Here is a 72,089-nt window from a genome sequence, read left to right as displayed (position 1 = left end):
AGAGAGGAGTGTGTGTGTGGTATATCTATAAAACATTGATCTCAAATTGTAGCTTACTCATTTATTCTAGGCCTCTTTGAGAATTAATCCATGCAATTACAGTTGGGGCTTTCTGAAACTTCCGTTTCTCATCTACAAAATGGGAATAAGCCCATCACATGCATAATATTACAGCTAATTGCTATAATAAATAGAAAGGTGTTTAGTACACTCACACATAGGAAGTAATCAATAAACATCCGACTGAGTCAATAGGAGTCAGCATGTGTACTGAAAGATGGTTTCCCTGACATTTCTCATGGGAGCTCCCTTGTGGGTGTTGACTTGAAAACTTAATGCCAGTCACTCTGCTCTGGGTCCCAGGAGGCTGACCTCAGTGGACTGTAATATCTGCCTTATTTTGTCCTTTAAATCCTGGTTGGGTTGACTGGGCCAATAAAATGTTGAGACAATAGTAAGTCGGATCAAGTTGGCAGCAACAGTCATCAGAAGCACATAGCTGTGCCCACAAATAATTTTCTTTTTCTTTTTTTTTTTGAAGACAGTGTGATCTTCACTCACTGCAACCTCCGCCTCCCAGGTTCAAGCGATTCTCCTGCCTCAGCCTCCTCAGTAGCTGGGTTTACAGGCCCCGGCCACCAGGCCTGGCTAATTTTTTGTATTTTTAGTAGAGATGGGGTTTCACTATGTTGGTCAGGATGGTCTCGAACACCTGACCTTGTGATCAGCCTGCCTCGGCCTCCCAAAGTGCTGGGATTACACACTTGAGTCACCGCACCTGGTCAAATAATTTCCTTTTTACCAAACTAAACGAAGAAAGGAGAAAGTAAGACAAGCTGGCATTGGTGGACCAACTTCCTACCAAACAGACACTTTCTCCATAAATGTCTCATTATTTCTCAACCTACACAATGACTGGTTTTTTTACAAATGAGAAAACTGAGGTTCAGAGACATTAAGACGCTTGCCCAAATGTACAAAAATATTAGTGGACCCAAGATCCAAATTCAGCTATGTTTGACTTGCAGCACCACAACCTTTCAAACGTGCAAATTTCAGTAGCGTTTTCACTACTAAGTAAGAAGTAGTTACAGGCACATCAGTTAAACTGTCCATTGTGAGAATTCATGGGTTATCATTTTTTATTTTTAAAGTTTTATTTTTATTTTCTTACATTCATGTGCATTTTATACACTTTTTATATATTTCATACCTTAATCATGGGTTATCTAGGAACGGAAAGAGTCAGCAGAATCTTTTTTTTTTTTTTTTTTTTTTTTAAGGCGTCTCCAGCCACTGCCCAGGCTGGAGTGCAGTGGCTCGATCTCGGCTCATTGCAACCTCTACCTCCTGAATTCAAGTGATTATCCTGCCTCAGCCTCCAAAATAGCTGGGATTACAGGCATGCACATCTGTATCAGGCTAATTTTTATGTTTTTAGTAGAGACGAGGCTTCACCATGTTGGCCAGACTGGTCTCAAACTCCTGACCTCAGGTGATCTGCCCACCTGGCCTTCCAAAGTGCTGGGATTACAGGCAGGAGCCACTGCACCTGGTCATCAAGCAGAATCTGACTTGTCACTTGCGTATGTCAGCAGTATCCCATGGTTGAAAGGATGATCACCACGGCGATGGTGATGACGATGATGTTGAGGCCACAGAGATGATACTGCTGAGCGCCTCCGTAGGACGGGTACTGCTGTGTGTACTCTACAAGGGGCACTTTCTTAAATCCTCATAACAACTTTTTTTTGGTATACACTACCAGTCTCCATATCTTACAGTGAATGAGCGGAGGAAACAGAGTTTATTAACTCATCCCAGGTCAACCAGCAGTAAGACTGAAACATAATTTTACCTTGTTCTAGAATTACCTTACTTAACTGTAACCTACTAATGTTTTCAGCAAAGCTGGATTGGTGCAAAATTCTCAAAAATATCTTTTTTTAATTACTTTCATAGTTTGTGCTCATATTAGGGTCTCTTGTAAGTATGTGTGACATTTTGGGGCATAAAATTTCAAAGAAGAAGAGACAGTGATAATTCTATTACATGACACGCAACGATTTTTAAAGTGAATACAATTAAAAATCATGTTTAAAATATGTGTAATTCCCAGCCGGGTGCAGTAGCTCACGCCTGTAATTCCAGCACTTTGGGAGGCCAAGGTGGGCGGATCACTTGAGATCAGGAGTTCGAGATCAGCCTGGTCAACATGGTGAAATCCCATCTCTACTAAAAATACAAAAATTTACCAAGCATGGTGGTGCGTACCTGTAATCCCGGCGACTTGGGAGGCTGAGGTGGGAGAATCACTTTAACTCAGGAGGTGGAGGTTGCAGTGAGCCAAGATCACACTATTGTACTCTAGCCTGGGTGACAGAGCAAGACTCTATCTTAAAAAAAAGAGAAATGTATAATTCCAATATTTTTGAAAACAAACTAGAGTAAAGAGAAAAGAAAACTAGAAAGAAAAAGATAGAGTGAATGCTTGTAGCAGCACTGGATCGAAAAGAACTGGGCTGGTCCCTGGGACAGGATTTGCTACATTCGTATGCTGCCTTTAAGAAATGCAAACCCAGAAACTGGCATCATCTCAGTTCTTCTATTTGTAAATGAATGTACCTGCCTAACCCACTTTACAATGTTATTAGGAGAGTAACACCAAAGACACAAGATATGAATGCACTTACTGGTAAGAAAAAAAAATAAGTTGGATAATAAAATTCACACCCAAAATTTTAATATGCTTTGACACGTGCAGTGAAAAATGAACGTGTGCAAAACCCAGGAGCTCATGAAAGCAGAGAAACAGGACTTCGGTGTTAGACTGGCAGGACAAGGCGGCAGAACCAGATGCCAGTTAGTGAGAGCTGCTGCTTCTGCTTAGCTCAAATCAAACTACCCAAGTATGCAGAGGAGAGCAGAAAACAAATTTTGGCTTGAGGCCAGGATTTAAATCCTAGCCCTGGCATAAAGGATACTTGCTTATTCAGATAACTTGGGGACCAGATGTCTCAGCAGGACAGTCTCTAATCCTTAGCCACAGGCTGGGAACCGGGGTAGCTGTCCTGCAAGAGCTGAGACTAGGTTTCTGCCATCCTTGAGGAGTGGAAGCTCAGAAGGAAACAAAGACAAAATACACAACTAAAAATAAGATCGCTTTGGGAACTTCTCCTCAATCTGGGTGTGAAACCTGAGCTCCACACCCACCTTATGTGAAGGTCTTGATGCCATCCATGTTCTTGATGCGATTTGATGAAACAAGTTTTCTTAAGTATCTGAAATCATCTGTCCTTTGTTGCTGTGTCATGGTGCCTCAAGCTCTAGAGAAAATGAATTGGTTATATTTAGCAGGAGAAAAAACGTGTCTTTCAACAAAATAAAGAAGAATCTGAATAAAACTAAATTCTTTCTTTCATCGTCTTTTTTTCTTTATTTCTGGTGAGCCATTTAGAAAGTACTTTGTGATCTCCTTAAGCCCCAACTTCTTTGTAATGCACACGCCAAGGCAGGGTCAAGGGGGGTGAAGATACTGAGTTTTATTGTGATTATGATTGCTGCTTCCATAAAGCCAAACAAAGCACCCCGTTCATTATAATTATAGTACGGTCATAAAAGAGCATCTTAAGTGAAGAAAACACTGTCACCCATTTAAACTCAGATGCAATTTTATGTTGAGAATTAGCATCACCAGGATCTACTTCAAATGGAACTATAAAAGAGTCAAACATTCAAAGAGCAAACTCCACTATTCATCAGTGGAGATCCTTTTTTTTTTTTTTTTCTGAAAAAATGTTTAGTTTGAGTTGAGAGGAGAAAAGAAGAGGAATAGAAACTCATCAGTATTTGCAGCCTCAATTCATCACACAGGAGACATTGCAGGGAAGATGGTTGGCAAGGATGCGGTAACAGTAGATTTAAGTGTGGAGGGCGGCTTCTAAGTGACTGGCAGGACATGCTCGTGGCTGGAACACTGACAGCCAGAACCAGAGCATGTTTTTTCTCTTTCTCTTTTCCTCTGCCATAGCCACCAGAAGTTTCCACGTGGGGCTGCACCATCAGTCCGGGTCCCCGAGTGACGTGGCCAGCAGACCACAGATGACCCATGAGGACCCACAGTGGGATCAGTTAATAAAGCTTGGAGGTATAAGTCCCTGAGATTCTGGGCTGCTTTGTCACCACAGCATTACTTAGTCACTGCTTCTCCAACTTTAACACGAGCAAGAATCATTTGAGGGCTTGCTAAAACCCATTGCGATATAGTAGGTCTTGTGGTGGGGTCCAAAATTTGCATTTCTAACAGGATCCCATGCAATGCTGATGGTGCTGGCCATCTGAACTTTCTTTGAAAAGCACTTACACGTCCCAAATTAGACACCCATTCAATTGAAGCTTCTCTCATTACTGCCATCTTTCTTATTATCACCATCATTATCACCATCTCCTTCATCACCTGTAGTCTCTAGTTCTGGATGGAACCATCAGGGACACTGAAGTGACTATCGCCTTGATTTGCAAGAAACAAATACTGGTTTAGCATTAACTTTCCTCTCCATTAATTTCAAAGTGTTCTCATAACCTAAATAAGAGACGTGCTGATAGGAAGGAAATAATACTAAGAGTAGTAGACTATGTTTAGTATTATTACTCGACTTCTGTCAACGTCCTTTGAATAGTAATTAATTTAAATCCCAGAAGAAGTGAGAACTGCATTTCAGGAAGAGAAGCAGAAAAGCAAGTAACCAATTAATATTAAAAATACATCTAAAAATAACACTAAAAATACATCTAAAAATATTGAGTTAATGAGTCCTTCATCTAGAAATTAGAGGATATTATTTTAAGACAATTGATTTGCCTACATTTTGTTCATAAAGAAAAAAGTACAGGCCGGGTGCAGTGGCTCACGCCTGTAATCCTAGCACTTTGGGAGGCCAAAGTGGGTGGATCACCTGAGGTCAGGAGTTCATGACTAACATGGAGAAACCCCGTCTCTAGTAAAAATACAAAAAATTAGCCAGGCGTGGTAGCACATGCCTGTAATCCCAGCTATTCAGGAGGCCGAGGCAGGAGAATCGCTTGAACCCTGGAGACAGAGGTTGTGGTGAGCCAAGACCGTGCCATTGCACTCCAGTCTGGGCAACAAGAGCGAAACTCCATCTCAAAAGGGAAAAAAAAAGAGAGAGACAGAGAAGTATAAACAAATTCAGTGAAAATGTCAAACAATGCTCCTGAGGAGTGAAGATCATCCAACAGTGCTTAACTCGTAAAATATAAACCCAGCAACTCTCTCCCCAGCTGTATTAGTTCGTTCTTACCCTGCTATGGAGAAATACCCGAGACTGGGATTTATAAAGAAAAGAGATTTGATTGACTCCCAGTTCCACATGGCTGGGGAGGCCTCAGGAAACTTACAATCATGGCGGAAGGCGCCTCTTCACAGGGTGGCAAGAGAGAGAAACGGAGCCAAGTGAAGGGGGAAGCCCTTATAAAACCATCCGACCTCGTGAGAACTCACTCACTGTCACGAGAAGAGCATGGGGTAAACTGTCCCCCATGACTCGATTACCTCCCACCGGGTCCCTCCCAGACATGTGAGGATTACGGAAACTACAATTCAAGATGAGATTTGGATGGGGGCAGAGCCAAACCATAGCACCCAACCCTTTTCTCTGCAATAGGCCTCCCTGCTCCCACATCTTCATTAAGACAGCTGCCTCCAGGGCTTGCAGGTAAGATCCTCATTGGCAGATTCAGTGATTCCGTCAATGTCTCTGCAGCAATCAGAATTTCCTGGGCATTTCCACTCGCATTTTCTCACACCAGGATTCTAAGGATTAGAGTTTTGAATGGCTGAAGCTGTGAAAAGTGGGAAGGAAGAATAAAGTATATTATCTGGCTCTAAATTGCTGGTGTTTTCATATTATTTTTCTAGCATTGTTTTAGACATAAACACACTACTATAATAAAAAAATATTAACCTTTAATAGTATAGTATTTCTTTATACCTAAATCAATAATGTATCTACTTTCTATTATCCTCTCTGCAGCTAAGAATCCTGGAAATCAGCTAATATTCATTGACACAGGGGATGGTACACAATCATTCAACAATTCTCAGATGGAGTACCTTACTCTGCATTTCCTGGGAGAAGGTTTTGGGTCAAAAGTGTTGATTAACTTTTCCAGACTCACGTGTCTAATGGATCATGGGGACAAAGGCATTGCAGAGCTCAGAGTAACAAACACATGGGCCTGAGTTTCCTGACAGGTTGGTTTCACTCCACACCTGAGACTCCCGTGTCAACTTTGCTCCACTGCGGGGACCAGCTTATCCACATGTCCTAAGAGGGTTTTCTCAGTGATAGAATCAGCAAACCCCGAAAATCTGAAAGTCTGCCTTCAGAACTGACCTGTGTGTGACCAGGCGCGATGGCTCACGTCTGTAATCCCAGTACTTTGGGAGGCTGAGGTAGGTGGATAACTTGAGGTCAGGAGTTCGAGACCAGCCTGGCCATCATGGTGAAATCCCAACTCTACTAAAAATATGAAAATTAGCTGGGTGTGGTGGCCTGCACCTATAATCCCAGCTACACAGAAGGCTGAGGCAGGAGAATCACTTGAACCTGGGGGGCAGAGGTTGCAGTGAGCAGGGATTTTGCAACTGCACCCAGCCTAGGTGACACAGTGAGACTGTCTCAAAAATAAAAAAAAAAGTACTGACCTGTGTGTAACCCACATTCTGCACTCTGTCTACAAACCAGGTCCTTTTCTATAATTAACTGTTTAACCAATGATTGGAAAAGAATCGGTGTTGCTCGAAATTTTGAGAAAGGTAAACAAACCTTAAATAATAGATATATTCGTTTAATTAGTTCATTCTTCTTCACGTTCAATTGGGAAGCTAGGAGGCCAAACAGAGCTAATTGTAAATGTGTGTTTGAAAAATAACAGCTGAGTGGTTAGTTAATTAAAATACCCAAGGACAAGCAGTGCTGAGCGTTCGCTCCTCGTGAAGGAAGCGGGGAGAGGCGGCGGGAGTGGGCGGAGCAGCCTCTGTGCTGCCTGGAAGGAGGCGGCCACGTGGGTGCACCACGGGAACCTCTGCAGGTTTCTCTTGTGCACACTCGGTGATGGTGACTCATCAGAGTGGCAGAACCTCACGTCCCGAAAGTCGTACAGTGTCTCAGCCAGCAGGGGCACACGGTACCACCTCCGGAAGCTCCATTTGGGGTCGAAGGCTTAGAGAGGAAGCATGAACTCCCAAGGTCACCTGAAGACCATGTGGCAAAGACAGACACAGAACCAAGGGTCAAGGGCTCCACAACCAGTTCCTCATCCATCACTGTTTATTAAGCACTTATTATGCGCTTAGCATCTTGCAATGTTTCACACAAGGAAACCTGGTTGTTTCCCTTAGGAAGCAATTATTTATTCATTTATTTAGCAAGTGCTTATTGAATTTCTACCGTGTGTGAAGTGTCAGAAAGCAGAAAGCCAGACGCTTGTTGAAAATGTGACACATAATTTGAGCTGGGCGCGGTGGCCCACGCCTGTAATCCCAGCACTTTGGGACACCAAGGTGGGTGGATCATCTGAGGTCAGGAGTTCAAGACCAGCCTGGCCAACATAATGAAACCCTGTCTCTACTAAAAATACAAAAATTAGCCAGGTGTGGTGGCGCATGTCTGTAATCCCAACTACTTAAGAGGCTGAAGCCAGAGAATTGCTTGAACCCAGGAGCAGGCGTTTGCAATGAGCCAAGATTGCGCCACTGTACTTCAGTCTGGGCGACAGAGCGAGACTCTGTCTCCAAAAAAAAAACATGTAAGACATATTTTATATAGACCACTGCTGTAGGGGAGGGAGATGTCAGTATGAGTTCAACTTCAGTGATACAAAAGGCAGGAGGCTTTTAAAATTCCGGGGTGCGCTAAGTGAAAAGTACAGAATGCTGTCGAGGGGAGCACTGGACACGCTTAGGCCACCCGTGTTTGCTAAACGGCACTTACCTGAGTTCAGCTCCGACCCTCCCACAGGGCCCAGGAGACAGAGGCTCTGTCTTTATGACTGTGTTTCAAAGGGATGGCTTCCAGGTCCAGGAGAAAGATGCTTCTAGGTTGAAAAACTGGGAGAAGGCCAGGAGAAGATTTGCATCCTTAAAGGAGCAGGGACGGAATTTACAATGGCAAGTTTTCTAAAGTGAATGCTTAGAGGAAAGAAAGGTGGCGCATGCAGTCAGGACTCGGCTGGGACAAGCAGTAGGCCCTTTGAGCAGTCTTGGGCTTCCTCAGAGAAGAACTAAAGTGGGTGGGGGCTGGGCTCAGTGTCTCACACCTATAACCCTAGCACTTTGGGAGGCTGAGGTAAGCAGATTGCCTGAGCTCAGGAGTTCAAGACCAACCTGGGCAACACAGTGAAACCCTGTCTCTACAAAAACACACAAAAATTAGCCAGGCGTGGTGGTGTGTGCCTGTAATCCCAACTACTCGGGAGGCTGAGGCAGGAGAACTGCTCGTGTCCAGGAAATGGGGGTTGCAGTGAGCCAAGATCATGCCACTGCACTCCAGCCTGGGCAACAGAGCGAGACTCCATATCGGGGGAAAAAAAAAAAAAGAGGGTGGGGGTTGTCATCCTAGAGACCCAGCCTTGAGCTGATGGAAACTACGCCAGTGCTTACTCAAGCCTCTTGGGGTGAGGATGGACAAAATCGCTCAGGCTCGGAGTCTGTAATTCTGAGGCCTAGTCTAGAAGAGGCTCAGAGAAGCCTGATTAAAGTTCAGTCAAGGAGAGAGTCTTTGTCCTAAGAACTGTGTATAAAACCATGAAAGAAACAGAGAATCATGACTTTATAGCATTTAGATAATAATGATGTAGCTTATTACATGCAATTGAGTTTCATCATAGATAAATTTAACTTACTCAAATTCAGCTTTGTGTGTGTGTTGCACAAGGAGAGAAGGAAATGGGGAGGTGGGGGAGGGAAGAGAGAGAGAGAGAGAGGATTGATTTTGAGAGAAAGAGGAAACCAGCCAAATAGCTCTGGTCGATCAGTCAGCTGTTCTATTGAGTGTTTGCCTCCAAAGCCAAGTGGGAAAAGAGAGACTAAACTCCAGTTTTTGATGGTTTCTTTCAGTGCAAAAATCTCAGCATCTGAGCATCTCATTCTACTGCCTGTGATTCTAGTATTTGAAGATTCATAGCTTGTTATAATTTGTCCCTTCAATGTAAGCCAACAGCTTCTCCTGGCGTCCGTCACAAAGATGGCCATCTGTTCCCATGCTCGTGGGGGTTGTCCGTGGGGGATTTTCCAAGAGCCAGTACATAGGTCTTTAAAGTGGCAACTTCCTGTATCAATTTGGGCCCCAAGAAGACAGGATATCATTCACAAAGAGTGTAGGGAAAGTCATTTAACAAAAGGCCTATTTACAGAGAACCTGGGCAGGGTTAGAAAATCGAGGACTGTCAGCCAGGCACGGTGGCTCGCATCTGTAATCCCAGCACTTTGGGAGCCCGAGGCAGGCAGATCACGAGGTCAGGAGTTCGAGACCAGCCTGGCCAACACGGTGAAACTTCGTCTCCACTAAAGATAGAAAAAACGTAGTGCACACCTGTAGTCCCATCTACTCTGGAGTTTAAGGCAGGAGAATCGCTTGAACCCGGGAGGCAGAATTTGCAGTGAGCTGAGATCGCACCATTGCACTCCAGTCCGAGTGACAGGGTGAGACTCGGTCTCAAAAAAAAGGAAAAGAAAAGAAAATCAAGGACTGTAAAGGCACCTAGGGCCTGGAAAGAGTAGAAAGTCTCTACCATGCTCAGCACCAAGTGGAAGGACAAGGAATTTGTGAAGCAAGCACCTGCGAAGATGCTGCCACCGTAACTGTGGCTGTGCAGAGCCACGGACAGAACTCAGGTGAGCCACGAAGGAAATGGGAGAATGAATTATCCAAGTTCTCTTCCCCACTAGTCAATCGCAATGACTAAAAAGCCTCGGGCCAGCTTGAGATGGAGAGACCGCGTTACTCAGACCTGCTGTCAGCATTCAGTCAGCCCACCCTGTCCTCACCACATGGATTTGATTTCCTCTTGACTGCGTTATTTTAGACAAGCTGGCTCCATGTGGAGACCTCTATGTCCTATCAGCTTAACAACCACAGTGGAAGACAGGGAGTGGGAAAAGGGAGATGGGGGGGGCGGGGAAGGGGAGATTGATTGATGTTGAGATTAAACCTCTTTCTCACTAGGTTTGGCAAAAGTCCAGGTTTGTATCGCAGCAGAGGGACTTGGCCACATGTCCCTTTCTGTCACAGTCCCCTGCTAACTGACTGAACCTGGAGACTCTGTTGTTCTCCGGAGGGAGGTCTGAGTCTAGGTAATTGAATGTCTGGGGTTGGGGGCTCATTGCAATTCAGGATGCTGCCTGGAGGAAAGTGGTGATAGAGGCTGTGCAGGAAAAATAAAAGATGAATACCATGACTTTCACTCAGGTCCTGCAAAGCCGCAGCAGCTTGGGTCTCTGTATCCATTCATGTAACTGCTGCACGTAAAGCTTGTATCCCAGGAATGTGGGGAGACTCTTCATGACATTTTCGGAGTTCCACCTGGATGAATTCCATCTGCATTAGGATTTGTCCCCCAGTGTAGGTGGTTTTAATGATGTCATTCCCCAAACGGGGAATGTGGTATAGTTTCTGGAACACAGCAGCATGCAATTTATTCACAGATAATATTGAATGAATGAGTAAATACACTACAAACATCTTTATTCTACTCTGCTCACGTTTAATAGCCTGAATTAATCAGAAGGAAAGTCAATTAAAAAAATAACTTCTTCTTGTGAAGGATCATGAAAGCTTTGAGCATTGCATAGACTGAAGATATTTAACATCCTCTCTCTAACTTGTTCTCAAGAAAGATTTATAGAATGTGAGATAAGGTAGTTAAGATGACAGTGTTTTTTTTACTAGACATAGCAACGCCCAAAGTTTAAATCCAAGATCTTTCTCTTACTATTTTTGCCTCCATATAATCCACCTCCTTTATGTGTTAATAAATACTTTAAGAAGGAAGGAGAGAGGGAGAAAAAGAAGGAGGGAGAGAATAAGAGAAGTTGTGGGAGAAGGCATAATCCTGACTCTCATACAGCTATAAAATGAACGTATTTCAATCATATCATTTAAATCACTAATCAATGAGAAAGCCAGTGAAACCCAATAGCTCGTTCACAGGAGAATCAAAAGACACGATAAATCCATCAGCAATGATGAAATAAATATGCTTAATAGGTTAAAAAAAACTGTTAAAACCAGTCACTATCTATGCAATAATCGACTGACTCTCCTAAAGACAAAAGTTGCATCTTTATGGACAAGAATAATTTGCATTACTATAAATATTGTACAGTTTCAGAGCTATAAGTTAGCTCAAAAACAATGAAAGGGAGCAAGAGCACTGATACGGTTTGGACATGTGTCCCCACCCAAATCTCATGTCAAATGTGAACCCCAGTGTTGGAGGTGAGGTCCGGTGCAAGGTGATTGGATCACGGGGGTGGGTTCTCATGAGTAGTGTAGCACCATGCCGCTTGGTGCTGTTCTCCTGACAGACTTCTCATGAGATCTGGTTGTTTCATAGTGTGTAGACCTCCCCGTCTCGCTCTTGCTCCTACTCCCGCCACGTGAGATGTGCCTGCTTCCTCTGCGCCTTCTGCCATGATTGTAAGTTTCCTCAGGCCTCCCCAGAGACAGACGCTGCTATGCTTCCTGTAGAGCCTGCAGAGCCATGAGACAAATAAATCTCTTATCTTATAAATTACCCAGTCTCAGAATCAAATAACTCAACGTTACCTAGTTTCTCACCAAAGGTATCCAGTAATCTTTTTTATCTTTTTCAAAGTCACTCACAATTTTTCCCTAGTTCAATTATTTTGTCTAATGCACACAATGTAGAATTAGGATGATAGCAGTACCTTTCTTTTAAGATTGCTGTGGTGATTAAATAAGAGAAAGCAAGTAAAATCCTTAGCCTGGGGCCTGGCATCTCATAAGCTCCCAATTATTATTACGATTTATGATTATTCTTTTTAAGTCAAATGAACATGACACTCTTTAGGTGTTTTTTTAAGAATCGCCATAAACTTTTGAAATTACAACTTCACATAACAAAGATATCTTAAAATATGAAAAATTATTTTCTGAGAATGACAGATGTAGATCAGTATAACTAATCATTCTTAGAAATCAGAGAAAATTTTTCATGGCATGTTCCTGAAAGAGTCTATAAGGTGGAGAGAGAAATCACAGCATGAACTGGCCAGAGGGGGGTTGGGCCTAGGTGGTGGGAATTAAGCAGAGATATAAATGCAAATAGAATTCACAAAACACAAGGACAGATGAGAACAACGACTGTCAGGAGATCTAAACACTGGTAGGTCAGATGTTTATATTTCTGGAACCTTTACTTCACCAAGGGAGCCTGGCTGTGTTAAATCTACATTCCAACATGACATTGTCTAAGGCTTAGGGAACCGAGGATGCACTGAAGTTACTTACCTGGTTTGGGAAGATATTTGAGTTCTCCACCCCTGGGTAAGATACTCGGATATAAAGAGTGGGTAGATACGTTATATGATGAAAGGTAAAATCAGAAATCAGGCTTGGCAAGTCAGTTGGAGAAGAGGATTTCCCTGACCAAGACCTTCCTGAACTTCTCAACAGAACCCTACCTACCTTCACAGTGAAACAGTAGTTCAACCTAATTGTCATCACCTTGCTTGGGCTCAGAGTCTAAGGCTGATCTGCATGCCTGACTCCTCCCCTGGATACTGTGTGGCAATTGATTATTATCAAGCAGCAGCTTGCATCAAGTACTCACGTTCTTTTTCCTAATAATAATCAAGCATCTTTACAGCACATTTGGCAAACTCTTTACCTAGCCATGTGCGAAAGAGAAAATCATTATGCACCCTCTGATTATTGTCATGTACTATTTAATTTAACAACAACATATTTTCCATGAATTAGTTAATACAAGGAGACGTGCAATGCACATATTTTTAGAAATCAAATTTTTAGGAGGAAGTTTACCTTATACTGCTTCATTTCTGGCTCTTTCACACTTTCTATTTTATTGTCCTGAGAGGTGTTTTTTGTACTCAACAGACAGGATGCTTTTTCCAAAGTTCATGTAAGTAAAATGCCTTATGAGAAAATGTGAAGTATTTATTCAGAGTCTAGTGGGAAATTTAACTCAGGCTTGTCATAAAATTGAGTTTAGATATGTGCTGGAAAACTTGGCTAAATGCTATTCAGAATGCATCAAATATTATCCCTGTGGTTTACAATATTTTATTGTATACTTAAATGTTTGATAATAGAGTAGATCTCACGTTATATGTTTTCACCAAAAGAAAATAAAATTTAAAAACATATCCACTGTGTGCCTACTGTGTGCCAGACACTCTGGATCTGAGTGGTGGTGAACAACATAGGAAAACCCCTGCTCTTAACTGGTAATTGCCTAAGTTGGGCCACAGTCAAACACACAGGCAAATTAAACGACGGGTGTGATCAGTATCGTGGGAGAGTCAAGAAACTCAGAAATTGTATCAGGGGCAAAAAAAACAGAATGTCCTGGGAATAAAGATACTCCTTAGAATTTAATCTGAAATCTCAGGGCAATTCAAAGTAGGCCACGCAAAGGAAGGTGAGGGAGGTCTTCAGGCAGATACAACAGAGAGTTACAAGCATATGTAGCAGATGTTCCCGAGGCTGTCCCTGCCCTGTGCAGTTTGCTCTGGCCACCTTGGCTGACAGTGCTGTCAGTTCTCTGCCTCTTCCTGCTCCTCTCAAGCTGCTGAAAGCTTCCCACCCACAGGGCAGGCCAGAAGGGCAGAAGAATTATTGCCTCCCTGCTTCCTCCTAACCCTCAACCAATGATTTTTTGAGAATCTAATTTCTAAACTTTTTACATCCCTTGACTGTAGTGTGACCTTGTGTCCTGCTTTGCTCTACAGAATAAAGTGGACATGACAATGCCCCCTTAATGCACCCAGGTGTCAGGAGGTCTTGAATGTTTTTGCTTCCCCTCTCACAGTATTCAGCCTCCAGCATGAAACTAGGCCTGGGCCAGGCAACTCTGGATACAAGACCATGGCAGCAGAGCTGGAATTCCCAGCTGAGGTCCTACCATGTCAGCCAACCATTCAATAAATCCCTGCCAGACACATGAATGGGCCTCAGACAAGATCAGAAAAACCATTATGCTAACCCCAGCCAAGACAGGCAAAACTCAATTTGGGAGTCATTTGTTACACAGCATTACTATGGTGACTGCTAGCTCATACAAAGCATTTCATAATTTTCATCAGCCTTGCTGAACATTTGGGGACTGTGGCAATGAACTATATGCTGCACATTCTGGAGCCAACTATGTGTCCTAATTTTCCTTTCTCCACTCATCCTTTCCCCTTCTTGCTGACCCTATTAAATGACTTCTCTCTCACCTCTTGACTGGTTAATCAGAGAACACATTTGGACTGTGCATACTTCCCAAATGATACAGATGCTAAAATAACTGACAGTATATGAGACTGTCAAATATACAGTACACTGTGAAAGTATACTTCGTGTTTTCATAGAAGAACGCACGCAATGATTGTTAAGACCACTATTACAGAGACTGTGCTTAACACGTACAGAAGAATTTGCTGTCATGGTCTTATGCAGTGTATCATGTAGTCACCAAATAGTTTTCAATATGTTGATTAAAGCAATCCATCTAGCATGCCTCCTCCATTAACACAACAGTGTATACGTTCAAAATGGAGATGCAACTGTTTCTATAAACTGTTCAATAATCCAGACCGCCTTTCTTCCGTTGCCCTGAATTCGTTGTTTCACCATTTATCATGGCTAATCTTTAAATGACTGCTTTGTTCTTCTCTCTCATATGTCTAAAGGAGTCACGTGATATTCAGAAGAAGGAAGCCAGCGCCTTTTATGTATAATGTTTATCATCAGTTGGAACAAATTATGTAGCTGCACTTCATCGGTAAACAATGTTCTTATTCATCCAGAGAAAATCTTAACCAGCCTGAGCCAAAGTCTTACTTTCTTATTACACTTCACTGCGCCTTTTAAACAAGTGACATCAATTAAACTCAGATTTCTCTCTGAAGGGCTGCTTGGATTTTTGTTTTGTTTGGTTACGTTTCCATTTTAGTCCTCAACAAAAAAAACACCCAGCCTCCCTTGGTGATTAAGAGTGAGATGGTTAACACTCTCCAAACCCACAGTACCTTCCAAGCAGCGTTTTTCCATGTTTATTCTGTTTGGGCTTTTCCTCGGGCTGTGATATGGGATTGAGGAAGAAGCTGGTACTTACTTAAACACAGCCACCCTAGACAGGCCTAGAACAAGGCGGGATGGAGCGTCTACTCTCTGTTGTTCCATGCCAAGAGTCAGAAATCAGCAGCTCATAGAGCTCATCTGATATTCTTTTTTTTCTTCTCTCTGACGATTCAAAGATCTCACAAGGGACTGGACTGCCTGCTGGTTCTATGGGAGAGTCGAAGGGAAATAAGAAACCCCTCTTGGTAGGAAGTCATGGTAGAAAATAAAGCTATCAACTGAATCTAAAATCAGATGATCTGGCTGAGTGTGTTGGCTCACATCTGTAATCCCAGCACTTTGGGAGGCCGAGGTGGTCAGATCCCCTGAGGTCAGGAGTTTGATACCAGCCTGGTCAATATCGCAAAACCCTGTCTCTACTAAAAATACAAAAATTAGCCAGGTGTGGTGGCATGTGCCCTAGTCCCAGCTACTTGGGAGACTGGGGCGGAAGAACCACTTGAATCCAGGAGGTAGAGATTGCTTTGGGAGGCCAAGGCAGTCAGATCACCTGAGGTCAGGAGTTTGATACCACCTTGGCCAATATGGCAAAACCCCATCTCTACTAAAAATACAAAAATTAGCCAGGTGTGGTGGCATGTGCTTATAGTCCCAGCTACTTGGGAGACTGAGGCAGAAGAATCACTTGAGCCCAGGAGGCAGAGACTGCAGTGAGCTGAGATCGTGCCACTGCCCTCCAGCCTGAGCAACAGGGCAAGACTCTGTCTAAAAAAAAGAAAAAAAAATCAGATGATCTGTACGTCCTAAATTCACCCACATTCTGTGTCCTTTCATGCACGGCTCTTCCCCAGGGGACAATCACACATGCTCAGCCTCTTGAACGCAAGCATGTGCGAGCTCTTGTATATGAAACATGAACCTCAGTAACTTCGGTCACTTCCACCAGAACCTTTTAGAAACAAATTGTGCTTTCCCATGTCCTCTTTTTTATCCGGCATGATGCCCAGAAATGATCCAGGTAGTGACGGCACTGTTATCCTGGGTCCCAGAAAGAAAGAGATGCTAAGTGAAGCCACAGTAATTCACAGTGGCCATGCAGTAAGAGGGGTAATTAAGCTTTCCTACTGTAAACGTGTCAGACTTGTGGGAAATTTGTTGTACAGCAAAACTTGGCTTATCCTGACAGAAATAGTGGATAAACATACGAAGAATGAATAATTTTAATTCTATCTAGTCAATATTCTGCGCTATGAACTTTTTGACCCCTTCTCTTTTCCCAACGCTTTGTGTTCTGCCTCTATGATTTTATGCCTATAGCTGTATCTATCTTCTATATATGTTCATGCATACACTTAATAGATGTGCAAATAGAGAAATGCAAATCAAAACAGTGAGATATCATCTCACCACTGTTAAAATGGCTTATATCCAAAAGACAGGCAATAACAAATGCTGGCAAGGATATAGAGAAAAAGGAAGCCTCTTACACTGGTGGTGGAAATGTAACTTAGCACAAGCACTAGGAGAACAGTTCGGAGGTTCCTCAAAAAACTACAAATAGAGCTACCATGTGACCCAGCAATCCCACTGCTGGATGTATACCTGAGAGAAAGGAGATCAGCATATTGAAGAGATATCTGCACTCCCTGTTTGTGGCAGCACTGTTCACAAGCTAAGATTTGGAAGCACCCTAAGTGTCCATCAGCAGATGAATGGATAAAGACAGTGTGGAGCATATAATACACCATGAAGTACCACTTAGTCATAAAAAAGAATGAGATGCTGTCATTCGCAGCAACATGGATGGAGTTGAAGATCACTACATGAAGTGAAACAAGCCAGGTGCAGAAAGACAGACATCGTATGCACTCATTAACTTGTTGGGTCTAAATATAAAAACAGTAAACTCACAGACATAGAGAACAGAAGGATGGATAGCAGAGGTGGAGAAGGATTGGGGGGTTTGGAGGAAGGTGAGGATGGTCACTGGGTACAAAATAGAAAGAATGAATAAAACCTACTATTTGATAGCAGAACAGGGTGACTATGCTGTATAATAACTTAATTATTAAAATTATTTTTTAAAATAACTAAAAGAGTATAATTGGATTGTTTGTAACACAAAGGATAAATGCTTGAGGGGTTGGATACCCCTTTGTCTACGGTGTGATTATTATGTATTGCTTGTCTGTGTCAAAACATCTCATGTACCCTATAAATATATACACCTACTACACACCACAAACATTTAAAATTTAAAAAACATATTTGCAAATACATAGTTGTATATATGCAAATATGTGTGTGTGCATATATATATATAGATCAGTGTGTATGTATGTATGTGTAAATGTATTAGGATGGTGCAAAAGCAATTGTACAGTTTCTGCCATGAAAAGTAATTAAGAGTAATGGCAAAATCTGCGATTATTTTGTGCCAACCTAATAAGATACATAGATGTTGATAGAGAGATGGAGCTACGATGCAGGTGTCGGTGTAAGTGTACCACAGTTAGGTGGGTAAATTTGCAGAAAGATATGGCTGTAGTAGGTAGAGATGCCTTGCTCACTCTGCACCCACAGATCACAGATCCCATCCACACACCTCATGCCTGTTGGCTTTCAGTAAATTCTTGCTGAACAAACAGATGAACGCTGGACTGCTGTACCAGGACCTAGAGCCCCTTATGCATGCGTGACAGGGAGCATGCTCCAGGAAGCATGTTCTTCCCTGTTCTTCCTTCCTGACACACCGCCTGATGACCCTGGAAATTTATTAATGTTTGATGAATATGTATAAAAACTGCCAATTCAATTAAAATATAAAAGCCCTGAGCTAAATTAATTGAAGTGAGGCTAAAAAAGTTCACTTGCATCCTGGTAGATAACAAGTGAGGAGCAGAGGTTGTCTTTGCACTGAAGAATTTTCAGAGCCACAGAAAACTCTTCAGCCGTTAAGGATTTAGGGAACTTAAAAGCATCGCTAAACCCACAGGCTTTGAAAACAGTTTCCACCTTGGCTCCCTTGGCTGAGTCACCAGGGACTGGGACAGGGTTTAAATGAGCAGCCTAGCAGGGCCTTGGTAAGCAGACTGCTATTTTCCCAGATGCCACAGGGTCACCCCAATGGCACACAGGGAGCCACCTCTGCCTTTACTCAATTCCCTTGAAACACATGGTATGCACAAGGAACCTCATTCTCTGACCTCACGGTATCACATCATTTTAACTCCAGCACAGAACGCAACACCTACCACCAACTTACCTCTTCAAACATCTGTTGTTGACGGAAAACAGGAGGCAAGTATTCAGAAAGGAGGGATGACTGGATTTCATTTCGGAAGAAGACTTTTTTTTCCCTAACATCCTGTGGCTGTTATGTTGATTATCTTGATTAAAATATTTCTCCGTGTTGTGAAAGATGAATTGTGAAAATGAGTAACTCAAAAAGGAAGAGGAAGCGGCAGGTGCCATTGGGACAGATGGGGTGTGGAGTTCAAGATTGCAGAATTGTGTTTTGCAAGAAACTGAGTCTGTCCTGGTTTGGGGCAAATGGAGGAATGTGAAAGCAGCTTGACATGGGCACATTAGGAACAGGAGGAGTTCTATCAGGTCCTTTTCAAACAGAAGCTGCCATCCTCTGAAGGGAATTTCAACAAGATTTGTGAAGTGTCTGATTGATTCTGTGTGGACAGTGCAGAGCTCTAAGCCAAGGCCCAATTATAGAAACCAGCTCCCAAAGCACATACTGGGCACTAGGGGAAAGGGTTGAGTATTAAACAGAGATCTCCATACAAAGAGAATTAGTCCCTACAGAGCCAGTTCAAGACCCCACACAGTCAAGACCACAGGCATGAGGAAATTCTGTCCTGACGACTGGTCACTGCATCTATGTGATACAAATAAAACCAGCAATTATATCTTTCTTTTCTATGGGGATGATGAGCCAGTCTAACTTCGTTTTGCTGTTGTTGTTGAGATGGAGTCTCACTCTGTTGCCCAGGCTGGAGTGCAGTGGCGCAATCTCGGCTCACTGCAACCTCTGCCTCCCAGGTGAGTCTGTGGACTGCTAGAGGGTAGAGGGAGAGGGCAGTGGGTTATACTTACTTATCAGGTACAGCGATCACTACTTGCGTGATGAGATCCATCCTCCAAACCTCAGCATCGCATAGTATTCCCCCTGTATCTAAAATAAAAGTTGAAACAAACAAACAAAAAACCTGAATTGAATTGGCACATAAGTCGAGGGAACATGTAATTTATGATCCAGACAAGGATCACTCTTATTAGCACATTGGGAAAACAGGCCCCTAAAATGTAACTGTACCAAATAAACTGGAATATATGGTCACCTTATGTTATTCAATCTACCATTGATGGACACGTGGGTTGATTCCATGGCACCGCCGTTGTGAATAACACAAACACAGCAGTGAACATGGGGAGGCATGTGTCTATTGTTCACATATTTATGCCCACTACCTGCATGTGTCTTTTTGGAGGATGGACTTACTTTCTTTAGGTTATATACCCAGTAATGGGACTGCTCAATTTCTATGCAAATTAACTCAGGAACCTATAACTGAACACTCAGTTTTTGGTTTTCTGTTCCTGGGTCAATTTGCTTAGAATTATGGCTTCCAGCTCTATCCAGCCACTGTGAAAAGCAGTCTGGAGATTTCTTAAAGAGCTTAAAACAAACCTACCCTCCAATTGAGGAGTCCCATTACTGGATATGTACCCAAAAGAAAGTAAGTCATTTCTCCAAAAAGACACGTGCATTCCATGTTCACTGCTGTGTTATTTACAGTGACAGAGACATGGAATCAACCCACGTGCCCATCAATGGTAGATCGAGTAAAGAAAAGTGGTACTTATACACTATGGAATACTATGCAGCCATAAAAAAGAATGATCTCTTGCTCTTTGCAGCTAATTTAGTTTTCAAAAAGGGGAAAGGGGAGGGATAACAGAGTCACTGTGAACTATCTTTGGTGCTTCCTTACAGTCACATGTTCTGTAGCTTCCTAAGGGGTCTCTGAACTACGAAGGTCTCCATTACCACTGCCCATTAGGAAACATTTAGCTTGAGTTTGGTGGACATCTTTCCTTGCTCTAAGCAATGTAAAAGGGAGTGAAGGAAACAGGTTACCCTCATTTTCCTCAAACTCCAGCTGTTATATTCATAAGTTTGGCCTTATCCCTGCACTTCCTTAAACCACCTTTATGAATTTTGCAATATTTATAAAACACCTGTCCTATTCATGAAATATTTTTAAATGGATCCACATGAATTGATTTGTTTTCAAGATATTTTATATTACTTTATAAATAGGAAATTAGAATTGCTTGTCATAAACCAAAGCTAAGAGGAACAGCAACCTAGGGAAAACGTGGTGACATTATTAAATCACGTCCTGAGACCGATCCATGTCAATGGCTCTTGAAGTGAGACAGGCTGTAGTCCTGATAAAAGAGGGATTATAACATATTCAATTGATGTTAACAATAATCTTCCTAATATGAAACTGTTTTAATGCTCTGCATTGAAAAAGCAATGGGAACCGCTGTATGATTCAATGTTATTCGATGACATAATCATGGACCAATAATTACCTCAAATGAAACCAGTGATTATAACCTAGGTTTTGGGTAACAGTGAGTTAGGCTGCCCTAGTCTTAAATACTGAAATCTACAAATAAGTATCTTGCTGAGTACTTTTATAATTTAAATGAAATAAGAATAGCTCAATCGCTTGCCTCGTCTGTGGTATCTAATAGATGCAATGTAAATGTTCATAATTGAAATACAGATCATCATTGTGATTGTAAAAGAGAGTTTGAGAGGGCTGAGCCATGTTTCTAGCCTAGACATTAGCCAGGAATGGGTAGGAATTGTCCCACCTGAGGTCCCACCTCTGTCCAGCTGGGAGGCCTCGGTGCCCCCACCTGTACACGAAGGCATGAGAGCAGGTGGTCACAGAGCCCAGAGCAACAGGCGGCCTCGCACGCCGCCCACACCCATGCCTGGCAGGCCCCTTCGCCTGCCAGGAATGCACCTTGGGCTGGGGCTCACTGCGCATCGAGCTGCACCGAGTGGGGGAGCGCTTCAGCCCTGCGGCCTCCCAGCCTCCCTCCTGCCAGCCTGCGCCTGGTGGGAGGGGTTTCAACGAGGCCCTGTCCTGGCCTTGCAGGGTGTGGCCACCTCTCTTAGGCTCCGTTTTCCTCCTGAAATGAGGACCTTTGGCCAAGGCCGGGCGGGGCCTGGTCAGGAGGGTGGGGGCCGCAGATGGGTCAGTGGCTGGGTCTCCTCCCCAGGTGCTGAACCCCGAGACCAGTGAGAATGAGGATGACCATGTGGTGGTGACGGATGAGTCTGACAAGCGGTGGCTGAAGGCTGCAGACGTGCTGCCAGCACGGGCCAGGCGGGGTGGCGGGAGTGGGAAGATCGGGAGGTGTGTGACGAGCCTGCCCCCACCCACAGGACAAGAGCAAGGACGGCGAGGAGAACAGAAGCTCGGAGAGCGAAGACCAGAGTGAGGGGGAGGAGAGCGAGGAGGAGGAGCGCAACGGGGACGTGGACCAGGGCTTCCGGGAGAAGCTGATGAGTGTGCTGCAGGCTGGGAAGGCACGGCTGAGCGGGGCCGGGGAGGGCTCGTGAGTCCCCGTGTTGTGTGCCAGGCTGACTACTGTCCCTCAGGGTGGAGAGGAGAGCGAGGACGAGGAGGAGCTGGGGGACGAGGCCATGATGGCCCTGGACCAGAGCCTCGCCAGCCCGTTTGCTGAGCAAAAGCTGCGGATCCAGGCCCAGCGAGACGACAAGAGCAAGCTGCAGAAGGAGAAGGCGCTGCGGCGCGACTTCCAGATTCCGGTGAGCCTGGGGGCCGGCGCCCCCACCGCCTCCATTACCGCCCCCGTATTCCCCGCCCCCGCCTTGCTGACCAGCTCTCCTGGCCGCAGGTGCTGGACCTGGTGGAGGTGCTGGTGACCAAGCAGCCCGAGAACGTCCTGGTCCTGGAGCTGCTGGAGCCGCTGCTGGAGCATCATCCAGCACAGCCTGCGCAGCAGCAGCTCCAAGCAGGAGCATGACCTCCTGCACAAGACGGCGCTCATCTTCACGTGAGCACGGGGGCAGGGTGGGCAAGTGCGACCAGCAGTCCCCAGCCCCCAGCCCCCAGGCAGAACTCCTGGCTTGCTTCTGTACAGGAAGGAGAGAGCCAAGCTTCCAGCCTGGGCCCTAGCCTGCAGGCTCACCGCTCAGCCCTAGGTCACGTGTCACTCAGTGACTAACACGGTCCTTGGTCCATCCCTGTGTTCTCCTGACACGTGCGAGCAGTGCCCTGGAGCTTGGGTCCATCCTAACCCTTGACAGTCTCCAGTGGGGCTGTGTGAGGGGTGGATGGAGACAGTGGCAGCACCTGTGGCAGGAGACACCCACCCAGTCCTTGGAGGTGCATGGGAGTTTGTCAGGCTGGGAGGCCTTGGGGAGTGCAGAAAGGGGAAAGAGCATCCCGATGGGAGGCGGTCAGACCTCCAGCTGGGAGGTCAGACGAGGCGTGAGGCCACAGGCCCCTGTACCCTCGCAGGCCCTGACCCTCGTGGGGCTGGGGCCACAGAGGCATTTTCAGCAGGAGCATTGGCGTGGGGAAGGCTGTGGGTCTGGTTTCCCTTTTCGGAAATGGCTGGCAGCGTGAAGAAAGCTTTGGGCAGGGCTGGGCAGGAGGCAGGCCCAGCAGGGAGGCGATGGCAGGCTGGGGAGAGCCAGGCAGGCGCCAGGTGCAGACCTGCCTTCAGGGCTCATGTGCTGGGTAGTTGAAGGCCTGGTCTCCTGGGCACTGCGCGGATGGTCTGCAGGGCGGGGGGCATGACTGGCGGTCATCCTCCACTCAGCCTCAGGCCACACCTTCTCAGACAGTTCTGCCAGCATGCGTGGACAGTGTCGCTCATTGAGCACCCTGCCCCTCGTCCCCACTCTGTCCCGGCCCTGCAGGGCCACATAGGGTTCTGAGCACAGAACCCTCGCCTCGCTTTACAAAAGGCCTGGAGGCCACTGTCCCATGAGGGATGAGTATGGACAGGAGAGGTGCGCCAGGCGGGTGGTTGGCCCTGGTGCAGAACCCCTCGGGGAGCTGTTCTGTTCTCCCCTGGGGTGCCCTCTCGCCCAAGCACGCCGAGCCCACATAGCTCCCAAGCAAACTGCAGGCGGCCCTGCCTTCCTCGGTGGCCTCGATCACGTCTGTCTTCCAGGTCTGTTTCCTCACCTGTAAAGTGGGACTTGCTTGGCGCTGCTTGGCAGAGCGGGGTGGACCGAGAGTGTTCTGACCAGCTCTTGTCCTCACCACCCGCAGGCACCACCTGTGCCGTGGCCGTCGCTACTGCCACGACTTGGGTGACCGCGTCGAGGCCCTGCATGGCCAGGTGGCGCGGCTGGTGGAGCAGGCTGGCCGCCAGCCTGACTCCTCCACCGCCCTCTACCACTTCAATGCTTCCCTCTACCTGCTCCAGGTCTTGAAGGGTGGCACTGCCGAGGGGCGTGTGCATGAGACGCAGGAGGAGCTGGAGGCTGGCACCGACCCCAGCCCAGCGCCCAAGGGCCCGTAGGTGAGCAGGGCCTGGCCCAGGCGGAGCCCACGCACTTCACACTTCCCCAGGACCCAACCCTCCACTGTCCGAAGCTAGCCCAGTCTCTGCTCCCATCCCAGAGGCCCTCTCCTGGCCTCAGCCAGTTCTCTCACCTGGCCTAGGCTGCCAGCTGTCTGGACTTGAACCTCGCAATGCGCGTCTACTCGTGAGCACTGAGCTCCTTCCTGACCAAGTGCCATAGCCCCCTCACGGTCCCCATGTTCCTCAGCCTCTTCTCCCGGCACCCGGTGAGTGTCGGGGCCCACCTTGCCCACTTAGGGTCCCTGCTCAGCCCCACCCGCGCCTCACAGCTCTCCCCTCCCTGCCAGATGCTCTGTAAGAGCCTGCTCCCCGTCCTGGTCCAGTGCATCACAGGCACACACAGGCAGTGTAACTACGTGAAATGATGCATATGTTAATTAGCTTGATTATGATAATCATTTCTCAATATACATGTGCCAAATTGTCACATTAGGCACCTTGAAAATACAAAATTTTTGTTTGTCAGTTACACCTCCATAAAGCTGAATTTAAAAACCCACAAAATTTAATTGTAACAACAGCTCTAAAACTAAGCCTTCCAGGACCCCCTTTATCTCACCCTCCTGATGTGTGTGGTCATATCTCATCATTCTCAGCCTTCTCAGCACTGAAAAGATGCTGACTTAACTCAGTCTCCTAAATGCACGGATATGTGCCCCTCTTGTCAGGTGGTGATCTTTTTACTTACAACTTATTTTATTTCATTCTATTTTGTTTTCATTTTCATTTTCATTGAGATGGAGTTTCATTCTGTCGCCCAGGCTGGAGTGCCTTGGTATGATCTCAGCTCACTGAAACCTCTGCCTTCTCGGTTCCAGTGATTCTGTTGCCTCAGCCTCCCTAGTAGAAGGGATTATAGGCACCTGCCACCATGCCAGGCTAATTTTTGTATTTTTAGTAGAGAACGGGTTTTACCCTATTGGCCAGGCTGGTCTTAAACTCAAGTGATGCATCCGCCTGGACTTCCCAAAGTGCTGGGATTATAGGCGTGAACCACCAAGGCCAGCCTACAACTCATTTTAAAGCTATTCATCAGGCTAAACCTGGCTCAGGACTCTGCTTGGTCTCCACATCCTCTAAGAATCTTCCATGGTGGTCTTCATGTTCTCTCCTCCCACCCTCACTTTGCTAGGCTGAATTAGGCACCAGCTGTATGCACAGTTTTATCCCAGCTCATGCACAACTCTCCCATACTTCCGGCTGTTTGTCCCAGAGACTACTGTGTACTTTCTCCTTTCTTCCCTCAGAACATTAGTGTGTGAGGTCCGTCAGATTCATCTATCTCCAATGCCCAGCACGACGCCAGATGACGGGGGTGTTAACTAGAGTCTAGCTGTATGAATGAACAGGTAAATGCAGAAGAGGACACACTTTTCTCACTAATAGTCTTAGCTTCATGGAACCAGGATCATTCGCATTTACTTACACAGCCTGCTCAAGCAGAATCTGCTAACCTCTTTGTCCTTAAATACAGAAACAATGTCCATATTCCTATTGTACACAATTGGTGCTCATTCATGCTCTCTTAATTAGTCCCCTGAGAAGTGGGAACCATAAAATCCAATTGAGCAGTCTCATCTCTCTTCCTTCTAGCTCTTGGTGAAGCCAGAGGAATGGAGATATACAAAGTTTTCTGACTGGGTGCAGTGGCTCACACCTGTAATCCCAGCACTTTTGGGAGGCAGAGGCAGGTGGATCACCTGAAGTCGGGAGTTTGAGATCAGCCTGACCAACATGGAGAAACCTCATCTCTACTAAAAATACAAAATTAGCTGGATGTGGTGGCACATGCTTGTAATCCCAGCTACTTGGGAGGCTGAGGCAGGAGAATTGCTTGAACCTGGGAGGCAGAGGTTGCGGTGAGTCAAGATCGTGCCATTGCACTCCAGCCTGGGCATCAAGAGTGAAACTCCATCTGAAAAAAGAAAAAAAAAGTTTTCTGAATGTCATTATCAGCTCAGAATTTTAAGTGTGTGTCCATTCCCCAGTCACTCGCCGGAGCATCAGGACATGAATGAAAGCTCAGTACCTCCCAGGTCACACAGGCTGGTGGTCCCTTATTCTGTAGAAGGTTTAACTGACACGCAGACTGTGGCATTCTCCAACATCATGTGATGACTTAGTTGCAGAACCAGGATTAGAGCCTAGATCCAGCGTAAGTTTCCTTCTCATTTGTGTCCTAACTTTGCCCTTATTTCATCTGATTTATGCATGTATTTTGATATCATTCATTCATTCATTCATTTGATAAATAATAAATATTTTATCTGTAATACATGCCAGAAAAAAACTCAGATAAATAAGAAACAGACTCTACTGTCTTCAACTATTAAGCTTCTATTTAACATTGCTTCAGGCATTTATTTATTTTAACATCATCATTTTTAAAGTTGATATATACAACTAGAGCATATCTGAGTCTATACAATGGCTAGTTCAAAATCGATCTGAATTTTATCCACATTTCTTAGCTTCTGATTTCTTTTTCTTTGAGCTGAGTGACTGAAATTTACTCCAAAACTTATTTTACTTAAAATGAATGCTTGGTTTTTAGTATTTACAAAAAGATGAAATATATAAAATGCCCTCTGGTATACTTGAATTGAATTTTCTTTCTATTACAAACATTGAATTCTTTTCAAAGTATAGTTTAATGTGTCCATGCAATTGTGCACAGTGACATATTCTAGGTTGGCCTTCTGAAGGAATTTTGAGAAAATATCCTATTCCCAGCACTTTCACATTGTATAGGGAAACAAGTTTTTAACTTTGTATTTGATCCACTGACCTTAGCGTTTTGAAATTAGGTTAAGTATCACACATGACCATACAAGAATATAAAATATCCATGACTGCTCTCCCTGGAGCAGAGAGTGAAAATAAAGCTGCTTTAGGTTGCAGGACTGGCTCCTAAGACATCTCCAAGATCCATGCCCAGGGAGCGGCTGCCAGCCATATCTCATGCCTTTGAATCAATAAGAACCTGAAAATCATTTCAGATTTCACATGTCTGCTTTGCTCATGTTTCTAGCTGAGAAACTGCTTGTACCTACAAGACAGAATAATTTTTTAAGTCCATCTGATTCTAAGTGCAGCTACTCACAAAAAAAAAATCAAACTCTGTTCTTTTAATATCTCACCTGAGGGCAGATAAGCCCTACAAAATACCCATATAGGTTATAAAACCTTTGGCTTTGTTTGGCCCATGGAATTAATGTAGGTGAAACTCAATTTTACCTCTAAAAGCATTTCAACATGATGCCAGAGCAGGTCCCATTAGTTGATGATAATGCAATATCACTTTTATTTGAACATAAGGAAAATCTTCATCATTATTCTTGGTCCCTGGGCCCATTCCCCATGGTGCCTGGGATGGATTTCTTTATGTAAATCTCCCTTACTGAACTAATACAGGAGCGCCATCTGGCTGGTTAGGATTTCAGAAGGTCTCTGTTGAGGAACAGGTGTCAAGAGCTCCACAAAATTTGGAAATAAACCTGGAAGTGATCGTTTCTTGCAGTTTCAGGGATTCCATTAAAAATGACAAGTGCTGAGGTCAGGAGTTTGAGACCAGCCTGGCCAACATGGGAAAACCCTGTCTCTACTAAAAATACAAAAATCAGTCTGGTGTGGTGGTGGGCACCTGTAATCCCAGCTACTTGGGAGGCTGAGGCATGAGAATTGCTTGAACACCGGGGGCTGAGGTTGAAGTGAGCTGAGATCATGCCAGTACACTCCAACTGGGAAAATGAGTGAGACTGTCTCAAAAAAAAAAAAAAAAAAAAAAAAGCGACGGGTGCTTTGAGAATGTAGAGAGAGGAAAATAAATGCAAAGTAGTTGCTGTCTCATTTCTGCCAAAACTTTTACGCCCAAAACGTTACATCAAAATGTTATCTAACTAAATATTTGCATTTCTCATTCTGAACCAATAAGTCAAACAAGGCATATACTTATTAAAATATCCAGTGCCTCAGTTTCCTTATCGATGTCAGGGAGGTAGGTGCTAGGTACAGGAATGGAAAGACGGTAATGGATGGAATTGAAATGAAGCTTCTTCTGCATATTTGTGGAAATCAGAGAGCTATACATGTCCTTAGGGGATCTAAGAACTGCAATGGGCAGCCGGGCGCTGAGGCTCACACCCATTATCCCAGCACTTCAGGAGGCCAAGGCAGGTGGATCACTTGAGGTCAGGAGTTAATGACCAGCCTGGGCAACATGGTGAAACCGTGTCTCTACTGAAAATACAGAAATTAGCCAGGCATGGTGGTGCATGCCTGTAATGTCAGCTACTTGGGAGGCTGAGGCAGGAGAATCACTTGGACCTGGGAGGTGGAGATTGCAGTGAGCTGAGATTGCGACACTGCCCTCCAGCCTGAGCAAGAGAACAGGACTCCATCTCGAAGAAAAGCAAACCAAAACAAAAAAGGCTTACAGTAATCCTGTAAGCATATCAGGGAAAACGTAAACATGGAGATATGTTTCAAAAATCCTCAGGGATGGCACATCCTGCCCCCAGTTTTTTTTTAACTGGAAGCAGCCGATGTACCTTCTAATAACATAATGCTTGGCACAATCAATTGGTCTGTGCTAATGCGGTTGCCACGGTCTCTTCAATGTGAGTCCAGCCACCACTAGTGGGCGGTCTTACTGAAGCTGGAACAGAATCCAGTAATAATCAGGACCTTCTCAGCACTGGCTATGTCTAAACCTTGTTTGAGTGGTATCCAGAAAACTCAGGATATCATTATAGCTGAATAGCCTCAGAAATGAAATCAGAGTTTGAGTAGATCTGTGATTCTCCATAGCCACCTGGAAGCGTATTTGTGTTTGTTTAGTATCCATTGTAAGTGGTGGCAGTGAAAGTATCTTTTATGAACAAATAGGTGAGGTTCCTGCAAAACCACCCCTGAAAAAGCCTCTTTCATCACAGTTATGATAAGATGCATCACTGTGGAATGATCTCAGTCAATGCCATTTTAAGAAGTGTCCACCATTTAGATAACCCTCTCTGTGACAAAGAAGGACAGAGACATTCGGTATGGATTTTGTCATTATTCTTGGGGTTTGACCTCTTACTTGCAAGCATTTAAGGTGAGATAAATGGAAAAAAATGGCTTGGTGTAATGAAGATGGGTATCTGTGTCTCAGAACAATATTTCCAGAAAAGAATTATCCAAGGAGCTTTTCCTCATACTACCAAGAGGAGTGATATATCTTTTTAAAAGTTACTTCAATGAGCCCAAGGATAATGAAAAAATATCCTGATGTTAAAGAGACATGGAAAGAATGTGAATTAAATCATTTCACACATTGAAAATGCCTAATTACTTATGTATAGGCGATTTTAAACAAATGAAAAAGTTAAAAATATATTACCCTGGCATATTGACTGTTTTGAGTTAAAGGTAGTTGGAAAATAGCAGGTGCAGGAAAATTATTCTGACCTCTTTTCTGTTTCTTAAAAGCAGGAGATGAAATTCCCACGTGATAGACACCTTCACTATAGCAAAAGAAATAGCATCTTTCTCCTCAAGGACAAGAGTGGAGGCCAAATAGAATTCAGTACAGACTTCATGAAAACAACTCCTGTCTTTTATGTCTTCCCACACAATTTAGCTGCGTCTTCACAAGTTTCTGTTCTTTGTCCAATCCAGTATATAAGTAAGGGTCTCTAACTGCTTAAGTCTTTTTTTTTAAATGATGCCCCCCATGCCATGTAAAACTTGTCTTAAATACATTTGCATGTTTTCTCCTGTTGATTTATTAAATCTCAACTTAATTTTCAAGCTCGTTTTGCAAGAAGCCCTAAATGGGATCCCCACTCCCATACCCACACATGAAATAGGTGAATTATGTAAATTCTAACTCTAAAATTTTACATATTTAAGTTGGCCCCTAAAAAACATGTTAAGCACCATTCTTATAATTTGCAAAATGGTGCTGGTCCCTTCTATTTGAGCATGACATGTAGCAGATATTGCAGGGTCCACCCACATGCCCTCACCAGGAACTGCCGGAGCATGAGCTGAAGACAGCTCAGAGCTGAGTCCCTCTCTCGGAATGTCGCTGGCCAAAGGAAAGTGTCTCTCAAAGTTACACCCCCTCCCCAAAGCAGCTTGCATCCGGTAATGGTAGGAGGCAGAGAAATGGTTTATTTGTAAAGACCTAGCCTCGTTGCCTTGATGAGGACAACTCTGAAAAGCCAGCTCAGCATCAAGGTCTCCCCTGGGATTCCTGGAGGCTGATGTCACAACTCATCACAGACCACTACCTTCTACATGTCATTCCTCCTCCCTGACTCCCTCCCAGAGGATTCTACCCAGTGAACCTCCGTCTTAGAGCACGTTTCTAGCACACCTAACCTGAGACACTTTATGAAGAGGATTCTGTTAACAAATTGATGCACATGCAGGGGCACATTGTGCAAGCATCCATGTCAGGAGGCTGAGGCAGGAGAATTGCCTGAACCTAGGAGGCGGAGGTTGCGGTGAGCCGAGATCGCGCCATTGCACTCCAGCCTGGGTAACAAGAGCGAAACTCCATCTCAAAAAAAAAAAAAAAAAAAAAAAAATTCCTCTGTGCCAGAGGTTGCAAATGTATGACAGAAAACCCACTGAGTTGAGCTCACAAATATTTCCTTTGATTTGCCTGATGGTTTAAAAATACTTTGTATTCATCGACAACGTGTAATATCAGGAGATTTTACATTAAATATAAGATATCTAACTTTTCTTTAAAAATGAAAATCTGAATTGTGGCAATACTGGCATGCATTCTAAGAGCCACAATCAGCTGGAGATGAGGTCGCCACCACTGCACTCTTTAGAGAGCATGGGAGCTCTTCAGTGAGCCCCAGTCTCCAGCACGCCCTATCGCCCCCCACCAGTCGGTTTCATTCATCTGTCTAACCTGCCTGGCCCCTGTAGGCATTTGAGCTTGTGACTTCCAGTCTTGTCTATGATTTCTGTCTCTACTAAAAAGAAAGTGAATTTCTCAAGGCCAGAAACTATTGATCCTGTTCCAGCATTTTTCACCTCCCAGAAACTTGACCTTTAACCTATGAGTTATTTAACTGGTGATTCAGATATTTCTGTTTAACTGGTTTGCTTAACTGGTGATTCAGATACGTCTGCTCAGGGTGAGAGTGACTCCATGTCTGATGGTCTGTAGAATTTAAGTCATTCGTTTATTTTTTATTCTATTTAAAAGTTGTACTGCAGGTACATAATTAAGTTAAACTTTTCTGTTTATAACACATCAGTGGTCTGTGTAAGATCCCTTTCTTGTTTTATCTATTTTATTAATTTGATTGCATTCCCTATTCTTATACCTGTTCCCACTGAGTCCACAAGCGCAGCTCGAGCATGTGTAGTATGTGTCCTTAATATAGCGGGGTGTGTGTGTGTGTGTGTGTGTGTGTGAGTGTGTGTGTCTATGATGTGCATGTTCACCTAGGGAATTTTCTTGGCTGCGTGAATGTATTTGAATCTAAACTTCTAATTATCTAAAAATCCATCATCATAACATATTTCCTCAACCCTTGGTACATGAGGCTTGGGGTAACGCACAAGCCTGTGGCCCCTGCTCCTGACTCAGGACTTGACCATTCATTTCTAAGCACACAGAACTCAAGAGTACTGGTCACTGAGCACAACTCAGAAAAGCAGGAACATTCTCCCTGTTTTCTCTTAGCAAAGGGTGTTTTGGTGTTGATTCTTGTCTGGAAAGATACTTTTTCCTCTTATTATTTTTAATCCTCCAAGAATGAAAATGCCAATCCCTTCTGGACAAAAGACATCCATCAAGGCCCAACTTAAAACCCGGGTCTTTCAAATGCCCAGATTCTCACTTTCCAGGAGAAAGCTGAGTCTGGACCCACAGGTTATAATTTCATCAGCTCTTCCCTGCAGCATTTGCTTGTCCTGTGCCTAGCCTGGACCACGGCCCTTCCCTCCTATGCCACATCCTCCCCTTCAAACCACAAGGGTTAGGGGCAGTGTTCTAGTTATTCTCTGACTCCCACAGCCGAAGCCTGGCTTAGCGGCAGATGGCCAGGGAACATTCACTGGAAAAGCAGACATTGGTTTTGTTTTGTTTTTTTTTCCCACAAGTCTTGTTTATTGAAAGGATCTGAAAATTGTAGTAAGGCTTTCAATGACATTTAATAAATTTTCAAAAAATTAATATGAAACATTAAAATTTACTTAAAAAAAAAACAAAGTTTTCTAGATCATTTCCATCTCAGGTTGCTCTAGGGCTCAGCTCATGCCCTTTTCGTTCAGATGAGTGACTGGAATTCTGAACACAGCTGTCTTTGGCCCTAATGCTGGGTACTGGTCCCTCTCTCCTCCTAAGCCCGTGGCTGGGCAGGCGGGGGCTTCACCTGGGCTAGAGGTCATGGCTGACTTACAGCCAGGCCCACTGCCCAGATGGGGGTGAGCAGGGCAGACACACGTGTCGGAGAATGTGCCTGGGCTGGGCCCGGTGGCTGCGGGCAGCACCTCTCCAAACTTCCTGTTCCTAAATCCGCAGATGAGCAGGTACTCAAAAAATAGACACCTGGGCAGCAGCGACCAGGACCCCAGGCCCTGACCACGGCCTCCACACACCTGTGCCTGCTGTGCCCGTGGAAGATATGGGCACCGGCGCACGCAGCGCCCACATGCAGGCCGGAGGCTCATGGGAGAGGCAGGAGGAAAATCAGTGTGTTGAGTCTTTCGCTTGGGTTAGTCGCAAAATTCTCATTACAGTTGCAAAACAAAAGGGATCACGATCACTAACCCGGAAACCCCCATCTCCCAGACCGTCAGGATCACGCTGAACAGAATGGTCCCCGAATGGTCCCTGAGGACGGTGTCTTGCAGGAACGTAAACATTTAACGGCCGGACGACTCGCTTCCCCTCGAAATCTTCACAAAAGTGTGTACGAGAAAATATGTACATAAGCACTTCGAAAGTTGCAAACAGCCTCTAAAAAGTATGTACAGGATTTAAACCACCTCCCTGGGAGCGGAAGCTACGTTGAGGAAGGCGTGGGTCGCCGGAGATGCCAGCCCCCTCCTGCCGTGGGTCCCAGACTCAGGGCTGGCCTCGAGCGGGAAGGGCGGGGGAAGCATCCAGCCCTCTCCAGAAACTGAGCAGAACAAAACTACCTTGCCAGCCACCAGCAAGCCCGTGCTTTCAATGGCGCCTCGCTTGGGGATTTCCCTGCAGAAGTTTTAGGGAGGAGGCTCAGGCCGAGAGCAAAGGCTTTGCAGCTGAGGAAGGCTTTTGGGTGACACATTGTCAACAGGGAAGGACAGGTCGAGTCACTCTGACCCCTCTGAATTTCAGCTGACTGATCTGGCATGGAATTACGGCAGCTGGAGGCCATGCTCCGGGGACCCGCGGGGGTGAGCGGGGAAAGGGGGTAGGTAGTCAGCGGGACAGAAGAGCTCCCAGCCCGTTTCTCACTTTGCTTCTTTAGAAATGCAAAAAAAAAGTCAGATTTAAAATGTTATAAAACAGCTGATCTGGACACAGGCAGACCCAGGTTCTAAACCAGCTACAGAAAGGAAGTGGTCATGCCATTTAAACAGAGGAGTTCACAGACACACACAGATTGGTCTGTCCCCAGAGGGTGCATGGAGGGCAGAAAAACAGACAGCGGACGAACCTCGACCTAGCCCTCCTCCTCCTCCTCTTCCTCCTCCTCCTCCTCAAAGTGGGCTTGCTTCTTCCGGACGTTCCAGTGCAGGCACTGGGCGAGGCTCTCAAACCAGTCGCTCACAGGATCCCGCACGCAGATGGAGGGGAGCGGGTAGCATGAGGCAGTGATGCTGATGCTGTCTCCGTGGCGGATCTCTTGTCTCTTCCGTCCGTCAAAGGACACCCATGCCGTGTTCCTTGCTTCAGGTGACAGCATGATCTACAGCTCGACCCCTGCGGGGACCACGATGGGCCGGAAGGACAGCGAGTGGGGGCAGATGGGCATGATCATGATGGCCGGCACGTTGGGGTGGATCATGGAGGCCCCAGCCGCGGCCGCATACGCCGTGCTGCCCGTCGGGGTGGACACGATCACTCCGTGGCCCTGCACCGTGGTGATGAGGTGTCCGTCCAGGTAGACGTCCACGTTAGACAGGTAGGAGGAGGGGCCTCTGTCGATCACCACCTCGTTCAGGACCTGGTGCTGCATGGCCTGCTTCTCAACATCCATGTCCAGACCCACAGGCCGCGAGCCGCTCCCACCCAGCCCGTTGTGCATGGCCGTTTTCTTTCCCTGGAGGTCCTTCACCACCCTGACCTTCAGCCGGCTCCGCAGGACAACAGCTGCGTTCCCCTCTATCACCTGAGTAACTTGGGACTGAAAGTTTTCAAAGCTGAATGGGGTCAGGAAGCCCAGGGAGCCCAGGTGGAACGCCATGAGCGGAGGCACGCTGCCCTGGAAGAGTGAGGAAGCTACAGCAGCGTCTCCCCCCAGGCAGATGATGAAGTCTATCCGATTGGAAATGTCATCATAATCTTCTCGGAAGGTGCAGAATTTCCTCTTCACTGCCCCGAAGCTTTCACCGCTGGCGATGGCACGGTCTTCTCACTTTCTTTTCCACATACACGATCATGCTCTTCTCCTCCATGAGGCATGTGCAGAGCTCCTTGAACGGCTGCAGCAGGCCGGCATCTCTCATCTTCTTGATGACAAGGACGCTCTTCGGAGCCTTGTTCCACATCAGCCGCTGGCTTGCGGGGTCCTGAATGTGCATGATGGTCCGGGGGTTCTGCAGCACGCAGGCCTTTGGTCCGAAAGTGGTCACTGGGCATGGCCCGTGGAGAGAGCGCGTCCTCCTGAACTCCCTGGTGCTCCCAGGGCGGGCGAGGCGGACAGGCTGAGACTTGGCGCGGCCCCGGATGGGGTGGCTGTAACTCCAGGTCTCGTCGCCGTGGCAGGCCGAGCAGCCGCACCGCAGCCGCGCCGGGACTCAACTCCTTATTCACGGTCATGTTTTCCTGTTCCATTTCCACAGTCAGGAAATGAGGACTTCGGCCAGAAAAACACCGATGCCGTTCGCTGCCGCGGGCGCCTGCGGGGGCGTCTACATGCCGGACCGAGCCCGCAGGCCCCGCCACCGCTACCTGACCCTCGGCGCCCCGGCCGCCCGCTGCCCCATGGCCGCCCGGACCGCAGACATAGTGGAGCTTCAGTTCCACTGCCTTCTCTTCTCTTCCTGAGGAGAACTTTGTCTGGTCTTCCTTGTAATTGGGAGTGTTCTTGTGCAGGGCAATCAAGCACAGACAGACACACGAGAAGGCGTACTGGGCAGATGGATCTGCTTGGGACACGTGTTCCATCATGGGAGGCGTTAAGGCTCGGCTCACGTTAATGAATGTGAGATACCTGTTGTGGGTCTCTATCCCCTCTGCAGTAGGATTACTGAGGAAAGATAAAATAAGCCCGTGAGTACACTCTGAAAATAGCAACGTAACTCAATCATGTGTCCTCAGAAGAGTTTGACTTAAAATTAAAAAAAACTATTGTATCTGTTGTTAAGAATATAAAAGTAGGACAAGCTATAGGAGATCAATTTTAAATCATCTGAAGCTACAGGAAAGATTCGTCCTGAAGCTTTTTTCAAATGAGGTAATGTTTTTTCTGTCTTGGCCTTTTAATAAAGAAATCATGCATTAGGCAAATAATAACATTTAAACCAATTATGAGCAATTGATCTTAATTTTTTTTAAGAATATAGAACTGAGTTATGACCTTCTTTTTGTGAATATAATGCCTTTACCAAAATAAAACAATGAGAGTTATGTCTTATGCATTAGCTCACACTGTTGGAGATAAACAATTTTTCCTTTTTCTCTTTTTGGATGAGAGCACATTATCAAAATTTTTATGTACAAAATATTATTTCCTTCTTAATAAATGTAGGGGGTTGACAATGACTGGCCATGTTTCACAATAACACAATACCTCTCATGAAAACACTAGGAGTAATTACACCATCTTCATTATACAGATGACAGAAGTTAAGCATCAAAGGTTTATTTGTCACTCACAGTAGGTCAAAATAACCTGAAATACAACCCAGCATTGGGACTTTTTGTTTAAAATGAGTGAATCTCCAAAAGGATAGTAAAAATGGAGTGTGTTTTAAAAGTTTACATTTTTGAAAAATAATGCTTTTAACCCTTATGAAATACAGTGTGATATTGTTATGTATTGGAATTCACACCATAAATCTAAGGGGTGTGTATGCATTTAATTTGAAGGGTGCTCACTTGAGCCACTTTGTGAACATGAGGTCAGGGTCTCCCTTCCATATAGGAATCGACTTATTTGTGTATCCTAGACCTCTGCCCCTTCTCCCTTGGGAGAATCCTGGACTGAGAACATGGGGTTATGTATGTGCTTATTTTCAGCAGCTCACAGTGGCCTTGGACAAGTCTTTTCTCTTCTCTAGGCTTCAGATCCAATCTGAATGGCACAGGTGCCAAATGGGTCATTTCTAGCCTGTGACTCCAAAAAAGCTGTTACAGCTCTTTGTACCAAGTCTGCTCTGCAGACATGTGGCACATTTTGTTATGCTCAGGAAGTGTTTTAAACAGTTTCAAATCAGTCTTTTAACATTTTAAGATTTTGCATAAATATCCAGACGTCCTTTGTCTCCCGGAGCATCTGAGGCTCTGGTGCCCCAGGCTGCATTCCTGCGCGGCCCCGGGGTGGCAGCTGGGCTGCGGTGACCCTTTCCCACACCTCAGGCACCCAATGACTCTGGTCTGCTGGTTCCCCCACCCCACTGCTACAGGAGCTAAAAAGAAATTATTTAGGAAGTTAGTGAGAGTGAGAGTCCTCAGTAAGGTTTCCCTTTTAACAAAAAGCAGCTCCCCCAAATCATTTCTTTTCTAACAAAGAGCAGCCTGTAAAATGGAGCTGCGGACACAGATAAGCAAGCTGGACGCCCGCACGGGTGAGTGCCGGCAGTTGTGCCGATAGAAAACGGCTACCTGGGCTGGGCGCGGTGGCTCACGCCTGTAATCCCAACACTTCGAGAGGCTGAGCGGGGCAGATCACAAGGTCAGGAGATTGAGATCATCCTAGCCAACATGGTGAAAACCCATCTCTCCTAAAAATACAAAAATTAGCTGAGTGTGGTAACAAGTGCCTATAATCCCAGCTACTCAGGAGGCTGAGGCAGGAACATAGTTTGGACCCAGGAGGTGGAGGTTGTGGTGAGCCGAGGTCATGCCACTGCACTCCAGCCTGGTGACAAAGCAAGACAGTGAATAAAAAAAAAAGAAGAAAGAAAAGGAGAAGGAAGGAAGGAAGAAGGAAGGAAGAAGGCTACTTGAGGGCCAGGCATGTTCAACATGGACCTTCATCTTCTCTTTTCTTTGTCAACCACGTGTACAGCAAAGGAGCGGGCAACATGGCACCAGCCAGGTAGAGACACCATCTGTGTAGTGAAAGACGAGGGTGGGGCAGCCAGCTTCTTTGTGCATTATGTAAATGGCACCCCTGGTCCAACTAATTTTGGACGCTATGTAAATCAGACACTGCCTCTTCAAGATCATCTGTGAAACCCCGTGCATTTCACCAGGAAACTGGAACACCCACTGGAGAGCTCCCCTCTGCCTGCAGGAGAAAGAGCTTTTCTCTTTTCTCTTTCTTTTGCCTATTAAACCTCTGCTCTTAAACTCACTCCTTGCGTGTGTCCTCACCCTCGATTTCCTTGGCGTGTGGCTCCAAACCTTGGGCATTACCCCAGATACACGACCCTGCTTCACCGCGTCCTTTCCTCTCTAGCCTGAGACGCTGTCACTGCGATAACTCACTTTGCTTGCCCTACTGATCACCTTATAGTCAGGTGGGGTCTTTCTTGTGCCTGTGTCTTTCTCAAGTCAGCATCAGTGGTCAACTATGAGAACTGTTAATTCCAAGAAAAGCCCTTGTACTCATTTCAGTTTGCAATCCTTTTCTCATGAATATTAAAATATTCCTTCAATCTGGGCTTCTTTTCTACCACAAGAAATCCCACCACACCAATCCCATTAATCTGGGCTCAGAGACAGTATTTTCCTTTCTTTTTAAAATAATCTTTGTATTTCTCTCTTTTTTTTATTGTAGTTTAGGTTCTGGGGTACATGTGCAGATCATGCAAGATTGTTGCATAGGTACACACATGGCAAGGTGGTTTGCTGCCTTCATCCCCCATCACCTATATCTGGTATTTCTCCCCTCATTATCCCTCCCCACCCTCCCCACTGACCCGCTGTCCACAGTGTGTGAGGCTCCCCTCCCTGTGTCCACATGTTCTAATTGTTCAACACCTGCCTATGAGTGATACCATGCGGTGCTTGATCTTCTGTTCTTGTGTCAGTTTGCTGAGAATGATGGTTTCCAGATTCATCCATGTCCCTATGAAGGACACAAACTCATCGTTTTTAATGGCTGCATAGTATTCCATGGTGTGTATGTGCCACATTTTCTTTATCCAGTCTATTGTTGATGGACATTTGGGTTGGTTCCAGGTCTTTGCTATTGTAAACAGTGCCGCAATGAACATATGTGTGCATGTGTCTTTATGATAGAACAATTTATAATTCTTTGGATATATACTCAGTAATGGGATTGCTGGGTCAAATGATATTTCTATTTCTAGGTCCTTGAGGAATCTCCACACTGTCTTCCACAATGGCTGAACAAATTTACACTCCCACCAACAGTGTAAAAGTGTTCCTATTTCTCTACATCCTCTCCAGCATCTGTTGTCTCCAGATTTTTTAATGATCACCATTCTAACTGTCGTGAGACGGTATCTCAATGTGGTTTTGATTTGCATTTCTCTAATGACCAGTGATGATGAACATTTTTTCATATGCTTGTTGGCCTCATAGATGTCTTCTTTTGTAAAGTGTCTATTCATATCCTTTGCCCACTTTGGATGGGCTTGTTTGTTTTTTTCTTGTTAATCTGTTTTAATTCTTTGTAGATTCTGGATATTAGCCCTTTGTCAGATGGGTAGATTGCAAAAATTTTTCCCATCTAAATTTGTTGCCCAGATTCAATCACAATTAAACATTCATACATAGGGGACTGCGAAAAGGTGGAAAAGAGATTAAACACAACGGATTTTCTCAAAAGACTTAACTTCTGTTTTGGAAAACCTAAAACTCACTATAAATAGAGTTCCTCATAGAGCACAATGTAATAATGGGAAAAGCAATCAGTTATGAATTCTTCAGTGTTTGCTGAAATCTGTTCTGTTTATTGTCTTTTCTTCTCTCTCTTTCTTTCTCTCTCTCTCTCTTTCTCTCTTTCTTTCTTTTGCCGAGGCTGGAGTGCAATGGTATAATCTCAGTTCACCACAACCTCCGCCTCCCAGGTTCCAGCCAGCGATTCTCCTGCCTCAGCGTCTGAGTAGCTGGGATTACAGGTGTGTGCTAATTATTGTATTTTTAGTAGAGATGGAGTTTCACCATGTTGGCCAGGCTGGTCTTGAACTCCTGATCTCAGGTGACCCACCCACCTCGGCCTCCCAAAGTGCTGGGATTATAGGTGTGAGCCACCTCACCCAGCCAATTCTGTGTATTGTATCTTTTTAAAATAATGATAATAATAATAATAATTGTAGTAACAAAACACATAACATAAATACACTTCCAAATATTTAAACAGGATGTATAACTCTTTTTGCTCTTTAAACATAATAATCTGTCATATTCCCCACATTCCTGTTATATGTAAGTATAAAATTTACCATCGTGACCATTTTGAAGTCTACAGCTCCATGGTGGCAACATTCACATTGCTGTGCAACAAATTTTTAGAACTTTGTCGCCTTGCAAAACTGAAATTCTGTACCCATGACGCTAACAGCGACGTCTCATTTTCACGAGTCTGCCCACCTCCGGGCAAGCACCTTCTCCTCTCTGTCTGTGAATGTGATTGCACTAGCTACCTTCTATGTGGAATCCTGCAGTATCTGTCTTTTTGTGACTGACTTCTTTCACTTAGCATAATGTCCCCAAGGCCCAGCTATTGTGTTGTCTCATTTAACTCTTAAGGCAGTCCTGGGAGATGGGTCTTATTTACAGATGAGCAAACAGAGGCTCCAACAGACGTCCAGTGTCACCTGACAATGCGCAACAGGTCAAGGTTTCAAATTCCAGTTTAAATCCCTGTGGCAGGGCTGGACACGGTGGCTCACACCTGTAATCCCAGCACTTTGGGAGGCCGAGGCGGGCAGATCACCTGAAGTCAGGAGTTTGAGACCAGCCTGACCAACATGGTGAAACTCTGTCTCTACTAAAAATACAAAAATTAGCCAGGAGTGGTGGCCGGGACCTGTAATCCCAGCTACTCAGGAGGCTGAGGCAGGTGAATCACTTGAACCTGGGAGGCAGAGGTTGCAGTGAGCTGACATCACACCACGGCACTCCAGCCTAAGTAAATAAAGAATAAATCCCTGCTGCTACCTTGTAGGCCAGGGTTTCTCAAAGCAGAATCTGCTGGGGCGTGGGAGGACACTCCAGCATTGCCTGGAAGCTCTGCTGCTTTCTACAGTGTATGTAAGTTTTATTTCTATCTTGCTGGCTATCTTTTCCTTTCTGCTTTTTATCTGGGGGAGAGAGTTGGGCTGGCTCAGGTGCAAATACTTAATCACACTTCTCGTCTATTGGTGCAATCTCTCCTATGATCCGTAGGAATCTGCGCTATTAATGTGTTTCCTTTTCCTCCCCCATCCGAGATTCTTCCTCCTGCCGTCTTCTAAGGCACAGGTGTTGGCTGTAGCTTGAACAGGACAAATATCCTTATAAAGTCGCCGTGTTGGCGTGTGCATGCATGGGGGTGTGTGTGTGTGTGTGTTTCAAGCCACAGATTTAACTCTCTATTTGCCACTGTTCTTATTTTGAAATTTGTTTTGCATTGTTCTTAGTTATACCAAAGTTATTACTTTTCACATTTTTAAGAATCAACAGGTCCACAGATCTGTAAAACATATCACAAAAAGGAGCAAATTCTGTTCATCCACTCCTCCTATTATTCTTTTCAGAGATGTTTTCAACACATTTAGCTGAGTTTTAGTATTTATCGTCAAATGGCATGTTTATCTTATTTGTTTCTATTTACTAAAATCATCTGTCATATCCCTAATATTGCTGATGTGCCTTAAGCTTTCTTTCACTTCCCTCTTCCCTGTGTGAGCCCCTTCCATACCTCGTTCCCACAATCTTTCTAACATACATTTCTTTAACTTGTATTTTAGGTTCAGGGGTCCATGTGCAGGCTTGTTATGTAGGTAAGTTGCATGTGACGGGGCTTTGTGTACAGATTATTTCATCCCCCAGGTGATAAGCCTAGTACCCGAGAGGGAGAGATTTCCATCCTCACCGTCCTCCCTTCACCCTCAGTTAGGCCCGAGTGTCTACTGTTCCCTTCTTCGTGTCCATGTGTATTCAATGTCTTGCTCCCACTTATGAGTGAGAACACGTGGCACTGAGTTTTCTGTTCCTGGGTTAGTTTGTTTAGGATAATGGCTTCCAGCTCCATCTATGTCACTGCAAAGGACATGCTCCCATTTGCTTTTTATGTCCGTGTCATATTCCATGGTGTATATGTACCACGTTTTCCTCATCCAGTCTACCGTTGATGGACATCGACTTTAATTCCATGTTTTTGCTATTGTGAATAGTGCTGCGGTGAACATATGCGTGTATGTGTTTTTACGGTAGAATGATTTACAGCCTTTGGGCATATACCCAATAATGGGATTGTTGGGTCAATTGGTAGTTTTGCCATGCGTCCTTCTAACACACATTTTTCTCTATCAGTATTCTGCTAATTTTTACGAACATACAAGCCCTAAGCTGAAACACCTTTTGCTTCCTTGACTTTTTCTGCTTTCCCTTGAGCTAATAAGTGTTATGCTTTTATTTGCTTAGATATCGGTGCTTACGCTCACATGGTCAGAACAATCTGTTACTCTGTCTATGTTTGCTTCCTGAAGGAGCCTCCTGCTCTGCTGAGCTGCCCCAGCCTGGCTGGGTGCCTAAGGCCTGAGCGCCACTGCCCCAGGCTCACCCTTCACCATCTTTCCGGCATCCCCCTTCCTCTCCAGGGCTGCATCCCCTGTTTCCCGTATGCAGAGTCCTTCTTTTTCTCTGTTTGGTGAAGTGCATTCTGCGCTTTATGCTGGGGATTGGGTATGTGACATTTCTTTCTTAGATTTTCATGTCTGAAAATGTCTTTATTCTTACCCCATATTTGATTAAACATCTCGTATGTTCAAATACTAAACTGGCCATCAATCTTCATTTGAATTTTAATGCGTTGATCTATTATTTTGGAACTTCCAGTATATTGTTGAGAAAATGGAAATTACTCTGATTCTAATTTTTTTAATGTGGTAGAAATGTACACCCCTGATTCAAAAATTATCAAAGATGTTGGTTTACTGCTAGAGGAAAAGAGAAAGAAATGCGATTGTCTCAAATCCCTAGTCTTCTCGGTACTTTAAAGTTTACCTTGGATTTCCCAGCATTTATTTTTAAAATGCATCTATGTGGTCACATGTGTATTATGTTTGTTACTTCTAGTGGCTACGTGGCATTCCACGGTAAGCACCTATGGTCATGTCCACACCCGCTCCTGATTGATGGAAAATTCAGTTGCTTCCGTCTTCCCGCTAACACGCACAGTTACTTACCCACAGCCCAGCATGAGAATGACCCTGGGTTATTTACCACACACAGGACTGCAGAGAAAGGACATATATATCTATATATTCACAATTTAATGTGATTCCACTAATTTGCTCTTTAGAATGACTAAGCCAGATTTATTTTGCCCCCAGCAGTGGCAGGGATCCCATTATGTTACATCCTTACCAACTCTTGGAGTTAATCTATCCTGCTCAGTATCCCCACCTGATGGGCATAAAATGGTATCATGTAATGCTCTCTTTTACATTCTTAGTTTAGTAGTTAGTTTGAATGCATCTTCAACTCTTAGGCTTCTCCTTTTGTAAGTATATTCCTAGGCATTTAGAATAATCCAAGTGGTTGCTTTTTACAAATTTTATATTTTTAATTTTCATGGGTACATAGTACGTGTAAACAACTGACTGCTTTGAAAGAAAGTCACATCTATTTCAGCATCTGTGCTAGTGTTGATATTCATCATTGTTTCAGCATCAGGTGGACTCTCAAACCAGGACAGCATTGCACAAATTGTAGGGTGTGGGCTCCTCTCTAATTTGGATGTGTTGGGAAGAGGTTGTGAGTGTTCAGTTTGAGAGTTCTGTTCTATCCTACACCGCATGAATAAAGCCAAGTGTAATGATCCGTGTTCACAGCAGTTCTAAGGAGGACTCCCTTTGTGATGGAATAGTGAGGAACAACTGACTGGAGAAGGAGGTCTTTGGGTGGCTGCTAATGGATCGGGAGGAATTCTTGTTACCAATCCTCCATCGCCGCAAAGCACGTTGGTGAATGAAGCTAAGAATGGAACTCCATTAGACACGATGAAGCTGATATGAGCACAAGGAAATGATTTACAGTCTGGGGAGGTAAATTAGAATATGAAAGCTTGTAAGCAAAGTAACTTAGACAATAAACAGGTACATAAGTTAGTGAAGATAAGCATAAACACCCTCTCTCAGCTTCCCAAATACCAACTTTTCCTACTACAGTTTGACATTTTTATTGTGATTTTTCAGAGTTTCTGGAAAATGAAAATAACCATCTCTATGTATAATGTGAAATTATTTGCATAGATCATGTTTACTAGTTTTAAGCACTCTTAGTAGCAATTAATTTTAAACTTCTGTGCATGAAATTCTTAAGATAGCTGATATATGTGCCCTTCCTATGGCTAATGAAAAAGTCAAAGCTTGTTAGAAAAACATTTCATATTTTTGCTGAGTCATCTTTTCTATAAATGTCATCTTTTTCTTTTTGCAATAACTAAACTATAATAGAAAAGAATAGAGTGGGCATGCCTGTCCCTACTTTTGCTCCAGGATAATGGAAAATTTGTATCCATGCAGGCTAAATGATCTGAGTCCTGTGGTTCAGCTGCAGAGACCCCATCACTCACATTGGTGGTGACACATTGCATCAGTGTCCTGATGAGCAGTCCTGCTGGTCTAAAAAGAGACCCTTTTAGTCCTTAACAATACATTAGATGTCAGTTATTTTATTTTATTTTTGAGACGGAGTCTCACTCTGTCACCCAGGCTGGACTGCAATGGCGTGATCTCAGCTCACTGCAACCTCTGCCCCCTGGGTCCAAGAGAATCTCCTGCCTCAGCCTTGCCAGTAACTGGGATTATAGGTGCCTGCCACCGCACACAGCTAATTTTTGTATTTTTAGTGGAGACGGGGTTTTGCCATTTTGGCCAGGCTGGTCTTGAACTTCTGACCTCGTGATCCACCTGCCTCGGCCTCTCAAAGCACTGGAATTACAGGCATGAGCCACTGCACCTGGCCTGGATGCCAAATTTTAACAAAAACATGTTTGCCTTTCGCAGAATCAATAATAAAATGTGTTTTCTACCCATCAGGTAGTGCTTTAACAGATCATTTGTGTGAATTTGAGTATTTCAAGGGACAAACACTCCAGAAAATGAATACATGTTAAATACACATAATTATGGATACCCTCTGCTTATGGTAAAATATGTACTTTAAATTTTGCTCTCATCCATTAAAATATAGGCCGGAGAGTGATGCAATGCAGATTTCGTAGATAAGACTACGGCTGCCACTAGCACTTCAAAATAATGTGGTTCATGACTTACGAGATTTTATCTGAATCTCCTTTTCCTCCACACTTACTTTGGAAGAATATTACTCCATAATTCATAGTAAATAATGCAAAACTTTGAGGACTTAATAAGTGGTCCTAAGATACAGAGAAATGGCTTCGAAGCAATTTTTCCTTCCATTATTTGTAATACCTTTTTAGAATTCTGGGGTGGATAATATGTTTACACTTTAAAGCTTTTGCTTGAACATAGTGTAATCCATTATCACTGTGTGCTCAAAAACTTAGAACAATAAACACACATGCACACAGAGATCATTAGTGCACTGTGCCTTTAATTATCACAAAGTGGACAGAGGTACACATATGCAATCACCGCCAATGTCAGGAAGCAGACATTTAGGGACATCCAGAAAATGCCACAGCAGCCCCCTCCAATCACTGGCTTCATCCTCCCTAAAGACAACCATCATTTCAAAAGGATAAACGATTTTCCTCATGGAGTCCAATATTGGAGACTTTAGGAGACTCATTCATGTGACTGGGTGTGACCTTCATTCGTTCATTTGTATTACGTATAGCTTATCATTGTGTGAATACACTAACATAAACCAGACAGAAGAATCCCCTGGCCATAGAAAGCTTAATATTCGGGCCTAAGGATAAAGAGTTATTTGGGAGCACAACCCTACCCAGGATAGCCCATTTCTTCACATGCACATTTTTTTTCTTTATTGACTGATACGTAAATTGCTCAAATAAATTCTCATGATTCATAATTACAAAGACTAAGAAGTAACATTAAAAGAGTAAAAGGGAGCACCATATTGGTGACTAGACCCGAATTCAAACCCAGATGCTTTTAACTACACAGACAGACGTGTCTCAGAGATTCCTATGTGAGACCCCAAATAAAAACATGTCTATCTGGAAGTCTTGCGGGGATTTTGTGTGTGTGTATGTTTTGTTTTGTTTTTGTTTTATGAATGTCTGTCATCTTATGCACAAATGGTGAGCCAATTAGAGTAAAATTTAGACTACATAATTATGACTATGAATGAAGGTCTTCATAAGATATTTAGGAACGCGTAGGCATTTCTTTCACCTTTAAGTGAAAGCAACGGCAAAGAATATAGAAGCTTTAAATGTCGTGAGGACGTTGTCACTAGAAAAGTCTCTATAGACCATCTTTGATAAGTACACAAAAATGCTGAGTAGCTACTTGCTATTTACACTAAATGGCTGCTTCCAAAATGTTCCCAGAAGGTAGCTAGTGCTTGGAAGTGGTCTGAACAATTTCCTGAAATCTTATTTACTCCCCACATTGCTTGACTCAATCTACCTCTGTAAAGCAGCCCACGCACCTGTGTCCTGGCTGTTGAGGGTTCCACTGGCCTGGGTTCCTGGTGCCTCCTCTATGAGTCACAGGAGGAAAGGTGAAAGTGAGCCTCAATTTCTTCTCCATATTTGCATTTTTAAGATGACTGTTCCGGTCTTCAGGGTCTCCATGATCCAGTGAAAGCAAATTGACTTTTTTTTTGGAGACAAAGTCTCACTCTGTCACCTAGGCTGGAGTGCAGTGGTGCGACCTCAGCTCGTCTGCCTCCCAGAAAACCTATTCTTACTCCTACCACCCCTTCATGGTGATTGTAATGCTCAGGGTGGGGATGCCCCTTCCTGCATATCTCAGTGGGTGGGAGTGCCTTACTGGGACTGGGGATTGAGATCCATGTCATGGACATCCTGGGTTTGCTCATGGGGCTGGCACCAAAGCCCCCACCTGGAAAGCTTCATCTTACACTTCAGTGAACAAAGGGCCTCGTGTTTTGAATTTGAATTATTTGTTTTCATTGAGTCTGAGCCTTCATATTCGTAGAAAATTCACCCTTTTGATGCAACATTTGAGTATAATTACAAGGCACAAAACCCAATGAATGAATCATAGCAATACTTTAAATTAAATATGACCAGGTCTAGACACATGAGAGGATTTTCATTATTCAGGGACACAAATGGGCAGAAATTTCAATTATGTCTAACAATATCTTCTACTTTTGACATGAAATTAAAATGAAATTTACCTTATTGATGTAATTTTGAGAACGATTCATTTGCTTATTGTATCCAGTAGAATTTTATTGTTAGAAGTCAATTAAAAGTGTTAAAAGACTTAAAACTTATAGGTAACAAAACCCAACCATGGTAGAAGAATGTATTCAATCATAAAAAGAGAAAAAGTTGCTTAAAAACTGAATGTCAAAATAAATGAAAAATATAGAGCCACACAAAAACTTTACATGGATTTCATAGTGGTAATATTTGTAACAGTCAAAAAGCAAAAGCAACCTTAATGTCCATCAGCAGGTGAATGGATAAACAAAAGGCCATGTATTGATACAATGGAATATTACCTAGCACCGGAAACTTACAGTAGCAAAGGTACCTTCATGATTGTCGGGAAATGGAGTCAGGAGGCACTTGATATGAGAGGAATATAATTGGTATGGGGTTTGTTTTTTTGAGGTGATAAGTATGTCCTAAAATTAGATGGTAGTCTTATTTGTACAGCTTTTTAAATTTACTAAAAACATCTAATTTAGAAGTGGGGACTGCAGTGAGCAACGATCACATCACTCCACTCTAGGCAGGATGACAGAATGAGATCCTGTCTCAAAAAACGTAGAGAAGAAAAAGATGTCAGACATGATGGCTTATGCCTGTAATCCCAGCACTTTGAAAGGCTGAGGTGGGTGAATCACCTGAGGTCAGAAGTTTGAGGCCAGCCTGGCCAACATGGTGAAACCCTGTCTCTACTAAAAATACAAAAAATTAGCCAGGCGTGGTGGTGAGTGACTGTATTCTCAGCTACTCCACGAGGCTGAGGCAGGAGAATCACTTGAACCCAGGAGGCGGAGGTTGCAGTGAGCCAAGATTGCACCATTGCACTCCAGCCTGGGCAACAAGAGCAAAACTCTGCCTCAAAACAACAACAAGAATATCAAGATGGCCTCTCTATTCATTCAGTCCCCTAAGAATCTGTGTTTGCACCTCCAAGTTGAATCTTTTCCCCTTGGCTAAACTTTTAAAATCAATAATCTAACCAACCTAATGAAGGTTTTGCCTAATTACTTTCCTGTGCACTGATTCTAGCTGCCATTTCCTCCCTCGGGGTTTATTTTGTGTGTTAGGAGCCTGTTAGTAGGATTTCCTGGGTAAGTGACGGTGTTGGGTCACATTACTTCTCAGAGGGTTATTATAACGACAACAGGAAAAATAATATGACATCGGAAGTGCCTCACCCACTGCCTGCCACGCAGTGGGTCTCAGCTTTTCTCCTCTTTCTGTTTTCAGCGTCAGTTGATGGGCAGTGGGACTATGCACTCTGCGTGTTTTGGGTCACTTAACTCTTCCCACAAATCTGTGAGATACATTCTAATTATCCCCACATTTTACACATGAAAAGACTGAGGCTCAGAGTGATTTTCCTGGGGTTATGGCACTACGGGAGTAAGAGAGAAGAATTCGAACCCAGAAGTAACTCTCTCCATTACAGACCGAACGTTTGCGCCTCCTCCAAACTCAAAGGTTAGAATACTAACCTCTCAGCAATGATATTGCAAGGTGGGGCCTTTAGGAGGTGGTTGGGTCATGAAGGTTGATGGAGTTCCCATGGAACTCATGCCCTATTCTTCCTGGAAAAGGGTCAGGATCCAGACCCCAAAGAGGATTCTTGGATCTCACACAAGAAAGAATTCAGAGTGATTCCATAGAGCAAAGTGAAAGCAAGTTTATTAAGAAAGTAAAAGAATAGAGAATGGCTACTCCACAGATGGTGTAGCCCCAAGGGCTGCAAGTTGCTCATTTTTATGGTTATTTCTTGATTATTTGCCAAACGAGAGGAGAATTATTCCTGCCTCCTCTTTTTAGATTCCTGACGTTGCCGTGGCGTTTGTAAACTGTCACTGCGCTGGTGGGAGTGCAGCAGTGAGGACCACCAGAGGTCACTCTCAGCGCCATGCTGGTTTTGGTGGGTTTTAACCGGCTTCGCTACGGCAAGCTGTTTTTATCAGCAAGGTCTTTGTGACCTGTATCTTGTGTGGGCCTCCTATCTCATCCTGTGACTTAGAATGACTTCGCTGTCTGGGAATGCAGCCTAGTAGGTCTTGGCCTCATTTTATCCAGTCCCTCATCAAGATGGAGTTCCTCTGGTTTAAACACCTCTGACGCTATCTATAGAGAAGACTCCAGGGAGCTCTGCAGTGCTCCATCAGCCATGCGAGGACACAGGGAGAAGACGGCTGTGTGCAGCCCCTGGGAGTTGCTCACTCCAGAACCCGACCGTCCCAACCCTAACTCAAACTTCAGCCTCCAGAACTGTGAAAAACACATTTCTGTTTTTTATAAGTCAGTCTGTGGTAATTTGTTCCAGTAGCCTGAACTAAGACATTCTCCAAAGCCCAAGCTTTTAACCACTAAGCCTCCCCCATTCCTATTAACTTACACATCTAATGCTGTGGCCAGTCCTGTTGCATACTCAACTGCCAGCCCCCCTCTACTTCTCTGGAAGATCCCTTTTTCCACTATAGAAGGCTATAGAAAATGTAACTGCCACAGGGCACGGTGGCTCACACCTGTAATCCCAGCACCTTGGGAGGCCAAGGAGGGTGGATCACCTGAGGTCAGGAGTTCAAGACCAGCCTGGCCAATATGATGAAACCCCATCTCTACTAAAAATACAAAAAAAAAAAAAAAATTAGCCAGGCATGGTGGCAGGCACCTGTAGTCTCAGCTTCTTGAGAGGCTGAGGCAAGAGAATCACTTGAACCCGGGAGGTGGAGGTTGCAGCGAGCCAAGGTTGTGCCACTGTACTCAAGCCTGGGCAACACGAGCAAAACTCCATCTCAGAAAAAGAAAAAGAAAATGTGACTGCCTGAAGTGTTCTTTCTGCTCACTGCACAAAGAAAATCAATTCACAGAGGCTTGGCATTGCAGTAAAGAAAGAGTTTAATTGATGTGAGGCTGGTCATGCCATGCAGGAGACAGAGTTATTACTCAAATCAATTTCCCCAAACATTTGGGGGCTAGGAGTTTTCAAAGGTAGTTTGGGGAAGAGGCAGGTGCGGCTAGGCAGTGGGTGCTTGCTGCTGATTGGCTGTGGTACATAGAGGTGTGGGAAATAGTCCTCCTGTGAGCTGGGTTGCTTCTGGGTGACGTCACAGGAGCAGTTGGGAGGTCCAGGTGGAGTCATCTGTGTTAGACATGCAAAAAGCCTATAAAGATACCTCAAAAGGCCAATCCTAGATTCTCCAGCAGGGATGTTATCTGCAGGAGTAATTGGGAATTTGCACATCTTCTGACCTCGGGAATAAGGGTTGGCAATTGTTTATGTCTACACCTTAGCAGAATTCAGCCTCCTCTATCCTCCCAGCCTGGTGGCCTCTCATTAGCTTTATACAGGCAGTTGAGTTTGGGGGAAGTGCTATTACCATGTGAACTATAAACTAAATGTCTCCCAAAATTAGTTTGGCTTAAGCTCAGGAATAATTAAGGGCAGCTTGAAGGCTAAAGGCCAGAGCAGCGTTGGCTAGATCAGATCTCCGATAATGCCCTAATTTTCTCCTGGACATAATTTTTACAAAGGTGATTTCAAAGACATGGCAGACGTGCCCTTTCCAACTTCCCCGGCAGTTAGGGCTTCGGCATGTCACCCAACAGCAGCCAGTGGGATGTGAGGAGACCTCTTCTGACAGTGTGAGGATTTCTTTTTCTCCCGCATTAAAGATACAGAGACAAAAAAAAAAGGACCACACCTCCCATCTCCACCCACTGCCTTCTAGATTCTGCTGTTGTTGTGTAAAAATACCACCATCAAACTGCCAAAACCGTCTTTCAGTCAGAAGTGGGTGAGTAATACTGCAGGAACAAACAGCCCTCTGGCCTCAATGGTTTAAATGACACTTGCCCCATCAGTGGTACCATTTGTCAGGCTTGCATGTGCAAGCCTGGATCCAGAAAGTTCTGAAGTCCTGCCTGCCTCGGCTGAGAGCCCCCCACCCACCATCTGTGTTTGCCATTATCCCTGATCCCCCAGCAGAGCTTCCCCGGACATTAAGCTTCTCACCCCACCCTGCTGTCTTAACTGTTATTATGATAATGTGAATACTCCTCACCCCACCCTGCTGTCTTAACTGTTCTTGCTCTGTGAATATCCCTCCGCCCCACCCTACCATTTTAACTACTCTTCCGCCTTACCCCACCCGCCATTGTAACTGAACTTATGGTAATGTATACTCCTTGGCCGTACCCCGACCACTGTAACTGGTCTTACTCTGTAACTTTCCACTGCCCACCCCAAACCTGTAAAACCAACTTTTATCCCACCACCCTTCACTGACACCCTTTTTGGCCTCAGCCCACCTGCACCCAGGTGAATACACTTTGGGTTGCTCACACAAAGCCTGTTTGGAAGATCTCTTTATTAAATGCCTTTAATATTCTGTACTATTGGACGTGAATAACACTATTTGTCCACTCAAGTTGGCTGGAACATTTCTGGCCTCCGTTTTCACTCAGATCCAGCCTGCTAGAGCAGCTGCTATCTCCAGTGTTGTTTTATTGTTGATATTTTTAGGCCAGTGGACAGAGACAGCCTCAAAAGTTTTTTCTTAAATTTCCTTTTTTTTTTTACATTGGCAGATAAAATTGTATGCATAACTCTGTACAACATGATGTTTTGAAGTATATGTATGTTGCAGAATAAATCTGGCTAATGAACACATGTGCAATTTTATAGATACACAAAAGTAGATACAATTAGAAACTATTGGCTTGAATTCTCCCTTTTTCTATTTTTGAATATTTGAAATTTTCATTAAAAAAACTGGCATAAACAAATAAACAACATTTAAGGAATTTTTTATTAGGCAGAACCACACCTTTCTGGTAGTATAAATCACCCAAGAGCATTTGTTATCCAGGTATACGTATATACAAACTACTCTGAAAATGTGTTTTCAAGTTTAGTTTCCTAATTATGGGTCTACATTTTCTTGTCACTTTGTGTGATGTCTCTAACAGTACTTAGATCTTGTTCTGAAACTATCTGAATCATTTCTTTCTTAACGTGAGCAACACACTTGTTAACAGTGAAATCTAGCTTCTGTCTTTTTATCCATGCATCTTTTCAGAGCAGCTTTAGCTCATCAATTTCTCTTGATAATTTCAACTCCGAAGAGCTAAACGTCATCTGCAGATTTAATGATTCCATTGCAAAAATAATTCCTCCTCCAGATCATGTATTGTAAAATATTAAATAACACCAATCCAGAGGCACGTCTGTAACCGCCCAAGGGTTCACCTTGCCCACTGCCTAAACAAAGCTGATTAATCAAGACAGGGAAATTGTAATAGAGAAAGAGTAATCTATGCAGAGCTGGCTGTGTGGGAGACCGGAGTTTTATTATTACTCAAATCAGTCTCCCTGAGCATTTTGGGGGAGCAGAGTTTTTAAGGATAACTTGATGGGTGGGGGGAAGCCAGTGAGCCAGGAGTGCTGATTGGTCAGAGATGAAGTCATAGGGAGTTGAGGCTGTCTTCTTACACGGAGTCAGTTCCCAGGTGATGGTTACAAGATCAGATGAGCCAGTTTATTAATCTGGGTGGGGCCAGCTGATCCATCAAGTTCAGGGTCTGCAAAATATCTCAATCACTGATGTCAAGAGGAGTTTAAGGAGGATCAGAATCTTGTAGCCTCCAGCTGCATGACTCCTAAACCATCATTTCTAATGCTGTGGCTGTTAGTCTAGTCTCCAGGCAAGAAGGAGGTCTGCTTTGGGAAAGGGTGATTACCCTCTTTGTTTAAACTAAAAGCTGCAAACTAAGTTTCTCCCAAAGTTGTTAGTTCAGCCTATGCTCAGGAATGAACAGAAACAGCTTGGAGCTTAGAAGCAAAAGGGAGTCGGTTAAATTAGATCACCTCCACCACCTCAGTCATAATTTTGCAAAGGCAGTATCATGCCTGTCTGCAATCCATTATTCAGAGGCATTCCCCTGGCTTCCTGCTAAAAAATGAAATATTTCCTGCTGACAAAACGTTGATCCTGAGCCCAGGATGGTTAATGGATTAAACATGTTTGGGTGTTAATCATTGTCACAGGGTTTTTGAATAAAAGCTAAATTAATTGGCTACATATATCCTATATGTATATGCAGCCAATATAGCATATATATATATATATACACACATACACACACCAATATATGCACCCTAACTATATATATATATTTGTATATATAATATATATAAAACCAATATATGCACCCTAACTATATATATATATTTGTATATATAATATATATAAAACCAATATATGCACCCTAACTATATATATTTGTATATATAATATATATAAAACCAATATATGCACCCTAACTATATATATATGTATTTGTATATATAATATATATAAAACCAATATATGCACCCTAACTATATATATATGTATTTGTATATATAATATATATAAAACCAATATATGCACCCTAACTATATATATATATGTATTTGTATATATAATATATATAAAACCAATATATGCACCCTAACTATATATATGTATTTGTATATATAATACATATAAAACCAATATATGCACCCTAACTATCCCTCCAGCTGCCCAATTGGTTATGCCAGCTGATGGGACAGATGGCAATGCTGACAGCACATTAATGAAGTGCTGTTTGCCTTTATTAAATATCACAAGCAAATTGTTTCCTTATTCTAGAAAAAAAGGGTTTGTAGAAAATATATAGCAAATGTAGCCAATTAATTTAGCTTTTATTCAAAAACCTCCTGACAGTGATTGACACCCAAACATGCTTAATCCATTAACCATCCTGGACTCAGGCTTAATGTGATGTCAGCATGAAATATTTCATCTTTTAGCAGGAAGCAAAGGGAGTGCCTCTGAATAATGGATTGCAGACAGATGTGCCTCTGGATTGGCGTTATTTAACATTTCACCTATCTGAGAAGGGAGGCTTTGCTGTCTTAAGTAACCACCATGGCTGAATGCCTGGAGAGGCAGCAGGGCTCAGCAGCGCTGTGAGACACACAGGATGAAGGAGTTATGACAGCTTTTAGAATACTGTTGATGCTGCCACATTTCCAGCCTGGTGACATTAAACAAATCACTTAACTTCTCTGAGACTGAGTTTGTATCTGATATGAGCAAATCTTACTGGATTTTTTTTTTTTTTTGAGATGGAGTCTTGCCCTGTTGCCCAGACTGGAGTGCAGTGGTGCAATCTGGTTGCAAACTCCACCTCCTGGGTTCAAGTGATTCTCCTGCCTTAGCCTCCTTGAGTAGTTGAGAGTAGAGGCATGCACCACCACGCCTGGCTAGTTTTTGCATTTTTAGTAGAGACAGGTTTTCGCCATGTTGGCCAGGTTGGTCTCGAACTCCTGCCCTCAAGTGATCCACCTGCTTCGGCCTCCCAAAGTGCTGGGACTACAGGTGTGAGCCACCACGCCTGGCCTAATACATTACTGATTCACCCCCACCCTGCAACAGCTGTCTCTAATCCCTGGTGAGCACTAATCTGCCCTCCACTTCTGTAGATTTATTCTCTACTTTCCTTCCTTCCCTCCCTCCCTGAGGATATAAGAGGAGAGTGAGGATAGGAATTACAGATAAAAGAAAACTCAGTGTGCTTACATTAGCATTATCTTATATAAGTGTTGAATTAAAGATGCCTTATGATCTGCATTTAAAATTCACAAAGCACACCCTCCTGTAGGTGTAATCAGGTTCCAAAGATAAGAAGGACTTCTCAAAATCTATGCATGTTCAAGAGCTGAAGAAGATTGCAGCTATTTCACCACGGCGTGGGCCAAGCTCAGTTCTGCTACATAATTAGTCTCAAGTCCTTAATCCTTAGTGTATTTAACAGGATGTCTTCAGGAATCACTTCAGTTTATAGCCCCCAAAACCACACTCATACTTACACTGCCTAGAGGGCTGTGGGCAAATGTTTTGATCCGGGAGAATGCAGGCTACATAAGCTTGGGGTGTGTGGGTGTGTGTGTGTGTGTGTGTGTGCATGCTTATGTTCGTGGATGTATGAAAGTATCCCAAATTGTCATAGAGTTTCTGACACACACCAGGTGTTACATAAATACTTATGAAAGAAGTGAGTGCATACATGGAGATTTTAATGACAATCACAAAAAAATCCTACGAAATATCAAATTTAGATGCCAGTGATGCTCAATATATTTTAAAGCAGCCAATAGAAAGGAGAACGCCCTTCTAATTATTACATTCTGTTGATTGGAAAAATTCTATTTAGGAGAGAGCCATGTCACTGTACAAAGAACTCTGAGACCTGAGTGCTGGCATTGCGAGTGCTCACGCTGCGGTGGGGGAACGCATTCCAGATATGCCGTTTTCCTATTTGTATGTGGTGCTATCTTTTGCTGTGTAATCATACGCTTCTCCCAACCTTCCTTTCACGCCGTGACTCTTTTCCTCCTCAGTGTCTCAGTCTTGCACCAAAACCTCAGGCAAGGGACAACTCATCCGAAAGTAAGAATCGAAAGTGCTTTATTTTGAATGTCCAAAGCCTGAGTCCTAAGGTGGTTGGGGTTGGGGAGGGAGATTGCAAGAACACCAGGGCAGTATTTTTCAGAAAATCCAGGAGAATTAGAGAGAAAATCTTTGTGTACGCGCTTACCTGCCCACATTTCCGGAAAATGCGAATGATTGCAGGGGCAGGACTAGGTACACAGAGACACACTCTCACTCTCAGGAGGGGGAGGAAGCAGGTGGAGAAGCAAGACTAAAGTCAACGGTGGATTCCAGAGAAATGGCAACTTGGCCTGACAGCAAGAAGGAAAACGCCTCGATAACGTTTAGAGCATTTGAGTGCAGAAACTCAGGGAGGCGAAAAATCCCTAGTGTAGAAATGTGTGCCCCAAGCCCCCCGCCCCCATCACAGCTGACTGCCAGTGAGGAATGGTCTCCTGCATGGGATGGGGCAGGTTTAGAAAAAGAGAGCTGGACCTGAAGGAGCCATGTGTCCTGGAACTATGAGGGACCAGCAGTGGATGAAACAAGAACCATGCTGCCACCAGCCCCACAAGGCCCCAACTCTCAATACACTGGGTGCAAATAAGCTCCTCCTGCATGGAGTTTAGAGAAGGAGAATCACCCCAAAAGTGACTGAGATTGTTATATCCCTTTAGGGATATTAGAAAAAAAATTTCTAAATATTAGAAAAAATATTTCTAAATATAGACATATTTAGATAGTTCTAAATCTAAATAGATATAGAAAATAGAGTCCCGTAAGGGGATAACTATCTCTATCTGAACAGAGATACTTACAGAAATTAAAGTAGGTCACATTTCTGGTATAATTGAGCTGGGTGGTAGCCTAAATTTTTTTGCACATTTTTCTTGTAAATTCATAAATATAAGTTTATGTGCCTAATTCTCTCTTTCTCTCCCTCTAAGTCAGGCACGTGATTGTCAGGAGATGTGAAGCAACTGGCATCTCTAGCTCACCACACACAAAGCCTCCTGGAAAATATGTGGCCACATTGGGGTTGATAGTTCCGGTAGCGGAGATGGCTTCTGTGCTACGCGGGGAGGGACTTGATGATGATAAGCATGTGTTTATCTGCCCAAGAGTCAGAGACCTTTTGTTGCGGCCACTGTTGTTTAAAGCTGGGACACTGGCTTCCGTGCTTGACTTTCTGGGACCACCCTCCCTTCCGCAGCACATGGAGATGCTCCAGGAAGAATGTGGAGTAAGCCCAGCATCCGTCCCCTCTGCGACACCTGGAGATGATCCATGAAGGATGCGGCACCGGGCTTTTGAGCCACACACCCCTGACTCAGCTGTCTCCATAACTGTGGGAAGCAAGGTGGCCCAGAGAGACCACCGAGGCCAAAGCCCAGATCTACTCTGGAGTGCCACGTTGTAATGCACAATTATTTGTTTGTGGCAATAAAATAAGTGAGAAACATTGACATTTAACTAGAAAATCGAGGCTCTGACCTACGTGCCATGCCTATAAACTCCATCTACTTAAACTTCTTTTGGGGTCTATTTCATCCTTTACCACCCTGGCTGCTCAATGAAGTCACCTCAAAAGCTTAAAAAAAGCCAATGCTCAGGACCTACCCCCAGAAACAGTGAGTCAAGTTTTCTGGGATGAGACCCAGCTGTAAGTATATTTTAAAAACAAAACAAACGAATGCAAACTTCTCAGATGATTCAAATGTGCAGCCGGGAATAAGAATCGCAGACTCACTTTTGGAATGTTTGCAAAGCAAGATTTTTAAAAATATGAATTAGCATCTATATTAGGGCAGCCTTGTGCCCCAACAGGATATAAAGGACTTCCCCCACGATAAAGTGGGATACCGAGGAGACGACTCTTTCTGGAGGAAGCAAACACACAAATTCACGGCGCACTGTGCAGGGGCCATTTGTCGTAGGCACCAGCCCACACCCCATCTGTGTGATGATAAGTGGCTTTAGTTGTGCAAGTTTTCTTGCCCTTCTCAGTTGGGATCCGGGGGTTTGTGCTACTGATGATGAAGAATGGTTCTAAGGCACTTCTCTGGCACAGGAGTGTAAGTTATGGCTCCGGGTTAAGTATAACTCCAGATAAAATAAGGCAGAAGCGATGCCGGATAGTGGAAGGTTTGTTATTCCAGACCTAAGGCAGAGCAACTGTGACCTGTGGAAGGTTTGTTATTCCAGACCTAAGGCAGAGCAACTGTGGCCTGTCTCAGTCTTCTGACCTCGTACAGGGGTGATCTGCAGAAGTGAAGGACAACGTCATGATCTTCAAGAAAAAATAGTGAATCAGATTTTTCAAAGATGTACAATATGGCCTGTAATCCCAGCACTTTGGGGGGCCGAGGCAGGTGGATCATGGGGTCAAGAGATCGAGACCATCCTGGTCAACATGGTGAAACCCTGTCTCTACTAAAAATACAAAAAATTAGCTGGGCATGGTGGTGCGTGCCTGTAATCCCAGCTACTCAGGAGACTGAGGCAGGAGAATTGCCTGAACCCAGGAGGCGGAGGTTGCGGTGAGCCGAGATCGCGCCATTGCACTCCAGCCTGGGTAACAAGAGCGAAACTCTGTCTCAAAAAAAAAAAAAAAAAAAAAAAAGATGTACAATATGGTGTTTTGATATACATAGTAAAATAATTACTACTGTTAAGCAATTTAACATATCCATTTCCAAATTTATGTATTTATTTTTGGTAAGAATTTTTTAAATCTACTTTTTTTTTCAATTTAGAGTCTTGCTCTGTCCCCCAGGCTAGAATGCAGTGGCACGATCTCAGCTCACTGCAACCTCCATCTCCCAGGCTCAAACGATTCTCTTGTTTCCACCTCCCAGGTTCAAGAAATTTTCCTGCCTCAGTCTCCCGAGTAGCTAGGATTATACCCAGCTAATTTTTGTATTTTTAGTAGAGATGGGATTTCATGATGTTGGCCAGGCTGATCTTGAACTCCTGACCTTGTGGTCCACCTGCCTTGGCCTCCCAAAGTGCTGGGATTACAGGCATGAGCCACCATGCCTGGCCTGAAATCTATTCTTTTAACAAGTTTCCAGGATACAGTACAGTGTTGTTCATTACAGTCACCGTGCCATACACTAGATCTATAGACTTACTCATCCTGCATAACTGAAATGTTGTACCCTTTGACAAATATCTTCTCATTTTGTCCCTCTCCCAGCCCGATAACCACTGTTCTACTCTCAGCTTCTGTGTATTTGACATTTTAGCATTCTGCATAGAATTGAGTTGACGAAGTATTGTGCTTTCTGTGTCTGACTTATTTCACTTGGCATAATGTCCTCCAGGGTTATCAATGTGGTCACAACCACCTTACTTTAAGGCTGAATAATATTTCATCGTGTATGTGTGTGTATATACATACAGTATTAGTCCATTCTCACGCTGCTCATGAAGACATACCCGAAACTAGGTAATTTATAAAGCAAAGAGGTTTAATAGACTCACAGTTCCACATGGCTGGGGAAGCCTCACAGTCATGGCAGATGGCGAATGAGGAGCAAAGTTACATCTTACATGGTGGCAGACAAGAGAGCTAGTGTAGGCGAACTCCCCTTTATAAAACCATCAGATCTCCTGAGACTTACCACTATCATAAGAACAGCATGGGAAAGACCCGTTCCCATAATTCATTTACCTCTCACTGGGTCCCTCCCGCAACATGGTGGGAATTATGGGAGCTACAATTCAAGATGAAATGTGGGTGGGAACACAAGTAAACCATATTATATACATATGTGTGTGTGTACATATATATATATGTGTGTGTATACATACACATTTCCTTTATTCATCTGCTGATGGACACTTAGAGTATTTCCATATCTTGGTTACTGTGAATAGTGCTGTAATGAACATAGGCTTGTAGATATTTCTCTGACATACCCTTTTTATATCCTTTGAATATATACCCAGAAGAGGGATTGCTGGATTATATGGTAGTTGTATTCTTAGGATTTTGAGGCACCTTCATATGCTTTTTTGAAAATCATTTTATTTTAGTTTTTGAGATGGAGTTTCACTCTTGTTGCTCAGGGTGGAGTGCAATGGCGCAGTTTAACTCACTGCAACCTCCACCGCCTGGGTTCAAGTGATTCTTCTGTCTCAGCCTCCCCACTAGCTGGGATTACAAGTGCATGCCACCGTGCCCAGCTAATTTTTGTGTTATTGGTAGTGATGGGGTTTCATCATATTGGTCAGGCTGGTCTTGATCTCCTGACCTCAGGTAATCCACCCACCTCGGCCTCCCAAAGTGCTGGGATTACAGGTGTGAGTCACCGCACCTGGCCATACTCTTTGATAATAGCTGTACCAGTCTACAGTCCTACTAACAGTGCAGAAGAGTTCCCATTTCTTCACAACCTCACCAACACTTGTCTTTTTGTTAATAGCCATCTAAACAAATGTGAGGCCGTAGCTTATCGATGCTTTCATTTCCGTTTCCTTGATGACTGGCAACGCTGAGCACCTTTTCATCCATTTGATGACGCTGGCCCTTTGATAAAACTGGTAAGAGATGCCTTTAATTACACATATTGACCTTTGCTCTCTTGTTCAGCATCTTTGAGCTTTTGTGTAGGAAGCAAACTTCATAAGGCAACCATTAGGAAAACCTGCTAATTCATGAGGAAAGTTGATCACCATCATATCCATTACATATCCATAATATTCATGTCCAGTCAGAGTGATTTGGCAATTCTGTGAATGCCTGTAATTCAAGCAGTTGGCTTCATGGGAACTCGGTGCCAGACATAACGAATTCACCCCCTTGCCCACTAATAGTTTACTTAGAGTGACCAACAATCCAAATTTATCTGAAAATGAAAAGATCCCCAGGATGCAGGAGTTTCAATATCACTCACAAAAACATCAGCACAGTTGGTCCCCCAAATACTACTGCAAATCATTCATTGCTCTGAATAATCCCATAGATGGTAAATACCTTACCCTCCATGAATTATGTGCAGACTTAACTCGTGAGTTTAAGCCCTAGAGACAGGAAGCCTGCTCCAGAGAAGAAAGAGGCAAATTCTGGATTTGTCCAGCTGATGCAAAAAAGTACCTCCTGCCTCTAGTGTACATTTTTTGCATGTTGAATTCCTTAATTCATTTTTCTAGAACCTACTCAGAGAAAAGGAGCCTGTACCATGTGTTTTAAAACTGGCATGGAAGGGTTGCTATGGTGTTCATGGTTGTCATTCAGAGACTGATCTAAGCTAAGTGTTGAACACACAGTAGAATCATTCCTTGGCACGTTGATAAAACAGGTGAAGAGATGCCTTTAAGTTAGACAGATTGACCTTTGCTTTCTTTTTCAGCACCTTTGAGCTTTTGTGTAGGAAGCAAACCTCATAAGGTGATCATTAGAAAAACCTGTGAATTCGCTAAGCAAGTTGATCACCACTATACACATTATATCCCCACTCTATCCTTACTCAATATTATATCTTCTAATGTGAATAATCAGCACTTTGACACTGTTTTATTGGTGCAGGCCAAAAACGTCAGGGGAGTATTTTTATTGGGTTTTATGGCCTGGGCAGGGTCATTTTTAAGACAGGTCTTGCAAGGCAGGAAGCTAATTGGGATTAGTTGAGGATTGGTAGATATAGGGAGGTAAAGGTCCCAAATAGACTCTTGATGAGAAACACATAAATCATAACTAAGCAATTTTAGTTGTCTACAGCTTTAATTTCAGGATCTAGTATTCTCTGGAGCAAGCAGATGGTGTTTGTCCTGAGTATTATTAAATACAGGAAAAAAAAATGTCCATTCTCCACCCTCCTCAACACAGGTGAGGAAGGAGACCATTAATCACCTTCAACCTCCTACATTGCATCTCAAAAGGAGAAGTTAGAAGTCAGCCAGAGGAGTGGCACCGCCAGCCCGGTTCAGGATAAGATCCCTACTGCTAACCACGATCCCATCTATAGATCATGGATATGGTATGGAGGAATCTTTCTGAAGAAACAGGATCAAACCCCCACCCCACGCCTACTTCATGGCCCAAGCCTCTTTACCATGTAATTTCTAGAGTTGTGAGCCTTTAAAAGGGCAGGGGCTTTCTTTGTTAGGTGAGCTCAGCTGTCAGGCAAATATGCCTCTGCTGCACCCCTCCCTTCCTTGTTCAGTGTTTCAGAGGTTTGTCATGCGGCTTTTCTTGCTTTACAAGAAGAGGACATTATGATGGATTTGGTTCTCAAAAAATGTTAATATCACAGTTATCTAGTATTTGCTGGGGGAGAGCAGAACCTTTGTTTTGTTTTGTTTTTGAGATGGAGTCTCGCTCTGTCACCAGGTTGCAGTAGTTGGGACTACACGCATGCGCCATCATACTGGGCTTATTTTTATGTTTTTAGTAGAGATGAGGTTTCACCATGTTGACCAGGCTGGTCTTGAACTCCTGGCCTTCTCCCATCTTGGCCTCCCAAAGTGCTGAGATTATAGGCCTGAGCGACAGCGCCCAGTCAGAACCTTTGCTTTTCTCTGGGGTGTTATGCTCCCCCATTGTGTCAAGTCTTGCTGGAGCCATCAACATAGATAACTCATTGCCCACACAAGTGGCACGGGTGTGACTCTGGCTAAGCCAGTAAACTTTTCCTGGAATTTTATTTGTAAGCAGAAGGGCACAAAAATTAAGAATGATGACAGCCTGGGTAACAAGAGCGAAACTCCGTCTCAAAAAAAAAAAAAAAAGAATGATGACAGTTGGTTTTTCCAGCTATATCACCTTGATGATTTAATTAATTAATTCCTGCAAACTGTTTTTCCCAAATTACCTTGTACCCTGTGCTTTTTGAGCATGTCTGGGGTTTCCCATCAATCTCTAAGCATTTATCTCATTTTAATATTGTTTTGTAGTTGTTGGAGTGAGCCACAGTTTGCTTCAGTTAGACTCAACCAAAGAAGACTTGTTGATACATATAACAATTATTATAAAAACACTCTCTTCTGCACAGCTCATGCCTGGTCCCAACAAGCCAACGCATCAGAAAACTACCCTGAGAGTTACTTAAACTCCCTGAACGATACCTCCCAGGATCTCAGAGGTGGAAGATAAGGTTCTTTTCATTCAGAAACTCTTGTTTTATTTTATCTATTCTTTGACAATTTGAGTTTTTCTCTTGTGCCCAGCAACTGTTCTAGGCACTGGGAGTGGCATGGTAAAGAAGTCCTTTGCCTTCATGGAACGTGTTCTGAAGTTACTGTAAAATCACAGTAAGCAAGTAAATACAGTACACGCCCAGAGGCAATGCTTATTTTAAAGAAAAAAAAAATGAAGTGTGATAAAGAGAAAGGGAGAAGAGTTGCTATTCTACTAACGCTGCCTCGGGGAAGGCCTCAGTGAGAAGCTGTTGGGTTTCACGCAGGGTGGATGGCAAAATATTAAGGGAAGTATTAGGGAAGTTACGAGTCTCAAACCTTTTGGAAGGCTGAAAGGTTTTAATGTGACTGGCTGAAAGCAGCCAATTCTTACGTAAGAGCATTTATCTTCATAGGGTGATGATCAAGGATAATAAAACTTTCCCAGTTAAGACCGTTTACCCAGCATTCCTTTGTCTCTGCTCTAAGTTTACTCATTTAAACTTCGTGCTGGATGGTTCTGTCGGGGGAGGTCAAAGGGAAATTACCCATTAATGCTGTTTACTCTGGGTGCTGAAACCAAAAGCTTTTATCATTCTTAAAGCCACTCTTTTAACCCTGTTAATCAGTCACAAGCATGTTGACTTAAAAACCTCTGTTATTAAATCTATACTGAATAAAGGCGAGGAGAAACAGGGAGTGGTGGTTGATTAGCTGCAATCGCCCCCTGAAAGCAGCTGATGACCATCCCTAGCCCACTTGATTCGCTGTGTGTGTGAGTGCATTTATTCATCTGTCACTGAGTCAGGGTCTGCAGGACAGACCTGCGCAGGTGGTGATCAGCATCTCAGGTGGTGACCCCGACATGACCAACGCCACAGCTGTTGGTCACATCAGGGTCAAAAAGCGGCATTTGAACAAAGACCTGAAGGTTGTGAGGGGCCATGAGGCTCTCTGGGGATCCAGGCAGAGAGAGTGGCATGTGCAACCCTGGGACAGGCCTGCAGCTTCAGCGTTTGGCGACGAGCAGGGCCAGCATGGCTGGAGCCCAGAGATCACAGGAGAGCTGGTAAGAGTTGAGCTCAGAGAGGTAAGGGACAGGTGTTCTCAGACAGGTCTTCCAGACTAGCAGGTCATTACAAAAACTTTGTCTTTTTTTCCCAGTAAAATTATAGTCACTGCGGGATTTTAAGTAGATGAGTAACATGACTGGTCTGTATTTTAATAACATTAATCTGGTTGGTATATTAAGAGAGAACTGAAGTAGGGGCAAGGATTAAAAATAAAGAAAAAGGAAAATAAAGAGAGAAGAAAAGAAAGAAGGAAGGAACAATGAACCAGGCCACAGTATGTATAACCAGCTCCCTAGAATTCAATGTCATCAGCGTTGTGAGTTGCCCAACTCAAAGTTATTTGTTCATCTCTGGAAAAAATAAATTGTAAAAATTCAAGGAGCTGGGCATAGCCTTGAAACTCTACAAGGTACTTTGGGTAAGACTGACAACCTTAATTGGGAAATATCAATGTTTATCTCTGAGTTTCCCTAACAATCTCTATTCTACCAAATCTGTTTCAGTTCTGCTTTTGATGTTGATATATTAGGTAATAACGCTCATTACTAAAAAGTGCCAACATACTGTGCTTGTTCCTAAGAAAATGAGGAAAAATGGCAGCATCTGAGAGACAAACCAGGCCTCTGGCACCGAACCCAGCCTCTGAAAAAACTCAGACATTCAGAGGCACCCATATGTAAACAAAACTGCCACCAAATGGTTTTTAAAACATGAAAAATAAAATTGCTTTAGCCTTAGGAGATGCATCCCAATCACAGACACAGCCAAATTAGTGCTGGGCTGCAGGCAATGGTTTTTACAGGGGAATTCTGACTACATGCAAACTTCAGAGTGTCTTTTTTTCTGGTCATGGAATCTCCCATATAGATGAGTTCCAAAAGGCTTTAGGCGTCATACACAGATGTACAAATTGTATATAAACTATCTCACATGGTTTGACTGTGTCCCCACACAAATCTCATCTGGAATTCCCACATGCTGCGGGAGGAACCCAGTGGGAGGTAATTGAATCATAGGGGCAGATCTTTCCTGTGCTGTTCTGGTAGATGGTGAATAAGTCTCATGAGAACTGATAGTTTTATAAGGGAGAGTCTCCCAGCACAAGTTCTCTCTTCCCTCTTCTGCTGCCATGTGAGATGTGCCTTTCACCTTCCGCCATGATTGTGAGGCCTCCCCAGCCACGTGGAACTGTAAGTCCAATAAACCTCTTTCCTTTGTAAATTGCCCAGTCTCGGATATGTCTTTCTCCGCAGCATAAAAACAGACTAATATACTATCTTACATCAAACACAACACACTAGTTGTAGCAGTAATAACAACTGTTTGTGAAAGAAAAATATTTTGAGCCCCCAAAATCACTAAGTTAAAGATATAGGTGAAGGGGAGGAAGGCAGCAAATCACACTGCCATGTGTGTACCTATGCAACAATTTTGCATGTTCTCTACATGTACCCCAAAACCTAAAATACAATTTAAAAAAAAAGTGGAAAAAAAAAAAAGAAAGTCAAACTGGGAAACTGCTTAGAGCAGACCTGCCTCCCATTCTATTCAAAGTCACCCCTCTGCTTAATGAGATAAATGCGTATCTGATTGCATCCTTTGGAGAGGCTAATCAGAAACTTCACAGAATGTAACCATTTGTCTCTTAACTACCTGTGACCTGGAAGCCCCCTCCCTACCTAGAGTATTCCTGCCTTTCCAGACCAAACCAATGTTCATCTTACATATGTTGATTGATGTCTCAAGTCTCCCCAAAATGTATAAAGCCAAACTGTGCTCTAACCACCTTGGGCATATGTTGTCAGGACCTCCTGAACCTGCATTACGGACATATGTCCTCAAACTTAGCAAAATAAACTTTCTAAATGAACTGAGACCTGTCTCAAATTTTCAGGGTTCACATACTCCTGAATGACTTGCTATCCCTGTAATTTTCAACTTACGATTTACAAAGTGAAAGTAGGGGCATTTTCCAATATCGGCAACATTCCCAGGAAGGAAATCAATTAAAGTAAATTTGGCAAGCGGATAATCAATCAGTTATATACTTAGCCAGATTTCTAACCCTTTCTTTGTACTCCGACCTATGTTAGATGCCCTTGGAGGATGCTAAAATAAAGGAGTCACGGCCTGTATTCCAGTTGAGGAGACAGGACCTAGAGGCACCGGGCGATGAGGAGTTAGTTGGGGAAATGAATGAGGTAAGGGAGAGGTGTCTTTCTAGGGAGATGCTCCACCCATCCTTGAGGCTGAGGCTGGGTGGGAAAGAAGGTGCAAAAAAGAACAGAGATACCAAGACTTAAGAGAGATAAGCCTATGTCAGTGAGGAGGAGAAAACCCACCTAAAAACAAGCGGAGGGCACCCAGGGCAGAGCGGAGAACCAGGGGATCAAACAGTGATTAACAGCTGGTTTCTTAAATATTGCCCTGTGTGTGATTGTTTTGTAATCCTTTTAGAAATTTTTGCAATCTACCCATCTGACAAAGGTCTAATATCCAGAATCTACAAGGCATTTAAACAAATTTACAAGAAAAAAAAAAAAACAATCCCATCAAAAAGTGGCCAATGGATATGAACAGACACTTTGCAAAAGAAGACATTGTTGTGGCCAACAAACACATGAAAAAAAGCTCATCCACTGGTCATTAGAGAAATGCAAATCAAAACCACAATGAGATACCATCTCATGGCAGTCAGAATGGTGATTATTAAAGAGTCAGGAAACAACAGATGCTGGTGAGGCTGTGGAGAAATAAGAATGCTTTTACACTGTTGGTAGAAGTGTAAATTAGTTCAATCATTGTGGAAGACAGGGTGGTGATTCCTCAAGGATCTAGAAGCAGAAATACCATTTGACCCAGCAATCTCATTACTGGGTGTATACCCAAAAGATTAGAAATCATTCTGCTATAAAGACACATGTGCACATATGTTTATAACAGCACTATTTACAATAGCAAAGACTTGGAACCGACCCAAATGCCCATCAATGATAGACCGGATAAAGAACATGTGGCACATATACACCATGGAATACTATGTGGTCATAAAAAAGAATGAGTGCATGTCCTTTGCAGGGACATGGATGAAGCTGGAAACCATCATTCTCAGCAAACTAACACAGGAACGGAAAACCAAACACTGGATGTTCTTACTCACAAGTGGGAGTTGAGCAATGAGAACACATGGACACAGGGAGGGGAACATCACATGCCGGGGCCTGTTGGGGACTAGGGGTCAAGGGGAGGGAGAGCATTAGGACAAATACCTAATGCATGTGGGTCTTAAAACCTAGATGACGGGTTGATAGGTGCAGTAAACCACCATGGCATATATATACCTATGTAACAAGTCTCCATGTTCTGCACATGTATCCCAGAACTTAAAGTAAAATTAAAAAATAATAATAATAACAATCAAGGTCAATCGCTGTGTGCTGGTTATGGAAAGATGTACAAGATAAACACTTAAGTAAAAGACACCAGACATGTAAGTTTGATCTTATAGGAGGCTACAGTTTCCAAAAAGTATGAGAGTTTTTCCTTGGACACAGTTGAGAATCACCCTGGACTGGGGGAAGAAATTGGTAGAGTCAATGTATTCAACCCCAGGTGTGTCTGGCCACAAAGCTTGTGTTCCTACCCGTTCACAGCCTCTTTATGTTTACATATTTGATCTTTTGAAAACAACAACAACAAACCACCTTTAGCCTTTAGAAGGGTTTCTTCTGCATAGAAAAAAATCTAGCTAATTATGCAGAAAAAATAGTAGAACTAGAAAATCATAATTCTAAAAGCCGGAATAAAATTGCTCCTAGATCAGTAGCTCCCAGACCAGGAGCACCAAAGTATGCAGAGGCCGTTTTTTGAAAGAGGAGCGAAGTTGGCACCATGAGACCCTGCTGACCAACCATAACATCTGCCTCCACATACTATGCAGCAGGAAGTTCAAACCCAGACAATGAATTATTTTTGCCAAATCTAATGAAGGCTGTAGATCTGTCTACCAATTGACAGATGATATGTGGTACAGAGATGAATATGTTAAATAAAAGTTCTAGGACACAAGCAGCCAATCACAATGTGAGAAAAAACAGGGAAAACAAATCTGCCTTTTTTTTTTTTTTTTTTGAGACGGAGTTTCACTCGTTACCCAGGCTGGAGTGCAATGGCGCTATCTCGGCTCACCGCAACCTCCGCCTCCTGGGTTCAGGCAATTCTCCTGCCTCAGCCTCCTGAGTAGCTGGGATTACAGGCACGCGCCACCATGCTCAGGTAATTTTTTGTATTAATAGAGACGGGGTTTCACCATGTTGACCAGGATGGTCTCGATCTCTTCACCTCGTGATCCACCTGCCTCGGCCTCCCAAAGTGCTGGGATTACAGGCTTGAGCCACGGCGCCCGGCCCAAATCTGCCTTTTCATTGCAGAAAGGATGGGTTGGTGGTGGTGGGGAGGAAATGTTTTACGGGTAAGAGACTTACCAACTAAATGCAGTGTGAATATCTCTTTTTCGCACTCTAACAAACTGGCTATAATAAAAGGCATTTTGAGGTTATCAGCAAATTATTAAAATAATACTGGTTGAGTATTAGATATAGGTCTAATCCAAAAATCAAGTCCAAAATGCTCCAAATTTGTAAAATTTTGAGAACTACATGACATCACAAGTGAAAAATTAATATGTGACCTCATATCCAAAACCTTTCTTTCATGCACAAAATTATTGAAAATATAAAATTATCTTCAGGCTACATATATAAGGTGCATATGAAGGACAAATAAATTTTGTGGACTTAGATCCCAACCCCAAGATATCTCATTATGTGTATGCAAATATCCTCAAATCCCCACAAATCTGAAATCTGAAACAATTCTGATTCTGAACATTTCAGATAAGGGATCAACCTGTCATATTAAGTCATTATCATGAATGTTTTAGTGGCCATAATTGCATTTCATTTGTGTCAAAAAGTCATTATTTGTTAGATGTATATGCTAAAACATGTATTATTTAAAATAGAATGGTGTCTGTAATTTGTTTAAAATATACCAGGAAATGAATGTGTGCATCTGTAGATTAAACAAGATGATAATTAAAGAAGTAATTAGCATATGGGAATTTGTTATATTTTTCTCTCAACTTGTAACATTTTTATAATAAATGTTTTAAAATGCATAGACGAGATATAAAATATTCCATTTCTGTTCTTGTTTTCTATCCTTCTCTGGGATTACTTTTCTTCTAGTCACGTCTCCCTTCCTGCTGTATAACTGTTTTTGTTTGTTGGTTTGTTTATATTTTTTTCTCCATAATGTAAGCTCATGGAGACTAGTGTGTGTCTTGATGTTCTCACTGTTGAATCAATCTTCAGCACCAAGGCCAGTTCCTGGAGCATAGTAAGGGCTTGCTGAACGTTCTCATTTATTTATTTACTTATCTAATTAATTTATTTATTTGAGACGAAGTCTCACTATCGCCTAGGCCAGAGTGCAGTGGTGCAATTTTGACTCACTGCTATCTATGCCTCCTGGGTTCAAAACGATTCTCGTGCCTCAGCCTCCCGTGTAGCTGGGATTACAGGTGTGTGACACCACTCCCAGCTATTTTTTGTTTTTTTAGTAAAGACAGGGTTTCACCATGTTGGCCAAACTGGTCTCCAGCTCCTGACATCAAGTGATCTACCTGCCTTGGCCTCCCAAACTGCTGGGATTACAGGCGTGAGCCACGGCGCCTGGCCTGTCATTGTTTATTTTCGTGAGTACTCAGGTTCTAGTCCAACTCCATGAGATGGTCTCCAGGTAGCCAACAACATTGGAGAACCCTACACTTCACCCTTCCTCATAAACACTCACAAAGCATGTTAACACAGTAATTCCTCCTTGAAACATCATCTTAAATTTAAAAACTTGCTTATTTTTGAGGAATCTGTTTCTTCTACCGGAAAGCTAACGTCTCGCAGCGTTTGTCTTAACAGGAGGCACCGTGGGGGACGCTGGTCCAGCATGAATGGGGCACTGTGAGAAGTCAAGCATCAGGATCCAGGCTGAGCTGTGGAGGGGGTGGCTGGGGAGCTAGGGAAGTGGAGCTTCAGTAAAGTGAGCCTGACTCCACTCTCGAATATGCGGGTGACACCCCAGTGAAGCCCCAGTGCCATCTGCCTTCAGGGAGAGTGTGGAGGTGACCTGTGAGACACGAGTGCTGGGAAGGGACCCCCCCCCCACGGATAAAGAGGTCCCTGTCGAGGAAGCCCAGCTGGTGCTTTTTGAGGTGCTCTCACGGGAGCATCTTCATACCGAATTCTGCCTGCCTGGGCATGGATTCCAGAGAGGCCATTTTAAAGTCGTCACCAGATCTGGAAGATTATCTCCCCGAAGCTCACACAGAGGTGTGAGAGCAGAAGGCTCTTTGTCCTGTGTTTCTAGCTCCCCCCGAAATATCTAGAAGTGTTTCCAAAAATGCCTGAATTTGGAAGCTTTTCCATTTACCCTGTGCCTCTGATATCTAGAGAACTCACCTGGAGAAGACAAAAAAAAAAAAAAAGGAAGAAAAATCCAAAACTCCAAACAAACAACAACAAGCAAAATCTTTAACAGCCGAGCTAGTCTCTCTTAAAATAACAATTTAAACATTTAATTGGTTCATTGTGTTATCTGCTAGTTCCCTTTTCAATATGTTTGAGGGAGAACTCTGCTCAGAAAAACTTCACAGAAATCTAAATTTTCACTGCTGAAGATATTAAATGGAATCACCCCAATCCGTGGGGTGAATACAAGCCATCGCACCATTATGTAATATACAGGAAGGACCACAGAAAAGAAGCAGCTCCATCTCCATGGTATCAACCCACGGCTGCAGAATGTCACTTTCCATTTGCAGAAGCTGGAGCACTCAGTGCTCCCTACAACTTGGCAGGGGATGGGTGGGTGGGGGGATGATACCAAACACTCCCAAACCAGGGGCCCCCTCTCACCTTGTCCGATGCCTTTCTGAGATGACTCACCACCTGTGAGTAAGAACACGTGGTTAGAAGCCAGGCAGCACCCGCCCCACCCCCTGCCTCTCATTAAGCACCCTCGTCCTTGGCTCACCTTCAAAGCCCCAGCCCCTTCTATCCTGGGTGGTTTGCAAGACCCCCTTATTTCTTCCTGGGAAACAAGCTTAATTGATATATTTCCCAGTGTGTAGACTCAGTCCTGCAGGAACCCATGGTACTAAATTAAAAGCTATGTTTCACATTTCGGATGAGATGTTAGTCGCGTCTGTATTAAAATTAATGAGAGCAGCCGCTCAAGCTGCAAACTTCAATTTCTTCAAGGCAGCCTGAACATCCTGTCCAAAGGGCCAAGGGAGAAAATGCTGTTTGAGTCAATGACAATATTTTAAACTTTAATAACATTTTGTTTGAAAATAAATAACACAGGTCCTATATGATTTGAATCTTTAGATTACATTTTTTCATTTTGAAAATTATTGTCCTGTAATAGCTAATAGCTAACCTCACATAGCAGTTACTCTTTGCCAAGCGCCCCTCTAAGGACTTTACAGTCGTCAAGGGATTTAATTCCCTGAACTGCCCTGTGAGGTAAGTGCTATGCTCATCCCTCTCTTACAGACAAGGAAACTGAGGCCAGGCATGTTAAGCAACTTGGCCAATGTTCCACGGTCAATAAGAGGCTTATCCAGGATGCACAAGAGGGCAGATTTGCTTGAGTCCAATTTAACTTTACAGCAATGACCCTCAATTGGCTACAGGTTTCAGGAGACACCTAGAACACCTATTAAAATCACCTATGTTGAGACTGATTCCAGAACCATTGTGTAAGGACTTTCAGACCAGGCTGTCACTCTCGAACTCTGGGGTGGGATTGGGAGTGGGGGTATTTAGGTAAAGCATTTAACTTCTCTAACCCTCAGAGGCCTCATCTATAAAATGGGTTAGTACTGGCTAGTGATAAGCATTAAATGTGGGGCATTCATTGTTCTAGTGTACTTAAACTGAGTGAGTTCCTGGGACCTGGGACCTTCAGTGCTTAAACTAAGACTGTTAGGGAGAGATTGGGACTATTTGGGCACCTTAATTAGATGATCTGATGCCATCATATCGATGTACACTTTACCTAGCATGCATAAGCCTAGGGTCAGCAGTTGTGATGTGACTAATGTTTTACACACTTCTACATTACTTTAAAGCCACCCTTCATGCATGTTAGGGTTTTTAAGGAAGGAATGAGCAGGCATGCTTGAAAGTCAGAAGAAGGCAGTATGGGGAGAGCACGTACAACAAGAAGTCAATGTCAGTAATAAGAAGGCAATAAAAAGCCAGAAAACAGCGTGCAGTGATGGGGGGTCTAGTCTGGTCGCATTACCTGCACCACAGCACTGGCAAGTTTGAGGTGGGAAGAGGTCAAAATCATTGCCACAGTGCAGCCAGTACAAACCACAGGTGTGAGTCCCACTATTGACACCACTTATGAGGAAATAGACTCCAAAGACAGTGCTCAGCACACAGAAAGACAGCCCTAATCTGCACTGGCTGCAGCTCTATTCAAATT

General features: G+C 43.8%; 1 protein-coding gene and 1 pseudogene across 1 annotated transcript; one reads left to right on the top strand and one right to left on the bottom strand.

Moving 5' to 3' along the window:
- Positions 1-22,072: 22,072 nt before the first annotated feature.
- Positions 22,073-56,376, top strand: LOC105713413 (myb-binding protein 1A-like). The gene is made up of 3 exons (XM_064379479.1): positions 22,073-22,224; positions 22,314-22,472; positions 56,290-56,376. The coding sequence occupies exons 1-2, from the start codon at positions 22,099-22,101 to the stop codon at positions 22,440-22,442; spliced, it is 255 nt and encodes an 84-aa protein (XP_064235549.1). The 5' UTR covers positions 22,073-22,098; the 3' UTR covers positions 22,443-22,472; positions 56,290-56,376.
- LOC105726441 (NAD kinase-like) lies at positions 33,683-35,016 on the bottom strand (annotated as a pseudogene).
- Positions 56,377-72,089: the final 15,713 nt, after the last annotated feature.

Source organism: Aotus nancymaae, unplaced genomic scaffold, assembly GCF_030222135.1.
Source record: "Aotus nancymaae isolate 86718 unplaced genomic scaffold, 86718_ANA_hifiasm-v0.15.2.pri h1tg000021l, whole genome shotgun sequence".
Taxonomy (NCBI): Eukaryota; Metazoa; Chordata; class Mammalia; order Primates; family Aotidae; genus Aotus; species Aotus nancymaae.
This window is presented reverse-complemented; position numbering and strand designations above follow the sequence as displayed.

Coding starts and splice junctions, on each gene's coding strand:
- LOC105713413 (XM_064379479.1), top strand. CDS start 22,099: ATGATGGCCCTGGACCAGAGCCTCGCCAGCCCGTTTGCTGAGCAAAAG. Junction 22,225..22,313: donor GGCGCGACTTCCAGATTCCG/GTGAGCCTGGGG, acceptor TCCTGGCCGCAG/GTGCTGGACCTGGTGGAGGT.